Source organism: Solanum dulcamara, chromosome 9, assembly GCF_947179165.1.
Source record: "Solanum dulcamara chromosome 9, daSolDulc1.2, whole genome shotgun sequence".
Lineage (NCBI taxonomy): Eukaryota > Viridiplantae > Streptophyta > Magnoliopsida > Solanales > Solanaceae > Solanum > Solanum dulcamara.
The window spans coordinates 68,817,274-68,889,362 of NC_077245.1; the positions used below are offsets into that span (position 1 = coordinate 68,817,274).

At 33.5% G+C, this 72,089-nt stretch overlaps 4 protein-coding genes and 1 non-coding gene across 9 annotated transcripts; 2 read left to right on the forward strand and 3 right to left on the reverse strand.

Moving 5' to 3' along the window:
* Nucleotides 1–4,967: 4,967 nt before the first annotated feature.
* TRNAH-GUG (transfer RNA histidin (anticodon GUG)) lies at nt 4,968–5,039 on the reverse strand. Its single transcript has one exon. It is a non-coding gene; the product is annotated as a tRNA-His (tRNA).
* An 8,999-nt stretch (nt 5,040–14,038) lies between these two features.
* Nucleotides 14,039–19,718, forward strand: LOC129904304 (UDP-glucuronic acid decarboxylase 6). 5 transcript variants are annotated; one of them, XM_055979850.1, is made up of 13 exons: nt 14,039–14,131; nt 14,592–14,708; nt 15,451–15,537; nt 15,990–16,077; nt 16,483–16,574; nt 16,817–16,881; nt 16,957–17,045; nt 17,563–17,640; nt 17,709–17,802; nt 18,068–18,134; nt 18,224–18,287; nt 18,540–18,580; nt 19,354–19,718. In XM_055979850.1, the coding sequence occupies exons 2-13, from the start codon at nt 14,619–14,621 to the stop codon at nt 19,537–19,539; spliced, it is 1,041 nt and encodes a 346-aa protein (XP_055835825.1). In that variant the 5' UTR covers nt 14,039–14,131; nt 14,592–14,618; the 3' UTR covers nt 19,540–19,718. The 5 variants fall into 5 exon arrangements, with proteins under 5 accessions (XP_055835825.1, XP_055835826.1, XP_055835827.1 ...); XM_055979851.1 differs by lacking the exon at nt 14,039–14,131 and adding an exon at nt 14,176–14,230; XM_055979852.1 differs by lacking the exon at nt 14,039–14,131 and adding an exon at nt 14,196–14,213.
* Nucleotides 19,719–44,058: 24,340 nt separating this feature from the next.
* On the forward strand, nt 44,059–44,633 carry LOC129904586 (histone H4). The gene has a single exon (XM_055980147.1). It carries the CDS (start codon nt 44,138–44,140, stop codon nt 44,447–44,449), a length of 312 nt encoding a protein of 103 aa, XP_055836122.1. The 5' UTR covers nt 44,059–44,137; the 3' UTR covers nt 44,450–44,633.
* A 7,603-nt stretch (nt 44,634–52,236) lies between these two features.
* On the reverse strand, nt 52,237–54,547 carry LOC129903743 (uncharacterized). The gene is made up of 4 exons (XM_055979285.1): nt 53,789–54,547; nt 53,477–53,714; nt 53,121–53,344; nt 52,237–52,923 (listed from the first exon to the last, which is right to left on the reverse strand). The coding sequence occupies exons 1-4, from the start codon at nt 54,545–54,547 to the stop codon at nt 52,237–52,239; spliced, it is 1,908 nt and encodes a 635-aa protein (XP_055835260.1).
* Nucleotides 54,548–65,978: 11,431 nt separating this feature from the next.
* Nucleotides 65,979–66,281, reverse strand: LOC129903745 (uncharacterized). Its single transcript, XM_055979286.1, has one exon. It carries the CDS (start codon nt 66,279–66,281, stop codon nt 65,979–65,981), a length of 303 nt encoding a protein of 100 aa, XP_055835261.1.
* Nucleotides 66,282–72,089: the final 5,808 nt, after the last annotated feature.

Below are 72,089 nucleotides of genomic sequence, written 5' to 3' on the forward strand. Positions count from 1 at the left end.
TTCTAGTTATAGTTAGTCTCTTTTTTGTATCGGGGATGAGTTAGTAGACCTTAATAGGTTAGCCGACTTATGAACCACCATAGAATCGGAGGTAAGGTTTATGTCCACCTCCTTGTATTTTATTTTGATTATTTATGTTAAGGCTTGGGGGTGCTGCTCAACCCCTGACTGTGCACGAGAGGTGGGAGCCTCGTGTAGGGTCTGTTCCCATAAAATAAAAAAATAAAATAAAAAAAAAAGATTAGTGACACAGGTTGATATAAACATCAAGTTTTTGTTACAATGAATATATCTATTTTTTTAAATTTATGTGGCATCAACAAAATATTTGACATAATTTTGACAATTATAATTCTAAATTTTGATATGATATCGTTCTCCTCAATCTAGCTCTTTACTTATTATTTTAATATTTTATTAGTGCTTTATAATGTAGAATATAACTAATATTTTAAATTTATATAGACGATATAAATTATATAAATTTAAATAAAAATAATATTATCTTTAGCATAAAGAGAGTTAAATAAAAAAGGAGGTAGAAGAAGAAAATAAATGGATAAGTAAAGTAGATATAAATAAATAGATAAGTAAAGTAGATGTAGGAGAAAATGGGGTTGAAGAGATGATAAAGAAAATAAATAGGAGAGAAGGTTGTTAACGATAAAAATAATGAATAATAACATTACAAAGAATCCCTCACATGCTTTAAAAGGTGAGTAATCTCACCAATCTATCCATTCAGTATTTTGTGTTAAAATGCTATATGAGAAATGGGTTGGAAGGTTAAAATAAATCAAGATTGAGTTCGAGTGCCAAAATAAAATTTAAGAATAAATTAAAAGGGTTGTGTATATATTTGGCCTTGAGTTTAACTTTAATTCCAACAGTCAAATCTATTTTCTTTAAATATAATTAATAGCTTCAGTTGTTACTTGGGATAATTTTATTCATACTAAATCATACCCCTAAATTGGAGGGAATACAAGTATAGATCCAATCGATATGCGATTTATTAGGTACTCTACAACATATTATTGTTTATTCCCAAAAAAGTATAATTGAATTTTTATGTAATCAAGTCATACCCTCTACAAGAAAATGATTTATCCAGTAAATTAACTTTGAAAGTGTAACGACTTGTTTCCATCATTATGGATAAGCCAATGGGAAGTAATTTGAAACAGAAAACTTATGATTAGTAACTTGAAATTTTCGAGTCTTGGCCAAATTTGAATGAAATCTGAGTCAGGCTAGGTATGGGGTAATCTGGTAGTGGATGGGTGATTAAATTAAGAGATCGTTTGAGTTAATATCCAAGGCATTAAGGAGCCCATATGGCTTTACATAATCGAATTCGGGTGAGTAGATCTCTGTAATTGATCTCGGCGTGAAAGAGTTGTTTTGAATGTGTTGCGAAATGGGGGCTAGGGACTCAAATTCGAAGTTTCTATCTTCGTGCAACCCGCCACCTCGGGATCAATCCCGTTATGTTGGGGCTGCTATGGCGTGCTGGTCCCGCTATGGCGAGTCAATCCCGAACAGAAACAGAGAATAGTCTTAAAAATGTTATTTTTCTACAAACTTTGTTTTTGGAGAGAAAATGGTGACCCAAAACCATTTTTTTTCAGTTTTCCACCAAACTCTTCAATAAAGGTAGGTAATTCGTTCCTCTAACATATAATTTGATTCTTAGTCATTAGAATCTATAGAAATTAACTTGGAGAAGATCAGTAGTAATTATTTATTAAAAAGTGTTTTTTCTAGTAACTTTTTTAAAAAAAAATTAGTGTCATTAGGACTAATCTTAAAATTGTCACATCTGCTCAATAATTAAAACTTGAATCAGTTTTTCTTAATTTTGAAACTCTTTTGTCACCCTTAATTAAAATTCCCATGTTCTCCGCCCCAGGTCGGCTCTTAACCTTAACAAAAAAGTTTGTTGCCTTAGGCTCCAGATTACCATTTTTCTAGCGATAACAAAAATCAATTATCAAAAATTATTAAAAATTTTACACCTCACAAAGTTTGAAGAAGATTTTGACCTTATAACATCAATATGCTTGAGTCGCTCCTGCTCCGTCCTGAATGCAGTCAAATTAAAGCCAAAGAAAAGCTTAACCTTATAGGCTTATTGTCATGGACTTAGATTTCAACTAAGACTTCCGTGCGGCACTTGACAACTTACTCACGAATCTTTCACAATCTTGCAACCTCAAGTAAGCCTTTAAGACTAGATCGTAAGGAATGTTAGATCGTAAGAAAGAAGAAGGTTTTGTATTACTTGGAAGAATGCTTGATTTCTGGATGGTTTGTTACAAATGAATGTCTCTTCTATTTATACTACTCTTAAGAGACTTGAGTGTAAATAAAAATTGTTATACAAATCCTTCTATATTTACAAAGAAGTCCTTACTCGAGAATTATATACACACTTTAGAGAATTCTAGAGAACTCTATGTCTTTCAAGACTTCTCTACAATATTCCACAAAAATCTAGAGTCTTCTACAAAGCTCTCCAAGATTCTAGGTTCTTTCTCCTTTTTCAAAATCAAGTAGCGGGTCATAACATTATGCTAAGCGCCGCGAATTTTTAAGAAAAAGAAATATAACTACGACTGCTCATGTTAAAAAGAAGAATCCTTTTAGGGAGGCTGGTGGGTCACTTAAAGTTTTAAAATAATTTTGAAAGAAGATGACAACGAATAATTATTTTATACTAATATGCAAGTTGCACACCACAACATTTTGGCCCCAAAAAAAGAACAACCTTTTTTGGGGATTAACATTTTGAAAACGTTTTCAGAGAAGTTTGTTGGTAAAGTTCTTTTTAGAACATCATTTGGATGCCACCAAAACTTGTTGGAAATATAAGGGATAATAATTGTCAAAAATAGGATATGAGGTTATTTTTTATATTATAATTGTGATATTATTTGGAATAGTAATTTTAGGATAAAATACTAAAATAGCAAGGATGCCCTTCTTCAAAAAAATTCTCTATAAGTCCTTTATAAAAAGTCAAAGTTAACATTACAAATTTATCGTGTACAACGAAATTCATGTTTTATATTACACTCGTACATTCATTTGTATTCTTCTGAAGCAAAACATCTAGTAGAAGAAGTACATCTTTTTTAAAAAAATGAAATGAAATATATCCATTAAATAATGAAAAAACTATATAATTAGTAGTAGTCTCGTTATTCTTCCATATTTGTAGACGCATTAGCGCACCATAATTTTTTGTGCTCTGATTTCTATTATTATCTATTATTTTTTATACTTTGATTACTCTATTTTATCTGTGTCGTTTTCGTTATTTGTTTTCTCATATCGCTTTGAACTTCTTAGCCGTATCTGACCTCTTTTTATCCTTCTATTGAGCCGAGGGTCTCTCGAAAACAGCTGTCCTACCTTGGTACGAGTAAGGCCTGCGTACACTTTATCCTCCCCAGACCCCACATTGTGGGATTTCACTGGATTGTTGTTGTTGTTGTAGCAGATTGCACAAATACTCCTTCTTTCGCTCACATCTCTCATCCCTCTTTCTCCCTACCTCTATCCCGCCCTCTCTTTCTCGGTCCTCCCCTCTCTCTCTCGCCCTCTCTTGCCAAATCTTCCCCCCTTCCCTCCCCCTCCCCCCCCTCTCGCCTCTCTTTCCACAAATCCTTTTCTAGTCCTAGTTTGTTGTTGTGTTTCTCTCTTGAAGAGAAGAAGAGAAAGCACGTAAAAATTAGTGGAACAATGCAAGACTGAAGACAATGTAGAAGATATCGACAATAATGTATTTTCTCCTTACAGTGATTCAAAACCTTTTTTTTATTGGACGAATTAAAAGTTTTTTATATTGAATTTGAAGGCTAGGTAATTGATACCATATAGTCATTGAAGAGACACTAGTTAAAGGCATAAGTATATCAGATACATGTATTTATGCACAAATACATGTGTCTAGATAGTTATATCTTCTTCTTCTTTTTCTAAGTATGCATTTATGCACAGATACACTGGATACATCACAAATTTAATATTAGATTGTTGTATTTCTGCACAGATACACTAGATACATCATAATATACAGGATACACCAGTGTCATCTCAGAACTAATTTGTAATTATGCATAGATACACTAGATACATCAATGCATTTTCGATGTTGAATACATAAAACTGATACTAGATACACTAGATATTTGATATTGAACATACTTGATGAAATTAATATGAATACATTGGTGCATATTTAATATTAGATGACAAATTTCGGAAATTCTCATTATATTTGATAATTTTTTAAACTCTCTTTATTTGATAAATATAGTGTATAAGTTCACTAGGTTAGGTAATTATTTATAACAACAACATGTTCAACCCAAATTTTTTTTAAAAAAAAACTTTTTTTGTAAGGGTCGGTTGATTTATGAATAATTTATACAGAATTAATTTTTTTGAGATTATAATACATGAGACTAAAATAATGAAAGAGATTACTTAAGAGCAATTTTCATAAAGCATACTAGTATATGTGTTAATTATTTAACGTGAGGTTAGTTTCAATAATTACATATCTTGTCTGAGTTTGCTTTTAGATACATTGTATTTACCTCTAGATATATTGTATCAGGTGAATATCTCGCATCTCTCCTCTCTCCTCTCTCACTCACCTTTCTCCCTCTCTCGCTCCGTACTTCTCTGTATTCGCATTTCATAATTTATGTAAAAATTCATTTTGTATCAATAATATATCAATTTGCTTTGCATCAGTGCATGACAACAAAATGAATTTCAGAAATTATTGCTACATTTGGCAATTATCTACACTATCGTTGTTTAAAACGTGACACCTAACCCATAGTGAAAAGGGGTGAGCTGATTTTGTTTAACGGGCTTCGACTTTTGGCCCATCAAATTGAAACCAAAAACACAAAGAAAAACATTAAATTTGAACAAAAAAGAATTTATATTGTGGCTGCTGGGATTCGAGCCCAGGTCTCCACGGCCACAACGTGGAATTCTTACCACTAAACTACAGCCACTTTATGGTCGACAATTTCAAGTTGATTATATGAATATATTTATAAAGAGATGAGCCTAATCTAAAGGTAGAAATAAGTCTAGCACTAGTATGAATTACAAAATTATTGTAGGTGAAGAAATAATTTAAATTGATAATTCGCAATAAGATTGCTAGGAATGATAAGAAGAATTTTTCTTTTCTTTTTAAGAAATAGAAAATGAAACATCAAGATTTAGTTAATATAAGGTTCATAAGAAAATATAGGGGAAAAAAGTATATGAACTTGTCAATTATTATATTTTTATTTCTTATAAGCTTAAGTTTATATCCAGGAAGAAAATATATATATTTGAACAATCAAGAATTTATCTTAATGAGATGCAAACATGTCACATATCATGCACATTTTGCATTGAGTTCGAGAAGATTAAACAATAAATGTAACCTACATAGAGTTGGAAGAAAATACTTGATCACGAGAACAATAAGAAATCCGTACAAATATTGGGGTGAAGGAAAGTATTCACAATGACCCATACAAACTAGAGGAAACATATTCATGATATTTATCATCTGCCCTTTTTATTATATTATTCATGAGAGTATCTTTTCGGGCGAAATTTACGTTCACCAATTAACCACTTCTTGTAGTGATTCATTAAATAATCCAATTGCATGTCTACGATTAATTAAAGGACTACTCCAAGAAAGGATTAGAAATATTTGAACTCCTATCATTGCATCAGTGTATATATGTTGTATACAGGTATATGTATATTATATATATAATAGTATATGTATAGTGTATATATACTCTAGTGTATAAATTGTGTATATCATCTGTACATTTTGTATATAAACTAATACCAAAGTGTTTAGGACCGTAATTGTCCCTAATATTATAATTTATTGAAGGATAGTAATTGTTTGTGTCAAAGCAAAGGAACTTTCTCTGCCAACAGGGGAGGGGGTGGGAGGGGGGCTAGAAAAATTTCTGCTAAAATAGATATATTGTCAACTCTGCCATTATTATTGACGAGCGCCAGGAGAGATGAAAAGATGGAAAGAAGAATGTCGAATTATATTCTAGGTAAAAAGACAATAAACACCCTTGTAGTAGTGTGTTGGGTTTTTGTGATGGTGATTGGGAGAGGTGGAAACATGTACATATATTTATCACAGATATACAGATATACATAGTGTATATCGCTATGTATATCCACGTATATTTGTGATAAATATAGATGTACTTGTATCTACCTCTTTCAATCGCCATTAAAAAATAATTTAGATAGTGTTTGTTCAAAAAAGTAACTGACAAATAATATATATACCCCTTGACTACAGATAGGAAAAGATGTAGAAGTGTATGTGCCGTACTCACAAGGGACTGAGAACATGACGAAATAGCAAATTAAATGAGAGGCTAAAGTCAAAGGCGAGCCAACGAGCTTCTCAATTAATAAAGAGTTTTCCATAATGTGAGCAAAACAATTTTTTTGAACTATTAAGAAAGCGGCCCTTTTAGGTTCATTTACTAGCGGTTTGAGTATTCGATTAGTTATTAAGAGAAATAAATATACTGAAATGAAATGTTGTAAAGGTTAAAGGGAATGAATCCGATTATCTTTATGTGTCTGCAAGTGAGCTCGAGAGCTCAAGCCCTTTCTCCGAGAATATGAATGTATTAAGCAAGAACTTAGACAAGCTAAAGTAAAAGTAAACTTGATGTCCAAGAAAGTAGTATATTGTTGTTGTATTGCTTCAATTTAGAATGTCTTTTATAAATGAATGGAGCAAACTATTTATAACGTTACAATGGTGAGGCCTCATGCAATAAGTTCTAAAGGTGTCCTAAAGTACTAAAGTAAGGGCATCTCCAATTCTAACACCAAATTTTACACAAAATTTAATGCTAGCATCAAATTTTGTGTAAATCAACTCCAACCCACACCAAATTTTACACCAAAAAAGAATCTTTTTCTCTCTCTTTATTAGTATATTATTATTTCTGATTTCATTTATTATTTTTTATTTCATTTATATTTTCTTATTTCATAAAACAAAGTTATTTCTAAAAAAAATTCACTGTATATAATTTTCATACTGTTTCAAATTATAGTTGTTTAATCTAAAATTATTTTATATCATAATTTTTTAAATAATATAAATTGCTAGCACATATTACATATTATACATAATAATGAAATCATTTAATGAAATATAATTAAATAAACATTACACAATTGAAAATTTTATTTTAAGTTCTGCATGAATATATTCAACTTCAAGATCACTACAGTGCTCTCATAAATTCTCTATTAATGCATTACGTAGTTCAAAATGAGCTTATTTGTCCTTAATTTTTTTATGTCGAGATTTATATTTTGGCATAGTTAATTTTTGTCAAGGTTAATTGTACTTATATCCAATTTAAATTTATAGTAAAATTAACATAAATTTAATTTCAAAAAAAATTCAAGTAAAGGAAAACAATATATAAAAAAATTACAATTTTAATCTAAAATTAATATTATAAAAATATTACGTAAAACGAATAAAATATTTTAATTAAAACATATCAATTTATATAATATTTAATTTAAAATATTGTATAATAAAATAATAATAAAGGACAATTAGTGTGATGAATAGTATAGCACCAAATTTAGTGCTACACTATTCACACACCAAATTGGTGCAAAATTTAACATGGTTTGAAGTAACTTTGCATCAAATTTTACACCAAATATTATATATTTGATGTAAAATTTGGTATGGATCGAAGATGGCCTAAATCTTCGTGGGTCATGTGGCCATTACTAGTGCCAGCCAGTATCCCTACGATACTCAGTTTGTACGAGACTCATCCGCACACCTGCTTTCTTGAGTATAATGATTTTTCAACTTTTACCATATGCTAAAAACTGAAAGTTTTTCTCTAATGATGCCCGGTTGAAAAGGATTTTAAAATTTTTTCAAAAATAGAAAAGAAAAGGTCTTCTTCTTTTATCTGTTTTATCCATCCAAAAAAATTGGATCCCAAGTTCATTATTTTTCTCTCTTTTTTTGTGTTGATTTAAACTTTAGAAATTCCTTAATAGCAAGAGAGATTAAAAGAAAAATGAACCAACCACATTTAATAAAGAACACCACCAAAGAATGAGGTGCATTAAATGGTTGCTCTTCTTTTAATCAAAGGTCTCGGGTATGAGTTTTGGATACGAAAAAAATTTTAATTTGTGGAAAGTGTTTTTCTCTGTGAATGAGGCCCTACGCTGCTCGAATCCGAATTAGTTTTGACTTTGTAAACCTAAAGCGGCAAAGCCTAAAGAATAAATACACTGTGAACTATGAAGTAATGTGAAGTGTGAATTGTGTAGGACAATGATAGTATTGTTATGTAGAAAAAAGATGGTTTAAAATTAATTTCAACTTTTTAGAGAAAAAATTTATTCTAGAAAAAGAAGAGTCGCCACTTAATTTTTTAAAGAAATTAAGAAAACTTAATTTAAAAGACCCTAACAGATTTAAGTCTTAAAAATTCAGAGAAAAAGGTACGATGTTCTTATTTCCACTTTGAGAAGGTGTTAAGCATTCAAAGTGGCCGCTAACGCGCGGTTATCCGACGATTTGAAAAATTATTTGACTAACTTTTGAAAATATTAATTTAAAAGGAAACAAAGACTATAAAATTATTATTATTTTTAGAAAAATGATCAAAACTTAAACATTTGAAAATAATATACATGTGTATATAAAAAAATGTAAAAAGTTTATCAAATGACTAAGTAAATGTAGAAAATCATTTAAAGAGTAAATTAACATGAATTGGTTTATCTTTAGAGGAATCTAATTAAGTTAAAACAAATTAAAATTAATATCTAAGCAAGCATAAATAACATAAGTAAATAAATTATTACAACCCAAATCAATATAAATAAACAATAAATAACACATAAAAATATGGCCCGACACTTAATTTATGTACGTCTGGACTAAGTTGTTGGGTCATCTGCATTTTGGGCCATAAGCACAATTTCACTGTATATCGCAGCTATATATACATTGTACATCAGTGTATACATCCACTAATTTTTTTGTATATCAGATATATATGGACTGTATAATCAGTCGGTTTGTGCTACAACACCTGTAAAGACACTTAGTAAACGTGTTAATAATGAATAAATAAGAATAAGAATAAGAATAATACAAAAATAGAGCCCATCTTATGAACATGAGAGGCCTTGAAAATCGACGGTAATTTCTTCATCGACCAATTTTAACTTACCAAAATATAATATATATTCACGGTTGATTTAAATAAAAATTTCAAAGGGTAAACAATTCCTAAATACAAAGCAATAACCAAAGTGGGTCAACCCAAAATTAGTCATAGCAATAAAATATACTTATATCATTAATGGTAGGACAACAATAATAATAATAATTTAAAACCTTTTAAGAAATAATCTAACAATATGAAAAATAATAGCAATAAGTATAAAAAATAAGAACAAACAACGATACAATAAACATGTGTCAATTAAAATATCATATATGAGAAATTATGAATTAATTAATAACTTTACTCACTACATATATCACTTTACATAAAACAAAATAAAACTAATGCTCTCTAACTAGGCAATTCATTAGAAAAAGAAGAAAGTTTAAAATCAGTCCACTAGCAAAAGTTATAACTAAATGAAAACATAAATTAGTCCGTTCAAACAATAAACTTAAACTAATTTTCCGTCTTTTAAAATGGGGAGGTCTCAAAAATCGACGGAGAGATTTTTTTCATTGGCTAGAGACCTGCAAACAATTTAAAAAAGAAACAAACAAAATTGAGGTAAAAGAATAACATTAAAGACGTTCAAATTAACTAAAAATGTCGAACAAAATGACCCAAACAAAAATAATAAATAAAAAACTTAACGGAGAATCATGAATAATGACCGGAGAACATGAAAACACAAAAAATAATGTCTGAAGTTTGAACCCCTCCGTCCAGATCTGAAATGGAACAAAATATACATGGAAATGCAACAAAACATAGCAACAAGAACAACAAATCATAAAACAAAGTGAAGCAACATTTATGTCTAGTTAGATTTGGGAGTGAAAGTTCAAACCTCACCAAAAATGAAGTGTGTTTGGCTGGAAAAAAAAAGTATTTTGGTGGTTTGGTGGTTGTTGGTTTGTTTTAATGGAGAAATGTGAAGGAGAGGAATAAAAGTAGTGTAGAAGAGTTAAAATTAGTGTTATTTATAGTGAGGGTGAGGGGGAGAGAGTTTGAAAATGATTGTATAGATGTAGGAAATTATAGTATATAGGTGTTGGACTTTTGTTGTAGTTGTTGATGAATATAGTTTTTTAGGAAGAATGAGAGGGGAGAGAGAGAGAGTTTGAAAATGATTATATAGGTGTAGAAAATTGTAGTGTATAGGTGTTGGACTTTTGTGTTAATTGTTGATGGGTGTAGTTTTTTAGGAAGAATAAGAGAGGAGAGAGAGAGAATTTGAAAATGATTATATAGGCGTAGAAAATTGTAGTGTATAGGTGTTGGACTTTTGTGTTAATTGTTGATGGGTGTAGTTTTTTAGGAAGAATAAGAGAGGAGAGAGAGAGAATTTGAAAATGATTATATAGGCGTAGAAAATTGTGTGTGATTAGTAGGGTAGGTAAAATTGTGGAAAAATTTGTGTGATTAGTGGGATAGGTATAATTGTGTGAAAAATTTGTGTGATTAGTGGGGTGGGTATAATTGTGTGAAAAAATTAATATTTATCTGTATTTTAATGTATTTCTAGAATGGGTTAAAAATACTAAAATGAATATGAACAAATATAACAAATGACATGTAAAAATATAAATTAACGAACTATGATAAAAAAAATAGTTATAACTAAAATTTTAAAAAAATAAACTGATAAAATCCTCATCTAAGGATAATTATCGATAAAATTGATTTAAAATTGTAAAAGTGCACTTTTGAACTATTTAACAAAATAAAAATTAAAAATATTAATTTTACAAAAGTCAGGCCAAAATTGGGTGTCAACAAGTATGATATAACGATTATATATTTATATTAATATTTTTATTTGATATTTGTGTATGAGTAAATATTAAAATAGTAAATTATAAGTCTTTATGAGTTATCGATTTACCCAATAACCCAATATTAAATATTAATACCGAATCGATAACCCAATAATTGTTTTTTATAAAATTATTAAATAACCGTTAACCCAATAACCCAATAATAATAAATCAATAACACTTTTTTCAATTCGATTTATCGATTGGTTCGTCTTTTGCACATTCCTACGTGCTGGTACCGAACAACATATGAAAAATAATGGAGAACAAGCTAGTTATTCCAAATCAAGCAACTTGTATTAAACAAATCTTACATGCCATGTGTAGAGTGTTTGATGTGACCTAATACATTGATGCCTTGTTTAGGTAATTAGCACATATTCTTATACTATAAGATTAAGAACAATATTGGAATCTTAATTAAACTAATCCTTCCACCTCGTCCAAAATTAAATTAATTATGAATTAGAACTAATTTAGAGTGTCCTATTTCCACAGTCTATTGCGGTTGTATCCATCATTATCTAAGAAGCATGTTATACCATAATTAAATTAAACCATAATTTCCTTGTGTTTCTTATATTTTTTAGAATTTGCTCCTATTAGTTTTTATATTTGGTAATAATAATAGTGTCAGAAGTCAATATTTGCTATAAAGTAATTAGAAATGTACTTTATTTCACCAAACTTAGTTTTTCTATTAAAAAAAAAAAAAACTCAAACTATACATTATATACTTGCAACCCACGATTCTTATTCCTATCTTTATTTATTTATTTTGCTTCATTTGAACACCTAACTAATATGACTCATGGAAATAAATAAATAATAGAAGTGGTTCGGTTGTGGAATTACAATATTAACATATTTTGTGTAATTCCGTAAAAGAGGTTTGGAGAAAAGATATAATATACGCAAAATTTATTTTTATTTTTATAAAATAAAAAGATTGTTTCTGATAAATTCTCGACTAAAAAAAAAAGTATAATTAATGCAACATTAAGAGGAAAATAAAATAGCAAAATAAACAACGTAAATGAAATAATAAGTCGTAGTGAAAATTAAAGAACAAGACATTACTACGTGAATACTAAACGCACGTGATTCGATTGTGGAATTGTTAGTCAAATTATTTATGTTGTCTCGTGAATGTCATCAATAATAGTAACAATAATTGCATCTCCACTTCCACTTCCACTTCAAATAATTTGGGATTAACTGTATCTATCGCTAGTCATTGTTACTCATTTTTAGTCATCACATTAAGGAAACATTAGAATATGATACCACTTAATGGATAAAAGATTATGAAACTATAAGGCTTTGCATATTAATTCTTCAAACCTTTGAGGATTAGATCATTAAACTTCCAGAGAAGGATAATCGTATTTTCATAGTAATAAAATAATAATTAAAAAAACATTTACAACGACACAGGTAAAATTCTTATTCTAATCACAGATTCAAAATAGTTTTTAGTAATTTTTGGTAATGCAGGGGAGTTTAGCAACTAATTCATAAAATTACCAAAATTGGACCATGAATATTTGAGCATTTAAAATCAAATCAAATCAAATTAAATAAAATCAAATATAGATCCTAAACTAGGTAAGTACTTTAATTAAGATGAGAATGCTAATTTAAATAAGGGAAAATTACGCGGATAAGCAAACATATACTAGTTAATTAGCTAACAAAGCAATAGTTTGAATTAATTATGGCTCGTGGCAACCATCTAGCTGTAATTACAGTTTGAGCTTTGTATAATTCGAGCGATTATACAGTTGAGTTTTGTATAATTCGCGCGATTTATACAAACGTTGTGCGCGAATCAAATTGTATAGCGAAATATACAAATACTACAAATTGTATAGCGAATTCTACAAACGTTGTGCATGAATTGTATAGTGAAATATACAAACGTTGTACAAAAAAATGTGAATTGTATAGCGAATTATAAAAACGTATACAAATATTGCGCGAATTATACAAACACTGCTATAACTATAGCTACGAATTATAATTAGCAAACTATAATTATGAAGCATAATTAAGATATTTTTGAATGGTTATATGCGAAAATTTTCATTTAAATAATAGTGCTTTCAATCATGATAAGACTCCTAAATTAGAGTCACAACACACGATAACGTTAAGCGTTACATGATTTTTTTTCTAACAAATAAAAGTTAAGATAGCGTTTGATTATACTATTGAATTGATTTCTTGAAGAAAAAATTTAAAGATGATTTTCATGTTTGAAATAGCAATTAGACCATTTTAAATTATTTTTCTTCGCTCATAAAATTTTTATTTTTCTTTTAAACTAAATGTATATTCAAACACAATTTAAAATTTTTAATATCTTTTTCAAAAATACTAAATATTATTTTGTAAATATATTATATTACTCCCTTTGTCTAATTTATATGGCTTTTTTAAAATTTGAGATTCAAACAAATTTATTTTTTACTTTAATCATTTCGTATATCATTTAAATATTTTGAATTATCAATTATTATAATTTATAATTTATTTTTAAAAAATTCAAAAATTTCATGTCAAAATTTACGATCAAATAGATATAAGTTGGGATAGACTATAGAGTGAGTATATATTATGCTTAAAAGTCCAAGTAACCACTGAGCCAGTCAATAAAAACAAATGTATGGTCAAACTTAAGTTACTCCGAACTGTGCCACGAAAAATGGAATTTAAAAGTATATTTTATGCCCAAAAATCAAGATTAAAAGTCTAAATTACCCCTCCAAGTCCTCCTCGAACTATTCGAAGTCAATAAAAAAAAAATAAGACAAAACCCATGCACGATTGTCTAGTCTTCTTTCTTCTAATCTTCGTATTCCAGTCTTTTCCTTTTACTTAAAGTTAAATAAATAAAAAAAGAATCTCATATAAAAGCATATTCTTTAATTATCTTCCACAATTATCACATTTAATTAACAGCTTTAATTCTTGGAGATTAGCAAAATCCCACCCAAGGTAATAATAAATGTAAGTGCAAAATTCTTTTACTTTTGGTTTGACTTTGTTGAAAAATCAAGTAAATTACAATATTCTAAGGGTTTGGTGCACATAACTGTACTCTTATTCTTTCACCTTTACGTTTCGTCAATTATAAGCATCCTGATTTCAATTTATTATTTTATTTTATTGTCTTCAATTTCATGTAATCTCTTTTGCATGCCTATGTCACAGAACTAGCAGAGCAAAAAAAAAAAAAAAATTGTTTTAATCAGGTATGTTTATGATTAGAGATTGATGAATTGACATATAACATGATTTTATTGGATTAAGGTTTTAAGTATTTTTGTTTAATTTGATTGTTTTTTTTTCTTTCTGATTTTGATGTTAGAATAATTGATTTAGAAGGTTTTTATTGAGATCTAATGCTAGGCTAAGTTCAAGTTTATATACCAATTGACCAATTCTTTGATTGTAGGATTTTTTTTGTTGAGAGATTTGAGCAATGGCAAAGAATTCTGCAAATGGAGATCACCAAACAACAACTAAGCAACCTCCAACGCCGTCCCCGTTGCGCTTCTCAAAGTTCTTTCAGGTAAAACTAATACTGAGGCGGATTCAAAATTTTTCATCCAAAATTTTAATAGTTGTCGAAATTTTAGTATTTTTTTGCATATATATGTTTATCCTATGTGTTAAAGATACTGAGTTTAGTTGTCATCAGCTTGACAACAAGCTTGTTCGTTTTATTGTTTTTGATATGTGGTATAGGTAAATCGTAGTAGCTAGTTGGTTGATTAACTGGTGATGATCCAAAAAAAAAAGAAAGAAGAAGAAGATATGTGGTATTGAGTATAGACCATATGGTCTTGCTCATCAGTGTTGCGCCAGCTTCACCAATCAAACAACGATTTTTAGTCTCAAAATCAGGAGTTGATATTTATGTGGAGATCTGATTAGTTATGAATCAATAAAGAACGAGTGTGGATTTGATATCAGCTTATCTGCGAAAACAAAAGATCAGTGCACTTGGCCTAGAGATAGGAAATTGATAGTTGGTTTTGGTGATTCTGTTTTACGAGTTAAAAATTGTCCATTTGGCCTGATCCTAGTTGTACAGCTTCTTTTCTGATGAAAATACAGTTAACAAGTTGGCACTCACGGCAATAGTGAGTGCCAATGTGCTTTATTGGAGTCACAGTACTGTAGGGTTCTGATCGTTCAAACACTATCATTCCATAATAAAACCACATATGCTATGTTTGGCCTGCTCTACCTACTTCTAGATTCTAACCCTTAATGCTTGTTTGCTTAAAACATGTTATTCTTGGTTGTAGCCTAACATGAGAATTTTGGTTACTGGAGGAGCTGGATTTATTGGTTCTCACCTAGTCGACAAATTGATGGAGAATGAGAAGAATGAGGTAACTTGTTGATCTAACTTGTTTGGTTTTGCAATCATCCATCGGTTCATCTGTATCTTCTAGTTTTTTTTGTGTTGCCTTGCCAAAAAGATTTTGTTAATCATAGTATTTATTCCTAAGCCGAAGGGGAGCCTTGGAGTAACTGGTAAAGTTGCTGCCATGTGACCAGGAGGTCACGGGTTCAAGCCTTGGAAACAGCCTCTGGCAGAAATGCAAGGCAAGGCTGCGTACAATAGACCCTTGTGGTCAGGCCCTTCCCCGGACCCCGCGCATAGCGGGAGCTTTAGTGCACCGGGCTGCCCTTTTTTTATAGTATTTATTCCTAAGCCCCTCATAGGCTTATTATGTGTAAGGAAATACTTCTGTTGTTTTCATGAGTCTTCCGAGTGAATGCACTTATGCATCTGTCTTATTAAGTAGTAGTAAGGAGCTTTTTCTTTATGATTGTGCAGGTTGTTGTTGTGGACAACTTTTTCACTGGTTCGAAGGATAATCTTAAAAAATGGATTGGTCATCCCAGATTTGAGCTTAGGCGGCATGGTATACTCACATCTTTTCTTCATGTATATACTATTTAGATAATATATGGACTACTTGCTGTGAGTAATGAGTATTCAATATTTGGTCTAGGGGCATACAAGCTTGACCGTGGTTCAATAAGCTAGAAAAATCTTATCTTTATGTAAATGTAACCGTTTAATGAAATTGAAGATTACCAACTTATAATATGATTAAGATTAGTAAATTTTAGTTCGGGTTTGTTTTTGCTGCAATCTGGTGAAGGTAGAAGAGCTAACTTTCTACGCAAGTGTTAGATCATAGTTGTCTGTTCTGACCTCCCAACTCTGTAGCAGTTCTAATAATTGAATCAACACTTGAATGTTGCTTCACATAACTATATTATCAGAAGCGTAACTGTTTCTGTTATCTGTTTGTCGTTTGTAGATGTGACAGAGCCCTTGTTGGTTGAAGTTGATCAGATTTATCATCTCGCATGCCCTGCTTCTCCAATTTTCTACAAGTACAATGCCGTTAAGGTATGTATGATCTTAGCTATCGGTGAATCGTGATTTCTATTCATAACTTATTTGCATAAGCTCTCTTATTTACCTTATTTTGTCAATGCTGCATCTCTTTTTTTTTTCTTGTTTAACCTCTCTTGATAAGCCTTTTGGCTTTGGCTAGTATAATAATCTGATGGGCTTTGTTATCTCTGGTAATAGTGAAGTACCAAAGAGTTGCTTTTGATGCAGTTTTTCTTAATTTCTTTAAATTTCAGACAATAAAGACTAATGTCATTGGCACACTGAATATGTTGGGCTTAGCAAAGCGTGTCGGAGCAAGGTTAGAAGATTGAAAATGCTTCTTGACCTCATCTTTTTGGCTTTCATTTTACTCATTTTCTGTAATTTTATGTAGGATTCTGCTCACGTCAACCTCAGAAGTTTATGGTGACCCTCTTGTGCATCCCCAACCCGAGAGCTATTGGGGTAATGTTAACCCAATTGGTACGTCGTCTTACTTCTTGAATTTCATGAAAACCTCATGAACTCTCACATTGTTTCAACTAATGTCCACTAGCAACATATGAATTTCATAAAAACCTCATGAACTCCAACATTTTTTCAACTAATGTCCACTAGCAACATATGAATTTCATAAAAACCTTATGAACTCCAACACTTTTTCAACTAATGTCCACTAGCACCATATTATATGTTGTTTTGTGTGTGTTAATCATGTTTTTACATCTGCTCCAATTTGGAGGACAATACGGAATTGCATTTGGGGATTTAACAATTAAAGTTTCACTATCTATTCTCTTTTAGCCTACTTGGCTCATTCAATCGTGTTGGTCACAAGAAGATTCTCTAACAAAAAGTATTTAAGCGATTAGTAATAAAGTAAAAGGAGAAAATGAGTTCGAAACTAGAAATCCAAACAACAATTTTGATCTGACGAGACTAAGTCAACATTTGAGCATCTTGTGAAGCATATTAACAATTTCACTGTTGTGGTATTTAGGAGTTCGGAGCTGCTATGATGAAGGGAAGCGTGTGGCTGAGACATTGATGTTTGACTACCACAGACAGCATGGGATTGGTAATTTGCAGTTTTTTGATATTGTTCAGGTTGTCCACAACTTCATATTGTTCCTGATGCATTGACAGAAATACGCATTGCTAGAATATTCAACACTTATGGGCCTCGTATGAATATTGATGACGGACGTGTGGTCAGCAACTTTATAGCTCAATCACTTCGGTGAGTTCTTTCTCGATTGCCATCACTCTGAATATACAAATTTAGCTATTTGCTTAATGATACGTTGACCGCGATTTCCAAAGTAGGCCATTGTTTCTTAATCCATTTGTGATTCGTTAACTGTAACAATTGACCTGTGCTTTTGTTTTATCATTTGGCATATTCAATCACCAACTTCTCTCTGTTGATCAATATCCTGCCTAATTATACCAAGCTTTTCAACTTAGGGCTAATACTAATATTCCTGATTTGCTTTGTTTTAAAGGGATGAACCATTAACAGTTCAAGCTCCCGGGACACAGACTCGCAGTTTCTGTTATGTCTCTGATATGGTATGGCAATAAATTACTATCATAGTCATTCTTGCTTTATGAGTTTTCTCCTAATGGCTATCTTCTCCCTCGTCCGCAATACTTTGAAGGTTGATGGACTTATCCAGCTAATGGAAGGGGATAATACTGGGCCAATCAACATAGGGAACCCAGGTGAGTGACTGATTCTCATTCAAAGATGATATTATACGATTCTTCTTCGATGAATGCAAGCACACACGTATCAATTCCTAATGGGATGCAAGAGTCTGATAATTTTATGATTTTTTTCGCAAAGCAAAAGCCCAGATCAACTGGCACATGTGTGCTGCACTCATTGAATAAAATCCCGATATCATGCTCAAGCTAAATTACAGCTTTGAAATATTATGTTGATCTAATTTCAGTGACAATCTTCATGTACAGGTGAATTTACCATGATTGAGCTTGCGGAACTAGTGAAGGAGGTAATTACCTATTCTCATCAAGCTGCTCTTTGTGTTCTTATATTATATGAGACCGTGGTTCTTGGCTAATCGTGCACATTTCTTGCTCTATTATGTGCAGTTTTCATTTTCTAAAAATTATTGCACCTAGTCTGTGCAAGTTTCGTTTCTCACGTTTGCATTTTTACTTTAAACAGTATAACATTTACAACTGTTCTTTTGTTGGATTCGGTATAACACTATAACCTGTTTGGTCAAGCTTTCAAAATCTACTTATTTTTTTAAAAGTGTTTTTTTTCACAAGTGTTACTTCTAATATGTACTTTTCTAGAGCCGCAATTCGTGTTTGACTAATCAATTTTAAAACACCTTTTTTAGCTTCTGAAAACAGCTTCTGCTACTACTCAAAACACTTATTTTTTTCGCCTTCAAAGCTTGTCCAAACACGTCAATTTTCTAAAATAAACACTTTTGACTTCTCGTAAGCTTGGCCAAACAGCCTACTCCCAAGGTTATGCTTTTCGACCTAGTCCAAAAATCCATGTAATTTGAATTTTAAGCTATGCCTTTTTTGTGTCTCGCCTTCTATCCCGGTGAAATGTTCCACTGATTAGGCAGGCACAGGATTCAAACTTCCAATCTTTCAAATGATGAGTATGATGAGTTGACCAACAACATGCTAAATGTCAAAAATTTGAATTTTGCGTGGCTTCTCTTTCCACTGCTAAAAAATTGCTCGTTTAATCTTAAGAATTGCCACATGAAAGTTAATATATTATTTTGTGTGTTTGCAGATTATCAGTCCCAAAGTGGAGATAAAAATGGTGGAAAATACACCAGATGATCCAAGACAAAGGAAACCAGATATCACAAAAGCCAAAGAATTGTTAGGATGGGAACCAAAAGTCAAGTTGCGTGATGGCCTTCCACTAATGGAAGAAGATTTCAGACTCAGGCTTGGGGTCTCTAAGAAGATATAATATAATACATACAATATATAAACATTGATACATTTTTTGGCATACTATATTATGTTTTTTTAAAAAAAAAACAAAATATGTGATATTTCCTGCTATTTTCCAACTGTTTTTTTTGTTGACAGTCAAGTGTGCTTCAGTTTAGTTAACTGCTTTTATAATCATATGCTTTTTTGCTATTACCCTCTGTGTGATTTATTAACGCTTTTTTCTTTTATTTTTATGCTATTTGGTGGTTTTTAACGGGATGCGTCTTAGATCTGGATGGAGAAGTACTTGTTACCTCACTGCTGCCTTTGATGATAGTAATAGTTCTTTTCATGAATTTATCACAGCTTTAAACTAGTACTAGTAGGTTATAAAAAATGGTAAGAAAGGTTGACCCCAATTTTTCAAGTCTATCCATTATTGCTAGTCTTCTATAAATGGTCATTCATGTAATAAAATTGGTGTCTAGACATGATTTTTCCTTCCTGCAATAGCTCTTTAACTTTGCAGATTTCTCATCGCATTAAACAATTTCTTCACAATCCAACTTGCTTGATTAAGAGTTTTTAGATCAAGTCAAAGTTCTCCGTTTTATATAACAATTAATGGATCGATTGGATACAAAGTATGTATTTCTTAATGGGATAATTATAGTAGATGGCCATTCAGTCATTTTAATTATCTGGTCATTCGGTGTATATTCATATATACACAGATGTATAGAGTGTATCATAATGTATATTCAGTGTATAGTTCATGTATAAGTAATCTATATTGTATAGTCAATGTGTATTTTCTATAACTTTTAACAAGCTATATTGTATAGTTACTGTATATTTTCTATAATTTTAGTCATTTCTTGTGTAAATAAAACATGACTATGTTTGTTGTAAACTAATTAGTTTATTGTATATATTTGAAATTTTTCTTTTTTTAATTTTTAGCTAAAGCCTAGAGTAGCTTACACGACTGCTTTGTTTCAATTATAGACGTCAATAATATTTAACCCTCTTGTTCGTCTTGAAAGGCATAATCTAAATGCCATGCTTTTCTCAAAACAGTAGCCCTTCCTGTCCAGAGAACCGTGATCTTCGTGAGAAGCAGAAACACTTGAACCTAATATGTTGAGAGTGGAGTGGATACTTTTAACTTATAACCACTTTTAATATTCACTAAACAAAAAACTAAAGGCCGAGGAACTAGTTGTTGCAGATTGTGTTAGGTCCAAAATATTCAGGTTTTATATAAAAGCTAGAAAAACAAATCTCAAAAGATCATGAGTAAGAAAACAAATGAGAAATTTACCAAATGAGATTCCAACATTTTAATCTAGTTCGGTCAATCGACCTACATTCACAAGAGTAAATGAGCAATCCACTATATAAAAAGAAAGTATAAAATATCAATTCAAATAACCTTACACAATTCACTCAAAATAAAAAGAGGTATACACAAGTGTTAACTTAACTTTGTGTCTCACAAATTTTCCCATAAACAAAATTTTCAAAACCTTAGGACTACATAGTGAATACTACCAAAGTTAGAAGGAATGAACATTTATTTGTAGAGTCATAAAAAAAATTTCTACAAGAAAATGAACAAGCCAAATATGAAAATTTTATGTTTTTTCCTTTTAGGAAAAAAATTCCAATTATGATAAGAAAATCAGAGCAAACATCCAACAATCTCTCTATTGGCCTGAATTTCTAACAAAATAAACATACTTCACCTTCACATTATCTTCAACAGGTTAAATCTCCATCTCCAAAATATCCTCCATCAAATATATGTCTCGACACTAAGAACGTCTCTGATAAAAAAAATTCAAATAAAAAATTGTATTATTGTCAAATAGGTTGTGCCTAGAACTGAACCCGCCAAGATAAACACATATTTTTAACCTCGCTCTGATATGAGTTGTCAGGACCGAAATAAGCATGTCTCATCATTATTCCAAAAGTAATACATTGAGAAAGTACACGAAAGGTTCAACAAGACAGAAGCAAAAGTGGTTAGTACTCCTCTTGCTAGGCACTTTAAGTTGAGTATGATCTAGAGTCCTTCCACAAGGAAGAGAAGAAGGAAATGTCATGTATTTCATACTCTTCTAGAGTTAGTAGTTTAATGTGTATTATAATTTGCACTAGACCAAATATTGTAAATGTTGCGGTACTTTTAGCAAATTTCTTTCTAAATCCGAAAAGGAATATTGGGATGCAGTGAAATGAATACTAAGATATTTGAAGAGTACTTTAAATATGAAGTTGTGCTTTGGTTGTGAAAAGCCTGGACTTGTTTGTTACATAAACTCTGATCAGAGAGGCAATCTCGACAATTCAAAATTCATTTGTTAGGTCCAATATAATCAGGTTTCATGCGATAACCAGCAAAGCAAATCTCAAAAAATCACGAGTAAGAAAATAAACAAGAAATTACCTAATGAGACACAAACATTTATTGTGGTTCAGTCATTCGACCTACATCCACAAGAGCATATGAATTATCCACTATATAAAAAATGTACAAAATATCAAGAAAAATAATTTCACGCAATTCACTTAGAATAAAAAGAGGTTTATACAAGTGTTAATATAACACTTGTGTCTCACAAATTCTCCCCTAAACAAAACTCTCAAAGTTCTTATAACTACATTGTAAAAACTATCAAATTAGAAAGAATGAACCTCTATTTATAGAGTCGTCTTAAACCTTTTTCTACAAGGAAAGAACAAGTCAAATATGGAAAATTGATGTTTTCCTCTTATGAAAAGGAAAACTCAATTATGGTAAAACAAATATAGATAAAACACTAGGGGTGTGCATCGATCGGTTAGGTTTAGTTTTATGTATTATCGGTTCGGTTTATCGATTTATATTTTTTAATGTGATAAACCAATAAGATATTTTTTATCGATTTTCAGATTTATTGATTTTTGATCGTTAACAGTTTGATTTTCGGTTTACCCAATAAGAAAATGGTCATAAAATAAATATATGACTTCTCAGTTCTCTAACAATTTGGCACGGTACAGTGAAACAAGCAAATCAACTGTAAATGCTTTGATATGATGAAATCGGTAAGATAATGAGAAATTGCATCAATAAGAACAGATGTAGTACGAATGCTACATCAACATGTTACATCCAAAACATAATATGGAATTTTTTATGTTAATGAAATTACAAATGTTTATAAACTTGCAAAATCTGCAATTACACACTAATCTTTAGGTTTTGAGAAAAGAGTAAAGACTAAAGTGGTGTGAAGTAGCGTTGTAAAATGGGTAGACTGTGTAGAGTAATGATATAGACATAAAGTGTCTAGTTAGATTAATATTAATATTTATGAAGGGTAAAATAGTAAATTACTATTGTCTTAATGGGTTATCGGTTTACCCAAAATCCAATATTAAAAATCGAAACTAAATCGTTAACCCAATAATTTTTTTTATTTTTTATAAAATCATTAAAAACCCATTAACCTAATAACCCAGTAGCAATAACCCAGTAGCAATAACCCAATAATATTTTTTCGATTCGGTTTATCGGTTGGTTCTATTTTTACATACCCCTATAAAACACCCAACAGATTGGATATCTGTCTCTCTCACCACGCTCCCCTATTTCTATAAAAGTCAGCAGAAGGGATGCTCCTCTCATCTTTCTTATGGTTCGTTACCTCAATACTCGTTCATCCTTTGGCTTCTTCCATTCAAACAAAGGTAGTCTTTCCTTTTTTTAGTACCAGCAGCCTGGACAACTGCTCCTATATATAATCATTGACATCAATAGTACATGACAAAGTAGAAAAGGAATCTATTTAAACTCATAATGGAAAAGTGTTTAAACTTTGTAAAGTCATCCCCCATTTTGCAATGTTTCTCCCTCGAATATGTATATGCAGTACCATGTCCTTAATCATCAACTCCGAATGAAAAAATAGCCTTTGAAATCGAATGCAATTTCTGGTCCACCATAGTTTATTCACAACCAAAGCAAAATCACAACTTGTTATCTTAGCAAGGCCATCACTCCTTCTAGCCATCTGGTTTGTCTAGTTAATTTTGACCTCCCAATCTTGAATTTATCTGCTATGTCCCAATCATTGTAGTATACAACTCCATATTCTTTTGGTTACAGTATATTCAAAGAACAAGTGTTGAAAGGCCTCCAAATGTTGTCCACAATAAATATAATCTAGAGGTACATTTATCCTAAACTTCTGCAGCCTCTCAACTATTGCCAGTCATTTCTGAATAGCTAGCCATAGGATAAATTTGTATCTAGGATGTATTCTTAGATGTAGAGCTAATTGTAATTCCAGGGAACTTTGGGGTGGACATGCAGTAAAGACACGTACATTTTATGGGTAGAAAACTTCTTTCTAAGTTGTACCTGCCAACACTACTAAAAAATGTGAAAATAAGACGCAAAAAAACGACGGACTGCATCGCTTTTTTGGTCAAAATTGATGAAAAAGTGATGCAGTCATTACCGTCGCTTTTTTGCTCAACGCTTTTAACAAAGCGACGGACAGGGTCGCCAAAAGTGACGGATTGCGTCGTCCCTTCATTTTTTAACTAAAAATATATATATAAAACAACGACGGATTTCAAAATGTTCATAAATTAACATAGGAAACCTAAGGACTATTTTCTATGTATTCATCATCGTCGGATTCATCCGGAGTGGACCCTCTTGAATAACGGGGCGGAGGTTGATGGGCGAGGTTGAGCACTTGTTCTTTAATTTGCTCAACTTGTTCATTCATATTTTTTTGCTCCTCAACCCTTCTTTTCTCAGATTCTGACAATGCGCGTCTAAATTCTGCAATTTGCTGAGACATAGCATTTATCTGAACTCCGTCAATTATAATTAAGTTCAAGTTCTAATTAATTCAAGTTATAATTAAATTCAAGTTATAATTAATTCAAGTTATAATTAAGTTCATATTCTAATTAATTCAAGTTATCATTAATTTCATGTTCTAATTAATTCAAGTTATCATTAATTTCATGTTCTAATTAATTCAAGTTATCATTAATTTCATGTTCTAATTAATTCAAGTTATAATTAATTTCAATTTCTAATTAATTCAACTTATAATTAAGTTCATATTCTAATTAATTCAAGTAAAAATTAAGTTTCAAACTTCATGGCATTCAAGTTGAAGTTCTAAATTAAAATATCTTAAAATTCAAGTATCTAAGTTATTTAAATTAGCTATAAAGTCTAAAGAGTTCAAAATTTATACAAACCTAAAAAGTTTCTAAGTTTAATTTCAAAAGTCCTAAAGTTCAACTTCATGACTTTAAATATCTAACTCTACTTAGCTTGATTAATTCTAAAGTCTAAAGATTTCAAAAATTATACAAACCTAAAGTTCAAAATTAGTATCTAAGTTATTCTAATTATAAGTTCTAAATTAAAGTCCTATAATTCAAGTATCCAATTTTTAGTATTTTTCTAAGTTTCAAACTTCAAAATTTCCTATAATCAAGTATCTAAGTTATTCTAAAGTTCAACATTAGCTTAATTAGTTCAAAAGGAAGCTTAACTTCAACAAGATTTCTAAAGTTAACAAAAAATTCAACTTCAAAGTTTTACTTAAATTCAACTTCTAAATTTAAGTATCCTAAAATTCAAGTATCTAACTTATTCTAATTATAAGTTCTAAAGTCCTAAAACTCAAATTTTTAATTAAGTTCCAATATTTTTCTCTAAGTTTCAAACTTCAAAACTTCCTAAGTTACAATCCAATATACAAAAAAACTACATGGAATAAACTAATTAAGTAACTACTAAATCACAAATTACTATCCAATTTACAATCTAATTCAAAAATCCCAAATCTAACTTAAAGCTTAAAATCAAAATGGCATAAACTAATTAACTAACTAACATCACAAATTACTAAAAAATTTACAACTTAGTTCAACAACCCAAATCTAACTTAAGTCTAAAATCAAAATTATAACTACATTCACTAATTTCACAGCTCAATATACAAATGAACTACAACAAACTAAATGTAATCAACTAATTAACTAACTAACAAATGAAAAATAAAATAAATAAATTTTTTATAAGGTTTAAACCCTAACCTCTTAAAGATGAATAATACTCCTAAAACACCACAGGACGGCGGAGGCGGAGGACTGATGGGGGACAGAGACGAGGGTGGGGGGACGGTGGTGGGAGGCGGGGCGGCGACGGAGTTGGGGGATTTGTAGAGAGAAGGGAGAGAAAAGAGAGAGTTTAGAGAGAGAGACAATACAAAAAAAAACGTTTTGTCTCCCATATATTTTAACAAAAACGACAAACAACGTCTCTAAGTCCGTTGCTTTTTTAAAAATATTCAACCTTTATTTTGACTAAAAAACGATGGACAAAGCGACCCAGGTCGTCGCTATTTTAAATTTTTTGATCAAATCGTTTGACCAATAGCGACAGACTTAGCCACATTATCCGTCGCTATGTTAAAAAAATATTAATAAATAAAAAATAAATACTTGCTACGGAAGACGTCGTAATATTTAATTTATAAATAATTATTTTTAATAAAATATATAAAATTAATATTTATTTTTAGAGAAAAAAACCGCCAAAATAAGAGACGAACTAGGCGTCCCTATCCATCGCTCTTAGTAAACAAGATGATTATGTTATTAGATATGAAAATATATCTACGAAGATTATAGATTTATCGAACCAGCGATTTTCTATACATTGTTACAATGTTATTTGATATTTCTCTTCCTCTGATAATAGGTAACTCTTGACGGTATTCTTTGGGAAATATTTTTGATTTACAACAATATTTTTCCAATCTGTTATCTATATAAGCAGCAAAATATTGTGTTTTATAATCTTTATATGTTATTCCTATAAGAATATATATACTATATTGACTTGTCATTTTGATATGAATATTATCTTATTATTATATGTAATTTTGATACCTTGATCGAGTATATCATATGGCTTCACACTATCTAGGAATGTAGTTCCTAATAGGATTTCTAAAGTATCATTATTTCCTTCTGGTTTAACTAATAATCTTATAGGTATGGTGTTATCTTCGAATTTTAAAATAGTTTCTATCATGTTTACTATTTCATGTCTTTTTCCATTGAAATAAGTATAGAGATATTTATTTTTTAATCTATACTGTTGAAGGTGGTTACACAGCCTATAGCTGATGTAATTTCCACTAGCACCAGTATCTACTAAGATATTCATGGAAACGAATCTTATACCATTAAAATATTCTCCCTTTATCTTATAATTTTTTATTTATTATTTTTTGATTCTAAAATAGGTTGTATAACTCTTTATGATTGTGTTCTTCTTATCAATGCAGATGGGTTTATGACTCGAGTTTCATAAAAAGATAATCGAGATGTTGAATCTTGTTGATTATACAAGGGTTTAGGTTGTAAATCTAAGTCTAATGGCGTATTTTCTATTTTTTGTATCTTGGCTATGCTAGACATTTGTATTTGACTGACTTCTTCAAATAAATAGGGATAATCGATTGTATCTTTTATAGCAAAGCAATCTAAATGATGAGTATTTGAAATTGCATATAAAATAACATAACTTATCGAATATGGTCTATTGTTTTTATGAAAGAATTCTTTTCTTTTAAAATCTTGTATTAAACTTAGAGTTTTATCAAAATTTCTATCCAAAAGATGGTATGAAATTCTTGGATATATATTGAACTTAATCTTTCCATATTGTAGATTTCCTCGTAAGATTCCTAAACAAGCCTCTTCCCTGTTTATTATCATGTTATCTATAATAGCTAAATCTATTTGGGTATCTAACCCTTCTCTAAATGTAGATTTTATTATTATCTGGATAGCTCCTATATGTATCCATCCAAGTGTATGTTGAATTTCTATAATTCTTTTTTGGTAATTTATCTTGAATATCTTTTTTAGATAATAACGGTATCATTACTTTATTAGAAGTAACCAAAACTTCTAAAGCTCTTTCTTGAATATTTAATCCGTAAAATAAATGATGTTTTTTTTCTTAATCCTAATTTTTCAAAGATATTTACTTTAAATCCTGAGTAATTAGTTAAAGAAAACTTTTCATTTTGTATTTGTTTTAATTTTCTTTTATCAATAAATATATCTTGTTTATATTCTTCAATTTGTTCTATCGTTTCTTCTATTATATCCTGTACAGTTTCTATTTCATTATTCATTTTGACTATCTTCTTCTGAAGAGGAATAATAATCAGTATCTGTTAATATGAAAATTGTATCGTCAGACTCGACTTCTTCGAAATTATTTAATTGTATAAATTCTTCCAAATTTATGATTTCTTCAATATCTTCATCAATTTCTATTTTCTTGGCATTATTAGCAAACTTCTTCGGGCATCTAATAATATAGTGTCCTATCTCTTTACAGTAGTAGCATCTGCATTTCTTTGAATTTTTTCTTTTGTTATTTTTTTTGAAAAATGGTTTTCTTTTTTTAGTATATCCTTTTTTTGTAATATCCAGCCTTTCTCTTTTAAAAATATTTTTTCTTAAAGAGTTTCTTTTTCTTATATTTTCTTTTAATCTTTTTATAATAATAGGGACTTTCACATCCAATCGTTATAAGCATTTTAGGATTATCACAACATAGACTTATTTTCTTTCTTAATTCTTTTGTTGCTTTAGCTAATATAGCCTTTGCACACCATGTACTAAGCTTATCTTTTAAATGAGTTATTCTTTTTTCTAAAGTATCAGTTGTACAGAGATTATAAATATCTATTAACTTTTTATCCAAGGGTCTGCGATTTTAGTAAAAAACATTGGTAAATATATTTACATATTTTTTACTCTGTTATAAATATAGTAATAATAATTTTGAAAGACACAAATATATTTATCTATTTCACACATATAACATAATTATAATCGTAACAAAGCAATTTCGTATTTTTTAATCTTTGTTGGGTCTTTTAAAATATTACCTTCTCCGGGAAATTCTAATCTTATAACTTCGGTAGCCCTTGTAATTAAATTAGCAATATTATCATCGGTACCAAAAATATCATTTCTAGTGGCATCATTTAAGTTTTGCCAAAATCTTAGCACGCTATTTTTTTTTTAAAAAAACGGATTAATGATTTTTATTTGTATTTCTTATGCATTTATTTATTTATAATTATTATTACATATTTTCGAAAAGAGGATAGTATTTGCATAATGTAGTATTAATATTGGAATTAAAATATTGTTAATATAATATTAATTATGTGTTATTTACGAGAAGAAATGAAAACGTAAAATTAATCAATTAATTTATGAAATAGTTATTAGAAATAAATAAAATCTTTTTATGGGTCGATTTTAAATATTACTAAAAGGTAATAATTATACAAACTATATACATTATCTTAAGACAATAAGGATGACAAAATTATTTCAAAATAACTTGAAAAATATTTTGAGTTTTATAAAAATCTAACTATTTCAATTTATTTGAAGAGGCTAGAATAAGATGGGTAAATGTCAATTAATTAACAAGTTTCTTAATTTTGACAAAGTAGAATAATTAACTCAAGTTTAAACTAATTAACTTGAAATGTGAGTCTATTAATTAGGTCAAACTAATTGACAAAATCTTTATAAAAATAATCTTTCTAAGACAATTTTTGAATAAATGATAAATATATATATACTAATGGTCAAGAATTATTTAATATATATGCCAAAATTATTTTAAAATAATAATATATACATATTTCGTTATCATATATATATTCTTTTAATTTTTAATTTTTTATATTTATTTATTTTTATTTTTTAAATTATTACGTTGTGGAGGGTCAAAATTGGATGTCAACAGCTGTCCCTCTTTGACCGAAAAAGATGAAAGAGTTTTTGGGCAAAGAAGTTGACGCACGAGCCAATTTTGTCTTGACCATCAATGTTGAAATGAAGCTCAGAATATACAATGTAAGAAATTTGTGAGAATTATGACTGAATTTTTATTTCTGAGTTGCCTGCATATCTCAAGTAGCATGAGAATCGAGCTGAGTGCAGCTCTCAAGTTATGCCAGAATAAGGTGGAGTAAGTTGACAACACCATCAATTATAAAATTGTGTTGGTATTAGCGATTGAGGAAAATATTGACAAAGGTGGCCAAGGAAAAAGAATGAGATTGACCAAGTGAAGAGTTATTAGAAAATGATGTGAAGTAAAATGGTACATAGTGATAATATAAAGAGATATAAGTGAAATTAAAAATCTGGACTCGACAAAGTGCCAGAATATTGGGAAGAACGAAGTAAAGCCTAGCCCTAAAATTATCCCAGTATCGAGTTATGACGAGACTGGATTTTAAGACCCAAATTATGGAACATAGGTTGAGTAGAGTTCGAAAGTAGATTCATGACCATTGTTGGTGAGTTTGACCCTCCAACAAATATCCCAGTTCACTGCTTAAAAACAGTTCCACGTTGTGCTAAAGTTTCTTTTTGTAGGCGTCCACACCTGTGGTTTAATTGAGAATCTATCCTCTTGGATGATCTCGCCAAAGACTAAGATAAAAACTTATTAGTAGAAAAATATACTTCAAAGGAAAGGATAGCGTCGTTACAATATCGGCGTGTCAACCTCCTTCGGTTTTGACGTAGAGCAAACAAAACGTATTTCTTAAGTTAATGTGATATGCTTCAATTTTGATGTAATATGCAATGAGTTGATATGATGTGATATGAAGATAAATTAACACGCTATAAAGATGGTCTTTCGGCAATGGCATGATAATGGCCCTCTCGGCAATGAAATGATAGATGATGACCCTCTCGACAATGATATGATAAATGAGAGCTCTTTTGGCAATGATGAATGATGACCCTCTTGGCAATGATAAATGATGAATGATGACCCTCTTGGCAATGATGAATGATGGCCCTCTTGGCAATGATGAATGATGAATGATGGTTCTCTTGGCAATGATATTACCACCTCCGGTAATATAATGTGAATAAAATAATATCATCGTATACGGCATTAGATCATCGTATACAGCATTACATCATCGCATACGGTATTATATCATCGTATACGGTATAGTATATGGCATTATATCATCATATACGGTATTATAACATAAATGGCCCTCTTGGCAAATGATATTACCACCTCCGGTAATATAATACGAATAATAAAATATGAATGACCCTCTTGGCAATGATATTACCACCTCCGGTAATATAATATGAATAATAAAATATGAATGCCTTCTTGGCAATGATATTACCACCTTCGATAATATAATACGAATAATAAGATATGAATGACCCTCTTGACAATGATATTACCACCTCCGATAATATAATACAAATAATAAAATATGAATGACCATTTTGGCAATGATATTACCACTTTGGGTAATATAATATGAATAATAGAATATGAATGGCCTTCTTGACAAATGATATTACCACCTCTGGTAATAAAATATGAATCATCGTATACGACATTAGATCATCATATACAACATTATAATGTATGCCCATTAGACGTCTTTGAGGATGGAGAATATAATTTGACGTTATTATGGATGCTCGCATTGAAAGTAACTCCTTTGCGTTTCCTGCACTCAAAAGAAAACAAGTAATAGACCCATTGTCGTTTTAACTAACAGCTGAGTAAAAATCTTTAGGGAGAATTTTCAAAAATATGTATAAAGTGCCTGATCACTTTGACATTAGTGTGTGAATATCATGCCCATTTTCGAACACTTTATATTCATTTTGGCACATAGTTTGCTGGAGATTTGAAAGAGGCATTGTTGTTCATTTTATGAACGTCTCCTTTTCGTCTGACGAATCCTGGTGACAAAATTATCACTTTGAAAACTCTTTGTTCCTTTAACTTCTTTTTATTTGCTGAAAGGAGGGATACGATGGTCTTTTATAAATCTGCATCCACAAAAAAATTATTAGTTTTGAATGAACTGATCTGTGTTGAATTCTCCATTTGTCTTCTTCGTGTCTTGCTATGACGCTTGCTCTCATTCCCCACTTCTCGGTAGATATAAGACTAAAATATATTCATGCAAAATGTTTGATGTATCAAAAGCTTTAAGAAAGATGAGTTTTTGAAAAGCAATTTGGAAAGGGTCACTGCCAGATGTCATATCACGCATAGCTTAAATGAACGTCCTTGATTCGAAGCTTCGAGCAGGCTTGATATCTTGTTCACAAATTTTTTTAAGGATTCTTGGAAAGTTCCGACATAGCAAGAAAGTTTTGTAGTTGACTCTGAACTCGGATGGCGTTAGAGATTATTAAGGTTTACATTGACCTTCCAACAATGTCGGGGATAATTTGAGGCCAACCTTGAATTTTGAAGTTGAGTGAAACCTTCTGATGATATTAGATAAAATTTTTGAGGTCATCCTCAAAAAATTTTGTCCCAGTTAGATGTCTTGGTAAATATCATACTACCAATAAGAGATTTATAGAATTTTTGAGATCCTATCAAAAATTCTGTCCCAGTTACTTTTCTGATGCACCTCAGTCTTGTTTTCTCTTGTGAAAAGATCTTCTTTGAAATTTTGAGTCCCTCTCAAAATTTCTGTCCCAGTTTCTATCATAAATAGAGAACTTATGGGAGATATGACCGAATCGTTGTGGCGCCTACGTATCCCGTTGAGGCAGGAATCAGGTCAAATATAGTTCCCCCGGGGGAGATAAATGAAAAATGGGAGATTTTGAAATAAAAAGTAATAAATAAAAATGACTGAGGCCGACATAGGCTGCCTACGTATCTCATTCTTGAGAATTCAGGTCAGACGTAGTTCAAATTAAAAGAAATTTTGAAAATAAACAAGCATGAAAGCGATTACAAGAAAATGATACAATTACAGGAAAAGATACAAAAGGAAATTAGAACTAATTTTCGTAAAGTAAAGTATTTAAAACGAATTTTCGCAATGAAGGGGGCTTTCATAAAGAAATAAAGTTTGGTCATGGTCATGGACCAATCTGCCTTTTTCAAAACAATACGAACAGAATTAAAGCGTAACAAGGTAAAGTGACATAAAGGGTGGGTATCCAGACTACCACCGGTTTTTCAAAAATAACATAAAATCCGTCTCTATCTATCAAGACGAGTGAGGAACCAAGAGCGAATTGTAGGTCCAATTAGGCACTTGCTCTTTTGGCTTGGCATCTCATATGCCTGATGTCTCGATTATCATAGCATCACTGACACCTTCTCCTAGACCAACATTATTGACAGACTCTTGCACTGAAAACGACTGACACACATGAGGAAGAGGCTTTTTAAGATTGTCAGATTTGACTGGGCTATCGGCATTCCAATCTTTTCCAACTTCAATCACGTTAATATTCACCCTTTCATGATTCGGCAGGGGGTTATTATTAACATTGGAAGTGGCGGTTTGGAGAGTGATGACCTCGCGATCAATCAAATCCTGAATTTTGTGCCTCAAATTGACACAAGTTTCAGTATCATGCCCTACACTATTCGAATGGTATGCACATATTTGGTCAGATCTGAAGAATCTAGAGCTTGTATCAGCTGATTTAGGTGCAATGGGATGAATAATGCCTGCATCTCTCAGTCTTTCGAACAACTTAGTCTGACTTTCCACTAAAGGAGTAAAAATCCTAGCAGGCCTATTTTCAAAATTGGGTTGGGTAAGATTGTAGTTATTTTGTGGGGGTGGGGGTACATGATGATAACTGGGACGATTTTGGCAGAAAGGTGCGGGAGTTCGGAAATTTGGGCATTGTGGAGTTTGGTACCCACAAGGAGCATTTTGATAGTGCGGAGGTAAGTATTTAGGAGGCGGAGTTTGATAACTCGGTTGGACATAATAATTGGGTAGGGATTTTGTGGAGATGGGGGATAGATTTCGGAGGGTGAGGTTTTTCTGGAGCTAAAATAGGATGATCTCTGTGTCCTTCTTTCAGGCACATGGGAAACAAAGGACACATCTTCTCTTTTCTTTTTTAACAAACCTAAAGACCCAGCTTGGATGGCCACACGGGTAATCATTCCGGTCTTAAGACCGTCTTCGATGGTCTCTCCAATTTTGACCACCTCAGCAAATTTCGCTCCTACGAGCAATAACATTCTATCATAGTACTCAGGCTCTTGATTGCGTACAAAGACTTTAATAATCTCTTTTTCAGTCATGGGAGGTCTCACCCTGCAGTCTCTTTTCTCCAACAATAGGCGTACTCCCGATAATTTTTAGTAGACTTTTAATTGATTTTCTCCTAAGAATAATGATCGGGAATGATCTCCACATTATAAGCAAATCTTTCGATGAAATCTTTAGCCAAATCATTCCAATTTGGCCATTGTTTCATCTCTTCAGAAGTAAACCACTCCAATGCCTCTCCGCTTAAGCTTCGACTAAAGAGTCGTATTAATAATGCCTCATTCTTCCCAACTCCTACAAGTTGATCACAATATGTTCTCAAATGAGCCAAAGGATTCCCGGTTCCACCAAAAGTATCAAATTTAGGTACTTTAAACCCTTCCGGAAGGTCCAGATCTGGATGGATACACAGATCTTCATAATTCAAACCAACAACATTCAGGGTATAGTGAAACTCCTTCATAGCTTTTACAATTTCCTCTTTCATGCTCTGCTTAGTTATTTCCTCTTTAGTTCTCCACTCCCTTTCTTGTTCCTCATAGTGATCAAGTTCGGAATCATTGGTATAGGGCTCATTTGGGATTGGGATTTGAAACGCTGTCTTTTGAGGCAAAAGAGGAATAATGGGAGGGTTTGGTGTATTTTGAGGGACTTGGTAATTTTGGGGGAATGTTTGACGGCTAGTATGATGATTTTGATGATGGGGAAAGGTTTGTGGATTGTTAACATTTTGGTTTTGTAGGGGAGGACAGGCTTGAGGGTTGGTGTTTTGTGTGGGAGGAAAGCTTTGGGGATTGGTATTTTGAGGGTGAGGTGGTGCTTGGTAGGAAGCGGAAGCATGATGAGGGTTGAAGGCAGTGAGATCAACGATGAAGGCATTTTGAGCAGGGTTTAAGGATAGGTTTTGACTGTGTTTTATACTTGAATTCGGAGAAGAGAAATGAATTTGAGGCCTTCCATCGCCTGGAACAGGCGTGTTGGTGGCTATAGCCAGGTTTGATAATTCTCGATTTTTTTGTATCTCAACTCTCATCTCGGTGATTTGTTGCACTAATTGTGCAATCAACTCATTTTGTTCAGAGATGACAGGGTCTATCACAACAATATCAGTTAACCCAGTGTCCTCATTATTTCCAGTCATCTTTCTTTTCCTATTATCGAATTTTGATCGGGAAAGGAGTCTTTAGGCACTTTAGATCTCGTGAAGTATGGATGCTCGTCCAGATTATCAACACATATCAATTCTAAATACCTGCACAAAAAATAACTCAAAAGACAAATATGTTAGTCTGCATTCATAAGAGATAATGCAAAATATCATATCGAAAAGGATAAACACATAAGAGTTGCTTTGTTTGAAGACAAGATAACCCACGAGTATTGAAAGATGACAAAATAGACAGGAATTTGCCTATTGATTTTAAGATTTAGTGTATCGAGAACTATGACTTGCGTTGAATCAAGATCTTCTTGTCTCTTTCTTATGTTGGTATCTCTTTGTAAAATATGAAGGAAGAAAGCAAGCTTTTAAAGATAGAAGTCAAACCTCGAAAGGTTGTCTACGTATCCCAAGAAAGAGATGTCAGGCCCTATGTAGTTTGACTAGCTCCGACAAATCAACCATTTTTGAGAGGGGAGAGTAAGTTTAGGACTTGAAAGTGAAATTTAAATTTTGTAGAGAAACTAAAGACTTTAAGAGAATTTGGCCGCACTTTGGATAGTGACTTGATATTTGAGCTTTGGGAATATAAATAAATATATATATATATATATATTATAATATATATATATATATTTATTTATATTCCCAAAGCTCAAATATCAAGTCACTATATGTCTTCAAGTAAAGCGATACATTCATTCAAACAGTTATAGCATATAACAGGTAAACAATTATTGTGTGTCCTAAATAGATATGTGACCCTTTTGTGCCAAGGGTAGGCCTAACGATTTGAAGGATGCATAACAACATTAGAAATATTTCATTGCCCCAAAAGTTATATTTATACAAATATTATAAATAAACTGAATGAGAATACATAATGGGGAAAAGGGATACAAATAATAAGTCCCACGCATGGGTACATTCCTAACTAAGCCTTCGTGATTATTTTTTTGTTTTTGACTTCTTGACATCTCCAAAAATCAACCTCTTTTGGATAGAATAACAACTTGTGAAGATTTTTTTTTTGACTAAGCTAATAAAATAAACTTCCAACCCAAGGGACAATGTTTGTCAAATGGCGTATACATCCTTCAAAATAAATCACATAAGAATGATAGTCCGTTTAAGCCGAAGGCCATTTTGGACTCAAGGTGGTCTTTCTAATGGGCCCTATACGCCTTGAGTATTGGGTCGTCTTAGGCAAATGCACTAAATTAGGATTTGGTTTCGCTCTACGCTAGGTGGACTAAGAGTGGGCTTTATTTCAGTATACTGGTGACCCAAGCGGACAACTCGGGCTGGGGGAAGTTAGCGACCGTTGACCATCCAGTGGCCAACTCATTTCGCGAGGGTACCCCCTAAGAACATTTGGATTCAATGGTTGCAACCCGCATAACCATCGTTTAAGTAAAAAAAATAAAAAATGCCAAGTGGCGGAATTATGCTACGTATGCGATGACAGTTCAATATTCGTAATTATAAATATATAAGGTGCAAATAAAGAAAGCAAATTATGATTTAATCATTTAAGGAACAAATAGAGAAAGTAAATTACTAGTTATTACATTCCCGAATAGTTAGTCAAGTAGGTTAGTCAATGTCACGACCCGAATCTGGGTGTGATGGCACTCATCTCAACCCACCGAGATAAGTTAGCCTAATAACCAACGGAAAGTAAATGCGGAAGTAATTGAGATAAAGCAAGGTTTAACTTAGTCAAAAATAAATAAATAATCTCAAAATCTCCCAAGACTAGTTGTCACATATACAAGCCACTAATATATTATCGAAGTACGAAAAGAAATACAGTCACAATGTCTTCGTCTCTAGAATAGGACTAAAACATAATAAAAGAGTAAGAGGTGTCCGTTAGATGGATGTAACAGCTACCTCAACACTCGAAATTGATAACCTCGACTGTAGTGGAAAACAATAGAAGATCAAGCAGGTCCGGGCTCACAACCTACACAAGTGTGGAAGCAAGGGGTGAGTACCAAACAACACGGTACTCAGCAAGTGGATAGCTAAAACTAAGCAAAGCTTAATAGATACAAGTACTCATGTCCTCCCAACCGAACCTCCTTAACTACAACCTACATAAAATCAGCCCAACTCTACACTTGTACAATAACAACAGTAATACAGTCCATAAATTCTCATCAATGAATCATACCAAGTCAAGTTCAACATACAGAGAGCAATATAGGGGTAAACACAAATTCACAAATGTCAGAAAGGTGCAATGCAATGCAATGAAATGATGCATGTCTGTCCTATCGGTACACATCCGCTGAATCACAGTCCGGAACCCATGGGGGACATTTCTGTCCATGTAACCTGCCACGGAACGTGTGGCCCGTCCCCTCAACATATATATCTTGCCACGGAGCGTGTGGCCCGACCCCTTTATTTCATAATACCTGCCACGGAATGTGTGGCCCGACCCCTTTGTTTCATATACCTGCCACGGAGCGTGTGGCCCGACCCCTTTTGTTTCATATCATTTTCAGTCTCAACACAGTATGTCAGAACCAATGTAATCAATTCATGTTCATATAATTCACGATAATAACATGACAACAACAATAAATTTTCCTATCTCACATCAACATAGTCATTTCACATGCCCAAAATCACAACATATCAATTCCACCAATACATGTCATTAGATCACCGTTTTATACCCCTCATCTCCATTTTTTAAGGTCAATCATACAGTCAATAATCCAGTCCAATTCTCATTACTTCCTAGTATATATGACACGGAAATACAAGCATCTATAAGTTTAAACTGAGGTTTAGAAATTCACTTGCCTTAATTAATCAAGCAATTACACCGGTACTTGAGCCTTCCCTTTTCGTTGGGTCTCCAAATCAATGTAATCTAGTCAAATAAATAACCACAATAAGATTTTAAAACTAACAACACTCATATTATTATATGTCTAGCCTAGACCCAAAACCTACCCAAATCTATAATCAAGTTCTTAATGTTGACGTCAAATAACATGTCAAATTTCAGCTAAAACGGATCGTTATTCGACCCCCAAATCAAGATTTTATATGAAGAACCCTAGGGTCATATTCTCTTATCTCAACATTGTTTCTCCACTAATATACCCTAAAAATATATTCATAATCACATGAAAATTTAATGGAAAGGATGAGAATAATTACCTTGATGCTTTGGAATGAAAATCCCTATTTTTCTCTTCTCCTTTATTTTTCTTTTCCCCTTTCTTTTCTTTCTTCCTCCGTATTTTTTTTTCTTGTTTCTGCGGGTTTTTTTTCTTGTTTGCCGCCGCACATCTGATGGCTTAATGCCATCAGATTGTGTGTATATATATATAATTTTTTATTTATTATTATTATTATTATTATTATTTATTCCCTTTTTTTTCTTTTCTAAATTAATTATGTACTAAAATGACAAATCCTACTAACCTAATTTATTAAATATAAGAAAAGTGGTATACGTATTAAATAAATTAACACTTTAGCCAATCAATTAAATTAATTATTTAAAATCACCCATCAATTAATTAAATGAAGTTATCGAATAGTCTAAAATTTACAATTTAAATGTACGGAATGAGTCTTTTATGAAGGAGAGAAGACTCGTTCTCAAAATGACCTAACGGGTCATTACAGTCAAATCTAATGATTAGAACCTAATTGATCCCAACGGAGTCGCCATTTCTGTTATGTCAAAAAATGGACGTGGTTTAAAATTAATTTCATCTTTTTAGAAAAAATCAATTTTATTAAAAGAGGAGTCGCCACTTAATTTTTTAAAGAAATTAAGAAAACTTAATTTAAAAGATCCTAACAGATTTAAGTCTTAAAAATTAGAGAAAAGAGGTACGAGATTCATATTACTATTTTAAGAAGGTTTTAGCACTTAAAATAGCCGCTAACATGCGGTTGTCCGATGATTTGAAATTATTTGACTAACTTTGAAAAAATGTGTTTTAACAATTATTGAAGTATTAAACAATTTGAAAGAAATATAAATTTTTAAAATATTAAGGAGAATTTATAAGAGAAATATACTTGGTATAAAAATATTTTAATGAAGGAGGAATAATTTAAATGAAACAAAACGGTCATAAATATCATACCCAAGATAATGTTAGCTCTTACATAATTGAGAACATATTTAAATCATATAAGCAAGTTTAATATGTAATAGTAATAATAGTAGTATTAGTAGTAGTAGTGGTAGTAATAATAACAACAATAACAATAATAATAATGATAATAATAAAAATAATAATGACGACAATAACAAAGAAATAAAATAATAATAATAACAATTGCAATAATAATAATAATAAAAACAGTAGAATAAAACATATATACTACTACTACTAATAATAATAAAGATAATTATAATAATAATAAGCAGTAAATAAAGTATACTACTAATAATGATAATGATAACAACGAAAATAATAATAATAAAAATAAAAAATAAAAAAAATATACTAATAATAATAATGATAATAATAGCGATAATAATAAGGATGATGACAATAAACATAGTAATAATGACAGTAATAACAAATAATAATAACATATAATAAATAAATAAATAAAATATGATGAAATAGTAAAATAATAAGAACGATAATAATAATAATAAAATAAAAACAAATATATTAATAGTAATAACGATAATAACGATAATAACAGTAAATAATGATAATAATAATACTAATACTAATAATAATAATAATAACAAAGAAAATGATAATAAATAATTAATAATAATGACGAAGATAATAATAATAATAAGAAGAATAATTAAAATGATAATAATAATAAATAAAATAATAATAATACTACTAATAATAATAATAGAGAAAATAATAATAATTATAACAATAATAATAATAGTAACTAAAAATACTATTAATACCAATACAACAACAATAATAATTATAATAATAATAATCATTTAAAAAAATGATAACAATAACCTTAATAATCATAATAATAACGATAAATAAAATACATTAATAATAATGATAATAAAAACGAAAATAATAACAATAATAATGATAATAGTACTAATACTAACAGTGAAATAAACATACTACTACTTCTATTAGTAATATTAATGACAAAATAGTAATAATAATAATAAAAAAAATAATAGTAATAATAGTAAATAAAATATGCTACTACTACCACTACTACTAATAACAATAATGATAAACGGTAAAAAATAATAATGATAATAATAATAACAACAACAATAACGATAATAACAACCATAATAATAATAGACAATAAAATGTTGAAAATATAAATAAGCGGAATTGAATCCTAGAGAGATCATCTTGTTTTGTTTGCTATTCAAGAAGTCTAGGATATCGGCTCCGTGTGGGGAAAATGATGATTTTATCGAGTCTTAAAGACTCGAATTTCTTAGAGTCCCGAATCAAGACTTCATTTTCACTCCCAAAGTGTTCATGCAAATAAGAAGAGAATGAAATTAGGGAGATAACATTTCTAGGACAATATTTTGTCATAATGACAACGAAAAATAGAGGAACATGGAGTAAATATTACCTGTTATGGGGCAGTGAACGGAGATGGCTTGGTCACGAATCTACTTTTACTCTTTAAGTAAAATCGAATATAGTAGAGAGAAGAAAAAAAATATGCAACTTTGTCTTTCAAAAATTTTGCCTCTCTCCGTTTCTGTCCCTCTCCTTTAGAATGAGTGCTCAGATATATATAGAGAAATAATAGGGAATGATGAATGATTAAAATAATACAAAGTGGGTAAATTAATAAAATAATGCGGAACGAACAAAAAAAATATAAAATATTACGGAACGACGGAAAATATAAAATAATGTGGAGTGGGCGGATGAATAAAATAATGCGGAACGGCGGAAAATATAAAATAATGCGGAGTGGTGGATAAATAAAATAATGCGGAGTGAGTATTATTAAATAAATTATGACAGATGAGTGTGTATATACATATATACATATATATATATATATATATATATATATATATATATATATATATATATATATATATATATATATGTGGCGGAAGTTGTTCATTTATTTACTTATTTATTATTTTTTATTGCGGATGAATTATATTACTTATTTAATATTTTTATTTTTTTTTGTATTTTATTTTTTTAATCGGATATATATAGGCACACATGGATTTTATTATTATATATATTTTTTTCGGACTGAAGGTTATATATATATATATATATTGTTATTTTATTTTAAAGGGGACAAAAGGGAAGGGGAAGGGGCACGCGTGATATTATTTATTATTATTTGTTTATTTGTTAATTACCTTTTTGTATGATGAACAGTACACATATATATATGTATATTATTTATGCTATGGGGAAAAGGGGGCACGCATGGGTAGAATAATTAATTTAGTATAGGGTATGGGCGGGGGGTTTATTTATATGTTTATTTTTTGGATAAAGAAATATATATTATTTATTTTATTTATTATTTTTATATTTTACTTTATTTATTTATTTTATTTTTCTGAAGGGGGGACAAATGGTAATGGGCGGTAGCACGCGTGAGTATTTTTTATTATGTAAAAGACAAGGGGTTATGGGCGGGTATATTATATTATTTTTAATTAATTTATTATATATATATATTCGGATGAAATAAAATATATATATTTTTTATTCATAAGTTTATTATTATTATTTTTTATATATATATATGGCAGAAATTATTTATTCATTCATTTATTATTATTATATATATATATATATATGGAAATGGGGAGGGGACAAAACATGATAGATAGTTAATTAGTATATATAAATAGGAAAATGGGGAGGGGACAAAACATGATAGATAGTTAATTAGTATATATATATATATAGGGAAGTGGGAAGGGGACAAAGTATGTGTAGATATATTTTTTTTTTATTTTTTATTATTCATTTATTATTTTTATTTTATTTTATTTTCTATTACTATTTTTTATTTTTTATTTTTTATTTTTTTTATTTTTTTAAAAACGGATTAATGATTTTTATTTGTATTTCTTATGCATTTATTTATTTATAATTATTATTACATATTTTCGAAAAGAGGATAGTATTTGCATAATGTAGTATTAATGTTGGAATTAAAATATTGTTAATATAATATTAATTATGTGTTATTTACGAGAAGAAATGAAAACGTAAAATTAATCAATTAATTTATGAAATAGTTATTAGAAATAAATAAAATCTTTTTATGGGTCGATTTTAAATATTACTAAAAGGTAATAATTATACAAACTATATACATTATCTTAAGACAATAAGGATGACAAAATTATTTCAAAATAACTTGAAAAATATTTTGAGTTTTATAAAAATCTAACTATTTCAATTTATTTGAAGAGGCTAGAATAAGATGGGTAAATGTCAATTAATTAACAAGTTTCTTAATTTTGACAAAGTAGAATAATTAACTCAAGTTTAAACTAATTAACTTGAAATGTGAGTCTATTAATTAGGTCAAACTAATTGACAAAATCTTTATAAAAATAATCTTTCTAAGACAATTTTTGAATAAATGATAAATATATATATACTAATGGTCAAGAATTATTTAATATATATGCCAAAATTATTTTAAAATAATAATATATACATATTTCGTTATCATATATATATTCTTTTAATTTTTAATTTTTTATATTTATTTATTTTTATTTTTTAAATTATTACGTTGTGGAGGGTCAAAATTGGGGGTCAACACATATCACCTTCACTTTTTAATTTTTTATATTTATTTATTTTTATTTTTTAAATTATTACGTTGTGGAGGGTCAAAATTGGGTGTCAACACATATCACCTTCATTTTTTAACTTAGTCTCTTTTATATTTATTATAAGATTATCTATTTCAGAATTTTCTAAGTCGGAGCTTACCATTTTAACTTATTTCCTCCGTATCCTTCGTGTATTTTTATTTTAGAGATATGAGATCCTGTGATATCTAAGGTTTTACTTATAGGTTCTTTATCAATTTTTATTTATTTTTGATTTAGTATATCTTTGAAAGTTTGAATTTCTTTAACTATTAAATTTTCAAATAAATTATCGTCCTCTGCATTTCATATAAATCTTGCTGTATCTTTAGAGGATCTTATTCATTAAGTAATTTATAATTGGTTTTATTGTCCATTTTATCCTATGGACCCAATGCACCCAAAGACAATCCTTCTTCCTATCTATATTCCATAGCAGTCAAAGAAAATAGTGTCTTGAAGTAAAGTGAAACCATTATTGAAGGAAAGAAATAGTGGATCAGTCAATTGCATTAGATAAGAGATACATGTTCTGTCTTAACGGTAAATGTAATTGCTATTTGATTTCATCCTAAATCCCACCAATTTCAATGTGTGTATCTAAAAAGTGATTTTGATTTGATAGGATTAAATACACTAAAGTTTTTGTTATTATCAAAAGTCATCGTACCACTTTTGCACAATTAAAATCAATACAATCTTCAAATAGTTTTATGCTTTTCTAATGTCAAAATGACGAATAATCATGTTTATATAGCATTAATAACTAATTACTCCTTGATCTCAAATTATCCATTGTATTTTTTTTTTCATGTCTTTTAAGAAAATAAGTTATTAGAAGAGAGTTGATTATTATTCTTAATAAATATTTATTATATTTATGTGTCATCTCCATATAATTAAGATATTTATAATTTTTTAAAAATAATGACTATTAAAAAATAAAATAATAAATGTAATAAATTTTATTTTAATTTTAAAATAATAAATTAAGATAACTACATATAATCACGATGAATAATTTGGGACAAGTAACCACGGTAGATTAAACAACCCACAGTTTTTCTGGCTGTAGAAACCAACCCCCAATTTTTTAGGCGCCTGAAAATTTGGAACTTTCACAAATCACATTTTCATTTTCCGCCAAAAGTAACAATTTTTTTCTCAGAGAAAAAGCACAATCCGCGTCAATACACAATAAAGCACTCCTCACCGTTGATCTCTTTCCAATCAACGATCCACATACACCTTCATCCTTCCACGCGGATCGATACTCATATCCATCGATCTTCATCTCAAATCCCCCCAAAACCAACGGTCACGATTTAACTCAAAACGCTAATCCACAAAATCAGCAGCTATAAATATCGAAAAACTAGTCAGCCTCATCAATTCACCGCTAATCTTCTTCTTCAATCTTCCCTAAACCAATATCAAAACCCTAGAAATTCTTGAAAAGATGTCTGGTCGTGGTAAGGGAGGTAAGGGATTGGGCAAAGGAGGAGCTAAGAGGCACAGGAAGGTTCTAAGGGATAACATCCAGGGGATTACAAAACCAGCTATTCGTAGGCTTGCTCGTAGAGGTGGTGTGAAGCGTATTTCTGGATTGATTTATGAGGAGACTCGTGGAGTGCTTAAGATCTTTCTTGAAAATGTGATTCGTGATGCTGTTACATACACTGAGCATGCTAGGAGGAAGACTGTTACTGCAATGGATGTTGTCTATGCTCTTAAGAGGCAGGGAAGGACCCTTTATGGATTTGGAGGTTAGGGTGTTAGTGATTGTAGATTTAGTGTTATAGGCTTATTATTGAGTTGGGTTTACTTTTTGTTTCTGTTTGTTATGGTCTCGATAGATCATTTTTCTAGTAATTGTAATTGTTCTCTTCTTTGTTTATATTGCACTGTATGTTGATCTCAAAGTGAATCAACCAGCAATGTATTGTTATTAGAAAGTTATGTTTGTTGCACTCTTTTCCTGAATGACTCTACTTTTTTGAGCTGAGATTATGTTGTTGTTTTATAAATATGCCAAGCTTGGTTTTCTTAGCGTGTTTGCTTAGAGGTAAGTTTGGTTTGTTCTTCACAGTTTATGCATTCTGTTGTTATATTCGATCAATTACTATTCAATACGTATTGTGTTGCTTTCCAAACCAACTAAATTCACTTTTGATAATTGGATTAATTCTTTGTGAATGAGAGTTTAGAAAGTATGCATTGTCTTAAAAGCTTTTAAGTTTAGTTGATAATGGAACCAGTCCTATGGCTGATACATCAACAACATACTTAGTGAAATCCCTCAAGTGGGGTTTGTATAGGATAGAGAGGCTGTTTCAGAATTTGAAGTTGTGCTAATTTTCTCTTTGATTTTGCTAGAGCCATTGGGTTTCTCTACAACTCTGTTTCTTATATGTGGGGATCTATGTTCTGTTATTTTAGTCCTGCTGCACATTTCTGATGATTTTTGAGAGGTAAATATCTCAATCTTTTTTTTTTCTTTTCCTGTATACGTATTGCTTGAAAACTTAGGATTAAATTTGTTGGTGTATTTCATTTGAGAAGTAATAATTGCAATTTGCACCTCATCTTTCAGCTGTACTCGAGATATTTACACTCTCTTTATTGTTCAGTTACTTGCTGTTCTGCTTTGATATGTTCAAGGAATTTATTTTTCTTACCCTCAATGCCAGTTGATGTAGTTGTGCAACTTAGAGATCTTGTTGATCAGTGTATTGATAAAAGGCTCAGCTAACCTCATTTTGAGCTTAGATTCTATTGGAAATAGTTTCTCTACCCCAAAGATAGGGGAAAGTGTATGCTGTTGTTGTACAGTTCTCCCGCACATGTTTTGTTTTCTTAAAGATAAATATCTCAAGCTTGTTTTTAATTTGGACTGAGTAGGCTAAAGAGTACAAATCTCAAATGAAGATTGACTTGACTGTGAGCATTTGTGTTTCACACTGGACAATTTTATATTTGCATTTCCAAAAGTTGGGAGTGGTTTAAGTTTTTAAACTTTGAGGGACACAATTACTATATTGACTTATAGAGCTTAAGAATCCTTCTTACCATGCCACTGCCACCTTTAGTGTTACTGCTGTCAACTCTCGCAATTGCAAAATCCCAAAATCCCTGATAAACTGAACAAACAAGTGAACCTCCCTCATGGATGCCCATTGATGATTCCCCCACTCAGTCACTGAAGACTCATAGGAAATCAGCATTACATTCTTTTCCAAGCCATGAAACTCCTACATTATCCAATCTTTCGTTCTATCTATTCAAAATCATTTTCTTCCTCTTGGGAAATGGCGGTATCCAATGAGCTCCTCAACATCATCGAAAGAGTGGATCCACTGGAACCAGCACTTGACAAACTAGTTCATCCTCTGTCCTAATATTGTATCTTCTATTCTTGAAGATCAATGAAAGAATCCTGTATTGGGTTTTCGATTTTTCATCTGGGCTGCCAAACGAAAGCGATTTCTCAGCTGGGTTTCGAAAAATTTAATTGTCGATATGCTTGCAAAAGATGGTGGTTTTGATTTATACTGGAATGTTCTAGATAAACTTTTCTGTATACCCATAGCTTCTAACGCTTTTGCAGCTTTGATTTGGGGTTATTGGAAGGTAAATAAGGCAGAAAAGGCTGTTGAGGCTTTTGGTAGAATGAAAGAGTTTGATTGTAAGCCTAATTTATTTACCTACAATATGATTCTTCATACTACAGTTCAAAAAGATGCGATTTTGTTAGCTTTAGCTGTGTATAATGTGATGTTGAAGTTGAATTCGCTGCCCAATAGTTCGACTTTTAGCATTTTGATTGATGGGTTGTGTAAGAGTGGCAGGACTCATGATGCCCTCACACTGTTTGATGAAATGAGTGAAAGGGGTGTATTGCCTAGTAAGATTACCTATATGGTTATTTTATCGGGGTTATGTCAGGCTAACAGAACTGATGATGCACATAGACTGCTTAATGTGACGAAGTGCAGAGGATTTAGGCCGGATTTTGTTACTTACAATGCCTTGCTTAATGGATTTTGTAAAGTAGGTAGGGTTGATGAGGCACAGGCACTTCTTAGGTCTTTTGAAAATGAAGGTTATCTAGTGGACATAAAGGGATATACATGTCTGATTGATGGTTTTGTTAGAACTAGGAGAATTGATGAAGCACAATCTGTCTTTAAAAAATTGTTTGAAAAAAAAAGCCGTTCCCGATGTTGTATTTTACACAACTATGATTCGGGGTTTATCTGGAGCAGGTAGGGTGAAAGCGGCATTGGGTTTGTTAAGAGATATGATAGGGAGAGGGGTGTAACCGGACACTCAGTGTTATTGGTTAAAACATAAGATGAGATTAAATTTATTGGTTTATTTCATATGAAAAGAAATAATTACAATTTGTACCTCTTGATTTGGTCTTTTTAGTTCCCAGCATTATGCATAACTATAATTGCAGTCAAATAATTGTATAAACTCCCACTAAATTTGCAGCTAGGGATATTCACACGATGTTTTTGTTCAGTTACTTGCTACTCTCCTTTGATTTATTCAAGGAAATTTATTGTTGTTACCCTTAATGTCAGTTGATGTAGTTACGCAAGTTAGAGATCTTGTTCAGTTGTTTTGTTGGTTAAACTTCAATTTGATCTTGTTGAAATTCAGTTTACTTCAGCTGAACTTCTGCAGTGATTGTTCAAAGCATCTTTTTCTCTCACATTGACATATTTTGTTCTCGTGGAGTGCTACAAAGTTCTTCTATCTACAGCTGTAGCTTGCTTTGTTGTAATTTTATTAAATTATCCTGTTATGCGGCCAAGAAACTTTAATAATGATTATAACTTGTTCAATGATCCTGATTAACAAGATATGATATTAAAAAGAGCTGTTTGAGTTTGGATGGGTAAGGGTTTCCTAATACCTAGTCATATGATGCATGTGCCTCAACAATTATTTCTCAAACAAGGCATTGTTTTGGTCGGATCAATGGATTAGGGGTAGGCCATAATTGATCAAGCTTTCAGTTCCTTACAGTGTAAATAAAATTTCTTCTCAAAGTTATAGTCGTCTCTGATAAATCCTTCTTCACTAGAAATCAATAAGCTTAAGAGAGAGTGAGAGGAAACTGTATTTTGTATTTTTATTTGGGATAGTTTTTTCTGCAATTTTGAGATAATCAGATTGATCTCTTGGAAATATTTAAGATATGCAGTAGTGTGTTTCAATGGAATTTCATGATATTCTATTTGCGAGTTTATTTTGCCTATATAGGAGATTAGCGAAATGTAAATCCAAATGGACTCCTGGTTCAGCTGAATCTTCAACTCCCAATGTATTATTTGTGAAGGAAACAATACAGAATTAACATGGATTCAAATGCAGACATCAACCATCTTGTCTTGTATTCAACCTCTTTTCCATTCTCCCTAGCACAATCCTCTTGATATTGGACAACTTCAATATGTTTAGTGCTGAGACAACAGGAGGTTCATTAAATCTTGAGAAACTTGGACCGAGGGATCCGACTTCCAAGAAGATATCTTCTTTGGACTTTGATGCACATGGCAATGTCCGTGCTTGTTGTGAGTGCAAAAATGTGGATAGGGCTATGAATTGCATCCACCAAACCAGCAAGCTGGGCTGGAAATGCTAAAACCTTAGGGCCGCAACATGATGCCCAAACCATACATGATCAGCAATAGAGATTGATGTAGCTGAGGTAACTTTTCAAAAGTTGAGACACATTTATACAAATTTGTAGGATTTTTTCCAATTTTTGAGAAGCTAACTCTAAGCTTTATCAAGCTTTCATGCACTTGAAACATAGTAATTTTTTGAGTTCATCATTTCATTTGATAATTGATCGCTTTTCTTGCAACAGGTTATCAGTGCTCACAACCACATTTACTGTCTCGTCAATCTAAGGTACATGTTGTCATTGCTGACTGCCACTTTCTATGTATTTTTAATTTCTGACAAACTTAAAAAAGAGAATGTTAGTAACAATGTATTACACATAAATAAAGAAGCTAAAAAGAATTCTTGCATTATATTCGTAATGTTGTCGAAAAGCTAACTACTTTATCTTATTGTTTAATGCAATACACAAAATGTGCAAGCGTATACTGAAAGGGTCACACAAGAAATAAAAGAAGAGAGATTACCTTTGCTGGTGTATAATGGTATTGAAATTCTTTATTTTTCTTTGTTTCCTTGTGATTTCAAGTCATGTTTTCTTTGCTCAAAGTAACACTTACAAATTCTATGAGACAAAGGTGATCCATAAAAGTTTTTCCAAAATTAGCTCATGAAATCATGACTCACTCAATCCCGTCCGTGTAAAAGTTGAAATTTACTTATGAGAAATTTTACAAAAATATCTGTCCAAGTAACTTTTTCAATATTAACTCAATTCATTTGATCTGAACAAATTCAGCACAACACACCTATTTGACACCCCTAATCCCTAATCCAAACCATTGGCAGCCCTAATCCCTAATCCAAACCATTCTGATGTGTGCTTGACATCAAAGGTATATTGCTCACATCGGATTTACCTTACTTTCTCTTGGATTTCTTGTTATTTGTTCTATTCATGGTGATATCATTCATTAGTGAGCATGAAAAAGGATACTCCCTCTATTTCAATTTTTTTAGGGTCAAACTAATTAATATTTGGTAGCAATTTGGTCATAAAATTTTCAATTTTTTAAAAAGAAAACTTGCATATTGAGAAACTACATAAAAATTACTACGAATCACAATAAATTTTGTTACCCATAATGCCAGTTGATGCGATTGAGCAAGTTAGAGATCTTGTTTAGTTGTTTTGTTGGTTAAAGTTCAATTTGATCTTACAGAAATTCAAATGAACTTTTGTTGTGATTGTTCAGAACACCTTTTCCTCTCATATGACATATTTTGTTCTCGTAGAATGCTACAAAGTTTTGTTGGTCTATAGTTGTATCATATTATTCGTGTTGTTAGTTGGAAATTCTATAACCCTAGACACCCTAGACTTCTACGATTTGAATTTTTAAATGGCCACTCAACTATTCTAATATAGTAGAATATATATTCTAGATCCTCACTCACTCTTCCAATATAGTAGAATATATAATCCAACAAATATTGAATTTTAATGAAATTTATTTTCCTTAGAGTTGTCATTTTTCTAATTTTAAAAGAATTTAGTAGATGTCTTCCTAAACAACTCAAATATCATGTAACATTCACAACCCCCCTTGAAAGGCGTCTATATAAACCACTCTCTCTCTTCTTTTTTAGCTCAGTCATTCTTCTCATCATATAAAAAGTTTCTTCTATTTTTTCAAATGACGCAAGCAAGGCGACGGTTCCATCGGTGAGATGCATTTCAGGGGGTGCGAGGAAGATGCCATGGGGGAGGTACACAACTGAGATCAGAGATCCTGCCCAGAAGAGAAGTGTTTGGCTCGGAACTTTTTGTACACCGGAAGAAGCTGCTAGGGCTTACGATCGGCGGTGAGGAGGTATAGCGGCCACTGCAAGAGGAGAACCAGCAAGGCGACGGTTCCATCAGGTGAGATGCATTTTAGGGGGGGGGGGTGAGGAAGATGCGGGAGGTACACAACTGAGATCAGAGATCCTGCCCAGAAGAGAAGTGTTTAGCTCGAAACTTTTGGTACCCCGGAAGAAGCTGCTAGGGCTTACGATCGGCGGCGAGGAGGTATAGCGGCCACATGAGCTAACTAATTTTCCTTGAGATAACCTCCAAAACACCTAAGATCTATACTTCTTACAACTAGACTTCTCGAGAAAATCTCTGAGAAAATCGAAAAAGAATCAAGGATCTATACATCTCAATTGAAGAAGAATAAAAGATCTATACATCTCTATCGGAAAATAATCAAGGATTTATACATTTCGATCGGAAAAGAATTGAGGGTCTATACATCTCGATATGAAAATAATCAAGGATCTATATATCTGGATCGAAAAAGAATCAAGATTGGAGAAGAATCAAGAGAAAAAGAAAGAATCAGAATCGATCCATAGATTTCTCGAAATAAACAAGGCTGACTCTCTCTTATTCTTTTTTTTCCCTTTTAAATTTTTTGAATTTAAAAGGAAATTAAAAGAAGGGACTTGCGAAATGTCATACATTGAGTGATGACGGTTTCACATGCTCCGTGATGGGGCAAGGGTTATCTCAAGATTGAGAGGCACAGTGGCTGCGCTAGTTTCAAAAACCTCAGCTCACCGCAGCCTCGTTCTAAAGATGACCTGTAAGCGTTGGTCTGAATTGGGAGTATATGATTGGAATTATCATTATTAACATCACTGACATTCTTACAACTAAACTTCTCGAGAAAATCTTTGAGGTTATCCTTAGGAAATTTATTTATGGCTCTGTGGCCATGATACCTCCTCGCTGCTGTATCGTAAGCCCTAACAACTTCTTCCGACGCATCAAAAGTCCTGAGCCAGATGGGATCTTTTATCTCACTTGTGTACCTCTTCCATGGAATCTTCCTCACACCTCCTTATAACACATTTCACCTGAGGGAATCGTTGTCTATCAATGAATATTCAGTAAGTATGTGGTGCCTTTCAAACCACATCTAAATTCAAGTGAGATTTGAATCAATTTTTTGTGAATGACAGTTTAGCAAGTATGCCTTGACCAGATAATCTCTTTGTACTCTTTAATATCTCTGATCTCTTTGCCCAACTGCACAAAAAAAAATTCAAATTTGATGGGCCTTCGTTGTTGATGATATATATCAGATGAGAATAGAGTATACAGTGGGTGTTCATCAGTACTTTGTTGCTAATGACATATCCTGATGAAGGACTATATCTCCAATTAGAAATTGTCCATCTCCACTTACAGTGACACAGGAGTGGGAGTGGTATGAGTTCGTTCAATTTTTACTTTCTTTTTCCCCCTATTTGTGTAAATGCACTCTATCATATGACCTAGTCTTCATATCCTTTTAAGAGTTTGATGTGCATTTTGATTCTCTGAGTTGTCATTGGATCCTATCTCTCCAGACTTTGAGATTCAAAACCTTTTGTTGTCTAATTTGCTTATGTGGACTCACTGAAAACAACTTCTAATGTCATGGAATGTTAATTGATGTCAAGATCTTTGGTGCATATCAACATATTTGTTGTTCATTTCATTGTGTTATTATCCCCCATTTTGATAATGGTATTGTGAAATGAAAATTCACAATTGGTAGTATAATACAGAGCATGTTGTATGGGTTAGGTGTTAATTAGTTGGTGGTAGTATAGTGATAAGTTGTAGTGGTTGAATGAATCATTCTCAGCAGGTTCTAATATTAGCATACTTCTAGCATTAAGTTGATGCAATAAGATATGTCTTCTGTCATTATTGTGACAGTTCCATTTCTCAATACTGATAATCTCAGTTCACAAGATCTTTTTTTTTCCTTCCAATTTTGGAGCGGCCACCTCATGTTATGCAGAACTCCAGAGACATTGAATTAAAAGAGAACTCTCCAAAGATAATAGGAACTGTCTGATTTCCTCTGTAGGGTGCGACCATCAACCGGCACAGTACGATTCGTGATGCTGTTCATACACTGAGCATACCATGAGAAAGACTGTTACAGCTATGGACGCAAGTTCAGGCAGCGGACGCAAGTTCTGAAAATCTACATTATCTTTCTCAATTTGCTCCTTATCCCAGTTCCAATAAGCATGCTCATCTACTACGACATCTCTTATGATGGAAATACTTTTTGTTTGCAATCTGAAAACTCTATAACCTTTGGCTTGCGATGAATAACAAATAAACATCCCCAATTCACCTTTCGGTTCAAGTTTGCTTCTTTTGACTGAAGGAACATGAGAATAGCAAATCGAACCAAAGATTTTTAAGTGCTTGGCAGATGGTTTTGTTCCACTCCAAGCTTCAATAGGAGTTTTTTTATCCACAGCTTTAGTTGGCAGCCTATTTAACAGATATACTGAAGTATAAACAGCTTCTGCCCAAAAACTTTGCAGTAGTTTCTTTTCAAGCAACAAACATCTAGCCATTTCAACAACAGTCATGTTCTTCCTCTCCGAGACTCCATTTTGTTCGGGTGAATAACTTATTGTCAACTTGTGATCAATCCCCATATCTTCACAATACTTATTGAACTCATTTGAAGTGTATTCACCACCATTGCCCGATCTCAAAGACTTCAGCTTACAGCCACTTTGTCTTTCGACAAAAGTTTTAAATTTCTTAAAAACTGAAAATACTTGGGACTTGTTACTGAAAAAATATACCCAAGTCATCCTTGTCAAGTCATCAATAAAGAGAAATATTTATTTTGTCCTAAAGATGATGTCTGCATAGGTCCACACACATTAGTGTGAACTAGTTCAAGTTTTTCAGTTGCCCTCTAGGTAGCACTTTTAGGAAATGATTTCCTGTGTACCTTACCCATCTGACATGCCTCACAAACTTCTTTAGATAGTGAGATCTCAGGCAACTCTTTAGTCAAGCCTTTCTCATACATAGACTTTAAAGTAGAATAGTTAAAATGCCCATATCTTTTGTGCCACAACCATGACTCATCCATACTTGCAAAATTTGCACTATCAAACTTCCCATCTAAAGGAAAAGATTTATCCACCATTTCTACTTTAACAATCAAACTATCTTTAGAGTCAAAAACCAAACAATGTTTTCCCTTAAAAAATAAGGAACAACTTTTCGACATCATTTGAGCCACACTTAACAAGTTACATGCTAAACAAGGAACATACAACACATCATGTATAAACTTTGTACCTTGTATAGTTTGAAAGGCAACTGAACCCTTTCCATGTGCATTGACTGTTTCACCATTTCCCGTCCTAACTTTAGCTTTGAACGACTTGTCAAGTGTGTGAAACACGAGCTCATTGTGCGACATATGACTCGTACATCCACTGTCTATGAACCATGTGGATTCTTTGCTTGTGTTTTCTTCGTGAGAAGCCATAAACAAGCTTTCTTCTTCCTTTTCCGACTCTTCAACAAAATTTGCCTGCTACGCATGATGTTGTTGTGGCTGATTCTGCTTGACCCTGCAATTTTTCTCAATATGACCTATCTTTTTACAGAATCTACACTGAATGGATGGCTTTCCTTTGAACCAGTAGTCTTTTTCTTGATGATTGGTTCTTTTACAGTGGCTGCAAGGTGGAAACTTCCCTTTCTTTGAAGATTCCTCCATGGTTTTCCCTTTGCTACTTTATCTCCTTCCATCCTTCTATTGTCCTTCACAGGCTGCTTGGGTTTATGTTGTGCCTGAAATGCCACTTCTGCTACTTCTCCATCTCTTATACTTGATCTTTGTTCTTGGGCTTGCAACTTGCTGATCAGTTCTGCAACCGATAAAGTCTTCAAATCACATGATTCCTCTATTGCTGAAATCTTGGACTCGAACCTTGCTGGTAAGCTTATCATCAACTTCTCCACCACCTTTGAATCTGGAAAGGTTTCACTAAACAACCTTATTTTGTTTACAATTTCCACAAGTTTGGCAGAATACTCTTTCACAGCATCTCCCTCTTTCATCCTTAGCATCTCAAATTCTCTTTTGAGAGTTAAGAGTTTGACAGCCTTCACTCTGTCACTTCCATCGAACTCCTCTTTTAGCTTTTCCCATGCTTCTTTGGGTGTTTCATAAGCCATTATTCTTGTGAAAATCACATCTGAAAGTGCTGAATGAAGACATGTGAGAGCCTTTGGTTTCCTTGACTTTGAATCTTCATAAATCTTCATTTGTGCAACTGTTGGATTTGGTCCAAGTGGAGGAGGATCATCTTCACTTTCTATTGTTTCCCATAGACTAAGAGCTTTGAGATAAGCCTTCATCTTTATCACCCATATGTGATAATTTTATCCTGTAAACATAGGAGGGCCTACACCCAAGAAGTTGTTGGATGCCATGTAACTGCTGTTCAGCTCTCACCCTAGAAGAACTGGAGAAAACCTTAGCTTTCTTGCCTTCACAGATCCTTCAATAAGAAGGGCTCTTGATACCACTGTTAGACTTTTAAACTTATAAGAAAAAAATAAGGTTTAACAAAACTTCTATTCATTCATATGGCATTTTTTTTCCAAAAGTAAGTAGAGTCCATACCTATCCAACCACTTACAAAACAAATTCCATAAAACAAGGATTACCTTTACTTTACAAACCAAACATAATATTTAAAAGAGAACACTATTAGACTAAAAAACTATCTAGAAAATCTCATTTTCTAACAGCTTCACCATCTCTACAAAAACAGACTTCAAATGCAGAATATGATCATCCATAGTTCTACTGTAAATCAGAATATCATCAAAGAAAACAAGTACATGTTTCCTGAGATATTTATGGAATACAGAATTCATTAGACCTTGGAAGGTGGTTGGGGCATTTGAAAGACCAAAAGGCATCACCAAATATTCAAAATGCCCTGAGTGAGTTCTGAAAGCAGTCTTAGGTACATCCTCATATGCCATTCTCAATTGGTGATATCCAGACCTTAGGTCTATCTTGGAAAATATTTTGGATCCTCCCAATTCATCTAATAGATCCTCAACAATAGGAATGGGAAACTTGTTCTTCACAGTAGACTTGTTCAAATCTCTGTAGTCTACACAGAGTCTCCATGAACCATCTTTTTTACCAACCAATACAACTGGAGATGCAAAAGGACTGCAACTAGGCTGAGTGATCCCTTGATGTAATATCTGTTGAACTAACCCTTCAATGACATCTTTTTTAACTAAAGAATATCTATAAGGTCTCTTGTTCATAGGCTCAGTCTCAGCTTGCAGTACAATTCTATGATCAAATACACCTCTTGAAGGTGGTAAACTAATAGGTTCTTCAAATAGTTTGTTAAACTCAGACAACAATTCTAAGAGATTAGGATCACTTTCACTATCCTTCTCCTTAATTGGTTCCTGGGTTGCCTTAACTTCCTCACTTCCTACTGGCATTACTTGCATCATACAGAGTTGAGATTGATTACCTGAATTTTCCAATTTTCCAGGACCAGCAGTTAGTACTTGGTTGCCAGCTTCCCTGAGTAAATGCTTCCTTTCCTTGTACCAAAATTCCATGGTAAGCTTCCTGAAATTCATCTTGATATCACCTAAAGTTAGTAACAATTGGAACCCCAGCACTACTCCACAACTCCCAAGTGGTAACAGTAAGAAATCAGCTAAAAATTCAGCTCCTTGCAGTAACCAAGTAATAGTGGTCATTTTGTCCACTTTCCTGTTGCCAGTTGCTAGTTGCTGCAGCAACCAACTGAGGTGGAGTAGATTTTATCTCACATCCTAGTTGACTAACCAACTCAGGATCAATGAAGTTGTGAGAACTCCTAGTGTCTATCAAGATGTTTAACCCCTTCTTGGAGTGATAACCAGTCACTTTCAAAGTTCTGTAGCCTAATGATCCATTTAGTGCATGCATAGAGATCTTCATATGTTCTACAGGTTGGACTAATTCCAATTGATTACTGTCCCTTCATGAAACTGTGTGTCTGGTTCCTCCCTTCCAACTTCCATCTCTGATATATCTTCTGTCTCTTCTATCTCCAACAGATACAACTGTTTGGAAGTCTTGCATTTGTGCCCAGGAATTTAATTCTCATTGCAAAAGTAGCACAATCCTTTTGATCTTTTGTCATTCATCTCCTCTATACTTAGTGTCCTCCTGTTCACTCCTCTAGAACCAATTGAACTACTAGCTCCAGGTGTAGGTAAAAGAGGCTTGCTACTGTAATTTCTTTGATCTGTGAACCTTTTTGAATTCACCTGAGAATGTGTCTGCACAGGCTGTCTAACTGCAGCTAGGTAAGCTTCTTGTAATCTTGCACTTCTGTAAACTTGAGCCAAAGTGGTGGGATTGGTTACCTTCATAGCAATATTCAGCTCATGCCTCAGCCCTCCAATGAAACAACTGATAGCATTTTCTTGTGAGAAATTCACTCTTGTCAAGTTCCTTTCAAACACAGTTTGGTATTCCTTCACACTACCAGTCTGTTTAACCTTCTTGATCTCTTCCATAGGGTCATCGAAATCATTCCCAAACTTTTCCACCATAGCCATAACATATTCACTCCAAGTAGCAGGTTGTAGGAATTGTCTGTACCTCATAAAAGCCAAGGGCCGTTGAATAGCTTCACCCTCTAACTGTAGAGCAGCTACTCCCACCTTCTCCTCTGCTGGAACTCCTTCCATAGAAAAGAATTGATCAATTTTAAACAACCATGACTTGAGATCTTCCCCATTAAACCTCAAGAACTCCATTCGTGACCATCGATTGAAATTTGAATGGTGAGAGTGGAAGCTGTTTTCCTTTTCTCTGTGTAACCTTTCCTCTGATTGCTCCCTCCGCACAGGATCACCCTCCCTTTCCAATGGTGATTTTCCCTCCTAATTTCCCCAGTTGTAACTTGATTCCTCAAGTCCACCACAGCTTGATCTAATTTTTCCAAAGAAGAAACCTTCCCAGCCAAAGTACCTACTTCTGTGAACAGTTGCTGCATCATATCACGCAATTCAGTTGAATCTGGTGCTTCATTGCTTGGATCTCCATTGGATCGAGTACCTTTTCCCATTGTTGCCAAGGAAGGACAGGCTCCGATACCACCGTTAGCTAAAATGCAGGGATTCTCAAAGGAATCCGAGGTCTTAGCAGCTGGACAGGAGCTTGACGGAGAAGCTCGAGTTATTCAGCTATGGTGGATGGAAAGATTGAAGATGAAGAGTAGAATTCAATAGGGAATGTAGTTGTATATTCAATTCATGACTCAATCTGTAATGATACAATGCTCTTTAAGAGAAATGAGAAGAAACTAATCTATAACTGCTTCTAACTAATTCTGTTACCTCGATTACTGTGCACTAATTAGCTAACTTCCTGTAACTAACTAAACTACTGGAAGCTAACTAATAAATGGACATTTGGCTCCCATCTCTCATTTCGTGTAACAAGAACTCCAGAGACATTGAAATAAAAAAGAAGACACCAAAGATAATAGGGACTGTCTGATTTCCAGTAGAGGGTGCGATCATCAACCGACACAGTATGATTCGTGATGCTGTTACATACACTGAGCATGCCAGGAGAAAGTCTGTTACTTCTATGGATATTGTCTATGCTCTTAAGAGGCAGGGAGGGACCTTATACGAATTTGGAGGTTAGGGTGTTAGTGGTTGTAGATTTGGTGATTTAGTTTGTGGGTTAGGGTATTTCGAAGTTGGGTTTACTTTTTTTCTGTTTGTTATAGTCTCCATTATGTAATTCCTTGTTACCCAATTAATGGAAAAAGATCATTTTTCTAGTAATTGTAATTGTTTTCTTCTTGATTTATATTGTACTTAATATGTTTATCAAAAGTTGTTGGGTGCCTCATCCTGGTAAGTTTGGCTTGTTCTCAAGTATATGTTTCTTTTCAAACCATCTAAATACAGTTGATGATTGAATCAATTCTTTGTGAATGAAAATTCAGCAAAGTATGTATTGCTGTTAAAAACATCTAAGTTAAGTTGATAACAGAACCAGGTTCTTATGGTTGAGAAGTTGATGCTTTTTTCTCACTAATTTTGCTAGAGCCATTGAATTTCTTTACAGCTCTGTTTGTATTATGTGGGAATCTCTTTTCTGTTATTACAGTTCTGCTGCACGTTTCTTGGTTTGCTGCGATTCCTGAATAACTTCACTTTTTGAGCTGAGGGTATGTTGTTGTATAGGCACATGTTTGAGTTCTTGGAGGTAAATATCTCAAGCTTGTGTTTTTCTTTTCCTATCTTCTTAGAGGTAAATTTGTTTTGTTCTTCAAAGCTTATGCATTCTGTTGATGTTTATAAACCTATTGTCAGTGAATTACTATTCAATAAGTATGTGTTGCTTTTCAAACCATCTAAATTCAATTGGTTGAAACAACAAAAGAGTGCTTTGTGATGAGACAACACCGGAGGAGGAGATTCTCGCGAATAAGGAAGCACGTCGACTCCGAAAGGAAGCTTTCAAGAGGGAAAGAGAAGAAAAGAACTAATGACATCATCCCGTGCCGATTGCTTCTCTCGATATAGTAGCGAGGAAGCAAAATGCTTTGTCTATCGATTTAGTTCCAAGTCTTCGATGTCCCTCGGCGACTGGCAAGAATTTGTACTGATATGAAAGAACTCCCTCCAAGCCGTACATACAACTTTCATCGAATGAGGCTTTTCACAGAATTCTATATGTATCTTGATATCAAGTATGGACTTCTGTTGATTGGATCAATTCTTTGTGAATGAGAGTTTAGAAAGTATGCATTGCTCTTGAAAGCTTTTAAGTTTAGTTGATAACGGAACCAACTTCTTATGGCTGAGACAACAACAACGCACCCATTGAAATCCCACAAGTGGGGTTTGGGGAGGATAGAGAGGCCGTTTCCGAATTCTTATGGCTGAGAAGTTGTGCTAATTTTCTCTTTGATTTTGCTAGAGCCATTGGGTTTCTCTACAAACTGTTTCTTATATGTGGGGATCTATTTTCTTTTATTATAGTTCTGCTGCACATTCCTGATTTTTGAGAGGTAATTATATCAAGCTTGTTTTTTTCTTTGCCGGTCTACGTATTGGTTTAAAACTTAGGATTACATTTGTTGGTGTATTTCATCTGAGAAGAAATAATTGCAATTTGCACCTCTTGTTTCAGCCGTTTTAGTTTTCAGCTTTATGCATAACTCTAATTGCAGTCAAATAATTGTTTAAACTCCCACTAGTCTTGCAGCTCAGGATATTCACACTATGTTTTTGTTGTTCAGTTACTTGCTGCTCTCCTTTGATGTATTCAAGGAATTTATTTCTGTTACCCTTAATGTCAGTTGCTGTAGTTTGTCAAGATAGAGATCTTGTTCTGTTGTTTTGTTGGTTAAACTTAAGTAGAACTTCGGCTGAACTTCTGCTGTGATTGTTCAAAACATATTTTTCTCTCATATTGACATATTTCTTGTCAGGGAATGCTACAAAGTTCTTCTATCTACAGTTGTAGCGGTATTATTTGAGTTTTGATTTGGAAATTATATATCCCTGGACTTTTGCTTGGATTTGTGTTAGGGTTCTCTTTTGAGGATTTTAGACTTGAGTTTAACTTGCCGGTTCTCCTAAAGAGTTCGGGTGGAACTGGTATGACTGGTACACCAGCTGGAGCCCGGTCGTTTGTGGTTGCTCTAATTCTGCAGCTTGACATATGCAGTAAAGGTTTTCCTTGTTGGTAAGTTGACAAACTCAACCCTGTAAGCATGGAATATGGAACTTTTAAGGTTTTAGTTGCTCTCTATCTTGGTTTAAAGCTTTGTGATCACAATCTGCAATTATATATGAGTAGTTTCAACACCACTTTGTGTTTCTACTTGGATATCGAGCTTGTTAATTTACTCTCTTGCTCTGGTTCATTTAGTTTCTCAAAGGTTTTGCACTTGTCTCATGAAAGACAATTTGATAAAGTGAGAATAGAAATCTATAAGATTTCACTCAAGATAATTAGTATTGTGTTCTATTTGTGTAGAAATAATATGCGCTCACAGAATCATAAATATGCTAATATGTCTTTTGCAATTCATGATTGTAGCCAATTTGTATCCTGTTTATTTATAGGCCATCAAGTCACTTCTGTCCCTTTGGTATTTGATTATCTCCTGCCAAGCTTGCTTCGTTATAATTCTATTAAATTATCCTGTTATGTGGCTGAGAAACTTTAATAATGATTATAACTTGTTCGATGATACATGATTAACAAGTTATGATCTTAAAAAGAGGTGTTTGAGGAGAAACCAAAATGATACACAAGGCATTTTCTATTTTGAGTTTGGACGGGTAAGGGTTTCCTGTCCACTGAAACATGGAAGATTCTTTTCCTAATACCTAGTCATGCATGTGCCTCAATAATTATTTCTGAAACAAGGCATTGTTGGGACGGATCGATACTGCATTTTTCTTTTAAAATTATAATGTGCAGGGGTAGGCCAAAATTGATCCCTACAGAATTTTCTTCCCAAAATTATAATTGTGTCTGATAAAGCCTTCTTCACTAGAAATCAATAAGCTTCAGAGGCAGAATGAGAGGAAACTGTATTTTGTATTTTTATGTGGCATAACTTTTTCTGCAATTTGGAGATAATCAGATAGATCTCTTAGAAATCTTTAAGATATGGGGTAGTGTGTTTCAATAGAATTTCATGATATTCTATTTGCAAGTTTATTTTTCCTATCTAGGAGATCAGCAAAATGTAAATAAAAATTGACTCCTAGTTCAGCTGAATCTTCAACTCCAGATATATTATTTGTGAAGGAAATAATACAGAATTAACATGGGTTCAAATGCAGACATTGAATTTCTGGAGATGTAGACATCAACCATCTTGTCTTATATTCAACCTCTTGACCATTCTCCCTAGCACAATCCTCTTGATATTGGACAACTTCAATGTGTTTACTGCTGAGACAATAGGAGGTTCATTAAATCTTGAGAAACTTGGACCAGAGGGATCCGACTTCCAAGAAGATATCTTCTTTGGACTTTGATGCACATGGCAATGTCCGTGCTTGTTGTGAGTGCAAAAATGTGGATAGGGCTATGAATTGCATCCACCAAACCATCAAGCTGGGCTGGAAATGCTTAAACCTTAGGGCCGCAACATGGTGCCCGACCATTCATGATCAGCAATAGAGATTGATGTAGCTGAGGTAACTTTTCAAAAGTTGAGACACATTTATGAAAATTTGTACGAATTTTTTCCAATTTGTGGGAAGCTAACTCTAAGCTTTATCAAGCCTTCATGCACTCGGAACATAGTAAGTTTTTGAGTTCGTCATTTCGTTTGATAATTGATCGCTTTTCTTGCAACAGGCTATCAGTGCTCACAACCAAATTTACTGTCTCGTCAATCTAAGGTACATGTTGTCATTGCTGACTGCCACTTTCTATGTATTTTTTATTTCTGACGAACTTAAAAAAAGAGAATGTTAGTAACAATGTATTACACATAAATGAAGAAGCTAAAACGAATTCTTGCATTATATTCGTAATGTGGAAAAGCTAACTACTTTATCTTATTGTTTAATGCAATACACAAAATGTGCAAGCGTTTACTCAAAGAGTCCCACAAGAAATAAAAGAGGAGAGATTACCCTTGCTGGTGTATAATGGTATTCAAATTCTTTATTATTCTTTGTTTCCTTCTGATTTCAAGTCGTCTTTTCTTTGCTCAAAGTAACACTTTCAAAATTCTGTGTTAGCTGAATATTGAACTGAATGCTTTATGAGACAGAGGCGAGCCATAAAAGTTTTCCAAAATTAGCCCATGAAATCATGACTCACTCAATCCCGTCCGTGTAAAAGTTGAAATTAACTTATGAGAAATTTTGCAAAAATATTTTTTAAAACGATTTATTTTTGCTTGATATGTTTTATGTAGACATAATATAAAACAATATTAAATACTTAAATAGATTATTAAAAACAATTAAGAAATTAAAATTCACTAAAATTAGACGTGTTGAAATATTATTTGTTTGTTATATAGCTCATTTCTATCCAAGTAATTTTTTAATTATTAACTCAACTCATTTGATCCGAACAAATTCAGCACAACACACCTATTTGACACCCCTAATCCCTTATCCAAACTGAAAGAGAATAATCTCTCGATTTATTTCATTAACCTCATCAGTTTATATACACAAAATACAAGAGTATAATTAGGCTATAATTAAGAAAATTAAATATCTATATATTAGGAACTAAATATATACAATCTGTTACAATCTGTCAGAATATATTTTCACACCCCCGCAGTCGAAGCGGGAGGTCACCGAATGCTAAGACTGTCCCAAAAATTCTCAAATAACACCAACGGAAGGACTTTGGTGAAGATATCTGCAATCTGATAACGAGAGGGGACATGTAACACTCGAACCTGGCCACGAGCCACCTTTTCCCGTACAAAATTTATATCCATCTCAATGTGCTTAGTGCGTTGATGCTGAACAGGATTACCAGCTAGATATATGGCACTAACATTATCAAAGTAAACTAAAGTAGCCCGTGGAATAGGACAATGAAGTTCCAAAAGCAAGTTTCGCAACCAACATGACTCAGAAACCACATTGACAACCCCTCGGTATTCTGCCTCTACACTCAAACGGGACAAAGTAGCTTGACATTTGGCGGACCATGAGATCAAGTTATCACCCATAAAGACACAATAACCCGACGTCGAATGCCGTGTATCGGGGCACCCACCCCAATCAGCATCAGTATACGAGACAAGAGTGGTTGTGGAAGAGGGATAAAGGTGAAGACTATAATTCAAAGTACTTTGTAGGTAGCGCACGATATGCTTGAGAGCGTGCATGTGCTCATCTCGTGGGTTACGTGAGTATTGCAGTGCCCCTGTAAGACTCCGATAAAGAGATGCATCCTCAAACGGTATGCTCGTAGAGCCCCGAGCTTCGATTTTGGACAACCGGAGTAGGAGATGGCTTACACGATGACATGCCACCTTATTCAATGATCTTGGCCGCATACTTTTTTTGAGATAAAAATAAATCGCTTATATGATGAGTGACAACAATGCCCAAGAAATAGCTCAACTGACCCAAATCCTTCATAGCAAATTCGGAGCTAAGAAGCGATGTGATAGACCGACGGAGTGCATCAGGGGAAGCAGTTAAAATAATATCGTCGACATACAATAAAAGATAATCCATAGAAGTACCTCGACGATAAACAAACAAGGAATGATCGGTCTTACTATGAGAAAATCTAAGGGTATGGACATAATCAGCAAATTGCTTATACCAAGCCCGCAGAGCTTATTTCAGCCCATAAAGAGATTTCTTCAGCAAACACACATGATTGGGTCTATCAGGATCCCGATAGCCCAAAGGTTGATACATGTAAATAGTCTCCTTGAGTTTGCCATATAAGAAAGCATTTTTGACGTCAAGTTGATGAATCGGCCACGCCTTGGAGAGAGCCAAACTAAGAACCATACGAATAGTCGCCAATTTGACAACTGGACTAAATGTCTCACCACAATCCACGCCAACTTGTTGTGTTTTACCATTACCTACAAGACGAGCTTTATGTCGCTCAAACGAACTATCAGTTTTTTCTTTATGAGCAAAAATCCACATACACCGAATAACATTAACATTTGGAGGATGGGGCACCAACTCCCACGTCTTATTTTGAATAAGAGCATTATATTCATCATCCATAGCCATTTTTCAATTCGGGTCACGAAGAACAGACACAGGGTTACAGGGTAGAGGGGACTTCGAGACGGATGTAAGAAGGTTGAAAGACCTCTTAGGCTTATAGATACCATGTTGACTCCTAGTAACATGACTGGTGGGTAGTCTAGAGGGAGAGACGGGAGTGGGTGGAGGAGGAGATCTAGGTGGGAGAGCGGAAAAAGACGCTTGGGTCAGCCCAGTAAGCAACAAATGAGCGATCTGCCCAGGTGAGGGGGCAGATCTGCTGGCTGGGCACGGTGGGATAGGCAACGGTGTGGGAGAAAGGTGGCGATATGGTGGGTTTGTGGAGGTAGTGAGATGACGAACCACATAGGGAGAGGGTCCATCGTCTAAAAATTGGTACGTGTGATTTTGAGGAGTATGTAACTTGGAGAAATGAAATTGCGTCTCATCAAATATACGTGAAGGCTAATGATGATTTTTTGAGATGACAAATCAAAGCATTTATACCCACGATGATGTGACGGATATTCCAAAAAAAATACACGGGGTTGACTAGGGTTGAAGTTTGTTTATGAGTGTAGAGGGAATGAGAGGATAACATAAACACCCAAATACATGAAGATGGGAATAAGAGAGATCCTTCTGATAAAAAATGCAAAGAGGGGATTGATAGTTTACCAGTTTATGAGGAAGGATGTTGAGAAGGTAAGTTGCCATGCCAAAAGTAAGGAGGAAGGGAAGCATGAGATAATAAGGTACGAACAATGTTATTAATCATACGGATTTGTCTTTCGGCTTTCCCATTTTGAGGAGATGTGTGAGGACATGACAATCGAAACGACAGACCATTGGCTTTATAGAAGTCCCAAAAGGGGCCATTATCAAATTCCATGCCAATATCACATTGAATATTCTTGATGTCCCGCTCAAAGTGAGTTCGAATAAATGTTTTGAAAGTTAAAAATGTGGAAAAGGTTTGTGATTTTTGCGATAAAGGAAACATCCACAAGAATTTAGAATAATCATCCATAAACAAGACATAAGATCGATGACCTGAGGAACTCAAAGCAAAGATCACTATGCATAATATCAAATGGCATAAGAGTGCTAGAATTCGAAGCATAAAATGGCAACTTAACATGTTTTTCAAGAGGACAAGAATGACAAATAGGAACATCTCTACTTTGATTACAATCAATCAATTTATTCTTCCTAAGGGAATTCAACACAGGTGCTCTCGGGTGACCCAAACAAACATGCCAAAGAGATGGTGCCAAAGCAGCAAAAGTAGATGGTGAAGTGACTGGATTGGTGATTGGATAAAGCTCTCCCCGACTGTTACACCTCATTACCAGCCTCCCCGTCTGAAAATCCTTCACAGAAAACCCAAATGGATCAAAATTAACCGAGACAGAGTTATCAATGGTAAATTTGCGGACGGACACCAAATGTTTAACTAGGTGAGGGGCATGAAGGACATTGTTTAAGTGCAAGGGAGGACACGGGAAATACAAAGTCGTGTGATCATAGCCATGAATTGGAATTGATTGACCATTACCAACAATTATACCACATTTATTGCTCTTATTAAAATAAGACGTGAGGTTACCTTGTGTGGATGTCATGTGAGAAGTGGCACCGGTATCCATGTACCAATTTGCATCCGGAGGAGTGATCCCAAGAGTATGCATGGTGGCTTCAATGTCCATAAGAGTAGGGGTTGCCGGGTAGGCCTGCTGAGGTCGGGGGCTAAGAACACCTGCTCGTGGTGGCTATTGCTGTCTATAATTGGGTCGGGACCAAGAAGTTGAAGAATATGGACACTGTGGTATAGCCCAAGGACCCCATGATGCCACCCATGGCCACTGCTGCTCGCCAGCCCATGGAGAATAGGGAGGAGAGTTCTGCCCTACTGACTGCTGCCTAGTACCGCGGCTGTTGCCGCCTCCTAGCTAACCACCACGGCCTGCATTACCGCCGCTGCTGGCAGCTCCTTTGCCGCCTCCATGACCACCATTGTTGCCGCGATCTTTTCGCCATTATTGCTTCAGTTGTGGTTTTTCTTCCCACCATTAGTATTGCGGTTGGAAGAGGAATTATCAGGAACATCAGGAGGACCCTCGGACGAGCGAGCAACTAAGGCAGCGGAGGAGCTTTGGGCCGCTTTCTTAGCACGGCCAGCCTCCTCATGAGTGAGCATCGAACGGGCTTGATAAAATTGAGGCAAAGGGTCACGTTGGCGAATAAGAGTGGCCACACCTTGGTAGGGCTCGGTAAGGCCAGAGACCAGTTGAAGAACTAGTCGATCGTTAGCGACCGGGGAGCTGACATTCTTGAGTTGATCCGCCATAGATTTGAGATGTTGACAATAGACAGAGATATTTTAAAAATCTGCCATGTCTACATGAGTGAAGTCGTACTTAAGGGTGATAACATGAGAGTGTTTGTTATCCTGGAATATGTCACGCAAGGATTCCAAGCCTCCATCGCCGTGGTGTCGGGTTCAAGAATTATATACAAAAGATCATGAGATATAGTAGCGTAGAGCCATTGGAGAACGGTGGCGTCAAGGGTGGACCACAACTCTTTGTCCTCCTCTTGTTGAGGCCTTTTCTCCGTGCCCGCTATCGGATGAGTAATATGATCAATTATCCGATGAGATCTTGCATGAATCTTAAAGAGTTCTACCCATGTGGAATATTGTACGTTCTCCATCTTAAGAGTGATGAGAACATGGTTCTTGATGTTGGATACATTAAGAGAAGGATGAAAGGAAGATTTGGAGTTAAACATGATGATTGAGAAGAGAGGAAGAGGGAGAGGAGAGGGGCTGCGACAGCAAGAATCCGAGAAGAATGAAGAAGGTCGGATCGTTCCCTAGATAGTTGATACCATGAAAGAGATTAATCCCTTGATTTATTTCATTAACCTTATTAGTTTATATATCCAAAATACAAGAGTATAATTAGGCTATAATTAAGAAAACTAAATATCTATATATTAGGAACTAAATATATACAATCTGTTACAATCTATCAGAATATATTTTCATATATTCTAACGCAAACTATTGACACCACTAATCCCTAATCCAAACCATTGACATCCCTAATCCCTAATCCAAACCATTCTGATGTGTGCTTGACATCCAAGGTATATTGCTCACATCAGATTTACATTACTTTCTCTTGGATTTCTTGTTATTTGTTCTGTTCATGGTGATATCATTCCTTAGTGAGCATGAAAAAAGATCATTCATTAGTGTTGTTATTTGGAAATTATATAACCCTAGACTTTTACAGTTTGAATTTTCAAATGGTCACTCAACTCAACCGTGCAAATTGGAACTTTTATGATTTTAGTTGTTCTATCTTGGTCATTTTAAAATTTGTGATTGCTATATGTAATTGTATATGAGTAGTTTAAACACAACTTTGTGTTTCGATAAATACAAACTTTCTCATAAAATTCTTTCAATAATGGATTATCAAAAGATGGATTTGGACGGTCCACAAGTGTTGGAGTAGGCAATTGTGATGACCCAAGCTTGATCCTAGACGTGACACGGCGATTAGAATTTTGAGGGACTTCAACCAAGCCTCTTAGAATACATAGCACGACATCTCAAAGTATGAAACTGAAAATAAACTTGAGTATGGAAGATAAGTCTTAAACCATAGAAATCTCGATATAAGAGAATTCGAAACATAGCATATGAAACAAATGAAATGATACTCTACTAGTGTGACAATGCCTCTACTAAATTTTAGACGGGGCAGAGAACAAGCCCTACCTCACCAAATATAAGAAGTACGTAAGTCTGAATATAATGGAAAGACATAATAGGTTCGCCCTCGAATCATGAGGACTTACCAAAATAACAATCTATGAATAGGCTCCCGATCTAGCCACGGGGATGATTAGGAGCGTCGTGACCTATATTATAAAATAATATAGGCAAAAGTATGCGTAAGTACATGGAACTCACTAAATATGTGAGAAATATGCATGAAATGAATAAACATACATAATAAGCATGATAAACATGAACATGGGATGCATGACCAAAATATCTTGAAAACAACAACAACAACAACAACAACAACAACCCAGTGAAATCCCACAACATGGGGTCTGGGGAGGGTAGAATGTACGCAGACCTTACTCCTACCAAGGTAGGACGGCTGTTTCCTGGAGACCCTCGGCTCAGTAAAAGCATAAATGCATAAAAAATGTTAGATAAGAATAGAAAATTAAAAGCTTTATGAGAAAAACAACAAACAAATAACAAATAGATAACAAATAAATACAAATAAATAAAGACTAATAACAAATAACGATTAAATAAATAATGAAAGCGTCACAGGTAAAATTGAGTAATCAAAGCATAGAAAGTAATAAATAATAACAGAAATAACAGAAATCAGAAGTCAAAGCGCAAGAGATCGTAATGCACTACTACACCTATGAATAGAGAAGAATAACGAGACTATGAACTAGACTTCTACCCTAATATGGGTCCTCCACACCCTCCTATCTAAGGTCATGTCCTCCGTAAGCTGTAACTGCGCCATGTCCTGTCTAATAACCTCTCCCCAATACTTCTTCGGCCTACCCCTACCTCTTCTGTAACCATCCATGGCCAGCCTCTCACACCTCCGCACTGGCGCATCTGTGTCTCTCCTCTTCACATGTCCATACCATCTCAGTCGTATTTCCCGCATCTTGTCTTCCACCGAGGCCACTCCTACCTTGTCCCGAATAGCCTCATTTCTAATCCTGTCGCTCCTGGTGTGCCCACACATCCATCTCAGCATTCTCATCTCAGCAACTTTCATCTTTTGAATGTGAGAAGTCTTAACTGGCCAACACTCCGCCCCATACAGCATAGCCGGTCTAACCACCCCTTTGTAGAACTTGCCCTTAAGTTTTGGTGGCACATTCTTGTCACATAGCACTCCGGAAGCGAGCCTCCATTTCATCCACCCTACCCCAATACGATGTGTGACATCATCGTCAATCTCCCCGCTGCCTTGCATGATAGACCCAAGATACTTGCAACTACTTCTCTTTTGGATGGCCTGAGCACCAAGCCTAACTTCAACGTCAACCTCCTGAGGTGTCTCACTGAACTTGCACTCTAAGTACTCTGTCTTTGTCCTACTCAACTTAAACCCTTTAGACTCCAAGGTATGTCTCCAATCCTCCAGCTTAGCGTTAACTCCGCGGCGAGTCTCATCGATCAGGACTATGTCATCCGCGAAAAGCATACACCATGGCACCGCACCTTGAATTTGTCGCGTCAATCCATCTATCACCAAGGCAAATAAAAAAGGACTAAGAGCTGATCCTTGATGCAACCCCATCACCACTGGGAAGTGCTCCGAGTCCCCTCCTACTGTCCTTACCCTGGTTTTGGCTCCCTCGTACATGTCCTTGATCACCCTAATGTATGCCATAGGTACACCTTTAGCCTTCAAACATGTCCATAGTATTTCTCTTGGGACTTTATCATAAGCCTTTTCTAGGTCGATGAATACCATATGCAAGTCCCTCTTCCTCTCCCTATGCTGCTCCACCAGTCTCCTCATAAGATGGATGGCTTCTGTAGTTGAGCGTCCCGGCATAAATCCAAACTGGTTCTCTGAAATAGACACGTCTCTCCTCACCCTCATCTCTACCACTCTTTCCCACAGTTTCATAGTATGGCTTAGTAGCTTAATACCTCTATAGTTGTTGCAACTCTGGATATCTCCTTTGTTTTTGTATAGAGGGATCATTATGCTCGACCTCCATTCTTCGGGCATCGTTGCCGTTTTAAAGATGACATTAAATAACCTAGTCAACCACTCCAAACCTACCGAGCTCGTGCTCTTCCAAAATTCCCCAGGAATCTCGTCAGGTCCGGTTGCTCTTCCCCAGCGCATCCTACGAACGACACTCTTAACCTCCTCGACCTTAATACTCCTGCAATACCCAAAATCGCAACGCCTCTCTGTATGTTCTAAATCTCCCAACACAAAGTCTCTGTCCCCTTCCTCATTCAAGAGTTTATGGAAATAGGACTGCCATCTCTGTTTAATGAGGGTCTCGTCTACCAATACTTTTCCATGCTCGTCCTTAATGCACTTCACTTGGTCCACATCGCGTGCTCTTCTCTCCCGCGCCCTGGCTAGCCTGAACAATTTTCTATCCCCACCTTTCTCTTCTAGTTCAGCATAAAGGCGTTCAAAAGCTGTTGTTTTTGCCGTCGAAACCGCCGACTTCGCCTCCTTTCTCGCTATTTTATAAAGTTCCCTATTCGTCCACTTCTCCACCTCATCTGTGCTTTCTATCAACTTTGCGTACGCCATCTTCTTTGCTTCCACCTTTTCTTGCACTTCTCCATTCCACCACCAGTCTCCTCGATGCCGACTACGACTACCAGTCGAGACTCCCAACACTTCCCTTGCCACAATCCTAATACAACTAGCCGTCCTATCCCACATACTTGTCGCATCCCCATTACTATCCCAAGCCCCCATGGCCTTCAACTTCTCTCCCATCTCCAAGGCATTTGCAGTGGTCAAACTCCTCCATCTGATCCTAGATCGATCATCCCCGACCCTCTTATTCCTCATCATCTTGATCCCTAAATCCATCACCAAAAGCTTATGTCGGGTTGTAAGGTTTTCTATCGGAATGACCTTACAGTCTTTGCACAGACCTATATCGACCTTCCTCAAGAGTAAAAAGTCTATCTGAGTCTTAGCCACCGAACTATGGAATGTTACCAAGTGGTCTTCCTTCTTTGGGAAACTCGAATTGGCTATGACCAACCCAAAAGCTCTTGCGAATTCCAAAAGTGAAAGGCCTCCTACATTTCTGACCCCGTAGCCAAAGCCTCCATGCACATCATCATACCCTCCTGAAATAGACCCGATGTGTCCATTAAAATCCCCTCCCACGAAAAGCTTCTCAGTAGGTGGTATACCTCCCACTAACTCGTCCAAATCCTCCCAAAAGCGCCTCTTATCCTCCTCTCTTAAGCCCGCTTGTGGCGCATAAGCACTAATAATGTTGAATGTGCTCCCTTCAATGACCACCTTAATCGACATCATCCTATCGTTGACTCTCCTAACCTCCACTACCTGATCCCTTAGATCATTGTCTACTAAAATGCCTACCCCATTCCTATATTTTGATCTACCTGAAAACCAAAGCTTATACCCGTCTACCTCCCTAGCTTTAGAACCTACCCATTTGGTCTCTTGCACACAAGCTATATTAATCTTTCTCTTCTTTAGAATTTTAACTAGCTCTATGGATTTGCCCGTTAACGTTCCAATATTCCAAGAACCAACTCTCAGTCTAGACGCTCCTTTAACCCACTTACCCCTCCTTACCCTCGTCCCCGACCCCGACCCCGTCCCTGAATGAGAACATGACCTTAATCTACCATCACTATCTAAAGCCACGAAAATATGTAGGAATTAATAAATTATTCAAAAATCTAAAGTTAGCAAAATGCAACGATAAGTGTATGAACAAAAATATAGATAAACCGGAGGTACCAACTCCAGTTGAAAAGAACCTGATTCACGCCGAAAACACTGTTCACACCGGAAACACTGTTCACGCCGGAAACACTGTTCACTCCGGAAACACTGTTCACGCCGGAAAATGGAAAACCGCGAGACGACGCCGGAAATCAATAGATCTAGGCCAAGTCTGAACAGATCTGGAGGTATTCGTTGAAAAACAAGCAAAAGGAAAGAAAAGAAAAAGAAAGAAGAAGAAGAAGTAGTGCAGTATAAGGGAATCTTCTAGTGCAGCAGTAAATCATGAAAACATATAGTAAGGTCAATGCATCATAAAACATCATTTAAGAGCTTATAAGAAAAACATATTCATTTTGTGGGTTATGGACCGTAACCGACAATAAAATCATGTGAGCTCTAACATGGAGTTCGGTGTAACTCCTACACCGAAAAATGAGAGGTTACTTGCTAAGGTAGAGTCTATATCACTCATATCATGTACTATATATAGACCCACTAGCTAAGTCATTTAAGACAACCTACGGGGGTAATGTAGTTTGTGACTAGAGGTTGCTACTAGAAGCCCTTACCAAGCTTCTACCTCAAGCCCTATCGATGCTAAGTCAAATTCTAATGGA

Bases quoted from the DNA above. Each gene is read 5' to 3' on its own strand.
- LOC129904304 (XM_055979850.1), top strand. From the start codon at position 14,619: ATGGCAAAGAATTCTGCAAATGGAGATCACCAAACAACAACTAAGCAA. The intron at 17,803-18,067 runs GTGAGTTCTTTC...TTTGTTTTAAAG, and splicing joins TTTATAGCTCAATCACTTCG to GGATGAACCATTAACAGTTC. The intron at 18,288-18,539 runs GTGAGTGACTGA...CTTCATGTACAG, and splicing joins AATCAACATAGGGAACCCAG to GTGAATTTACCATGATTGAG.
- LOC129904586 (XM_055980147.1), top strand. From the start codon at position 44,138: ATGTCTGGTCGTGGTAAGGGAGGTAAGGGATTGGGCAAAGGAGGAGCT.
- LOC129903743 (XM_055979285.1), bottom strand. From the start codon at position 54,547: ATGAAGGCTTATCTCAAAGCTCTTAGTCTATGGGAAACAATAGAAAGT. The intron at 53,345-53,476 runs GTACAAAGTTTA...TTGACTCTAAAG, and splicing joins TGCCTTTCAAACTATACAAG to ATAGTTTGATTGTTAAAGTA. The intron at 52,924-53,120 runs GTACACAGGAAA...TCAGTTTTTAAG, and splicing joins AGGCATGTCAGATGGGTAAG to AAATTTAAAACTTTTGTCGA.
- LOC129903745 (XM_055979286.1), bottom strand. From the start codon at position 66,281: ATGGCGGATCAACTCAAGAATGTCAGCTCCCCGGTCGCTAACGATCGA.